Below are 72089 nucleotides of genomic sequence, written 5' to 3'. Positions count from 1 at the left end.
TGGTTGTGTTGGTCATCAAACACCAAAATCCATAGTAAATGGGCCTAGGGTCCATTTTCCTTACATCATGGTCTCAGCCTGTTATTGTGTATCTGGGCCAGCCTAGACGAGCGTTGTCGCTGTGCTGCCTGCTGGGCCAAGTATTGTAGGGAAGCGGGTCTATTTGGGACCCCGGGTTTATGAACCCGACAACAACTCTAAAACATCTGAAACACAACATATGCTTTCAGTGCAACATCTCCTTACTGCTTGGGAGAATGGAGGCTCGTCGGTGTGTAGGATGCCACAGGAGAACTGTAGGACCTCGCTGATTTTGAATAAGCACAGCTGTGCATCTTCAGTCACAATCTTGTATGTATGTTTCAGTAGTTACATGTCCCTATCTGCATGAGAAAATGATATGGGCAATGACAACTTCAAATTTTCTAGTGAAGAACTAGGTTGGTTCGATTGCTCTTCTGAATTGAGAGATTCTGGGCCACAATTTATCAGTGTACATACAACACATCTGTATATATATATTAAAAAAGCTTTAGAAATATTTTGGTGCACATGCTTGATCATGAATTCTTGAATCATGATGAAGACCATAGGTTTTAGGATTAAATCTTTTTATAAGAAAGGAATCCTTTCATCCAACCAAAATCAGCACATAATAAGGGGGAAAAGACCCCTAGCATAATAATGGTACTCCCAATGCAGAAACCACCTTGGTTTCTATCCCTGGTAATTATCTCTCCATATAGGCATTCTGCTAATGTGGCGAGCAATTTAACGAGGAGAGAGTGCAAAAAACGAGAAACCGTTTCTAAGTTAGATTAGAAATGGTGTCTTCACATCCAACTAAGTAGTTGATGGTGTGTGGGATGGGGAACGCCTTTGCATTCATGGCCGGGCAGGCAGAGCTACGTCGCCGTCGACTCCATGCAGACATTTTTATTGGTAAGCATGTTTTGGGATGTCATGCTCTTCAGCGACTACCGATGGAGGCGGAGTGGAGAGGTAGTCAGGACAAGGCCAAACTCCATGGTGGCTTGCGCTAGGCATGGAATTGTGGCATGAAATATCTCAGAGAGGAGATAAGGTGAGGCAGAATGATGCTAGCCACAGGATTGGAGGAGAGATAAACAATTGCGAGAACAATTGGTCTTAATCAGACCAATAGCATAGGGTAGTTTCTATTCATGGTGTCTTATGGCATAGAACCTACCTGATAGTTTCTTCATGGTGACTGCCATGAGGGGAAAAAGATCTTAATTCATCCTTGAAAGTGTATCTAGCCCTTTATTGGATTTTGGATGATTAAATGACAACTTGATTAAAGGTCTAACCCATTTACTATGTGTGGATAGGTAATAGATTATCTCATAGGTATTTGATGAAAGCCAAAATGACGTATTGTTGAAAACAATCTAGTTCAAACACAAGACAACAATGCAAATGGAATTCATGCAAAGGCTTATTTATTGTGGGATTTCCAAGTACTATGTGAAAGCAAGCACGGTAAGAATTAATTAATGAGACATGAGGGATTGCATATGGAATGGTCTCATATTTGAAGCTTACTAAATTGAAATGAAAAAGATGACAATACAAATGAATGGATGATTCAACATAAGATGTGACTTGATGGCTTGAGATGGTGAAGATAGTAAGGAAAGGCTTCGAGGTACTAAGCAAGGGTGAAGGGCAAGCGACGGCTTGGCGGCCGAAGAACCTAGCTAGGGTGAAGAAGGAAGTACTTGCATTTAGTTGAGGTACTAATCAAGCTATGATGGTCATGTTGATGTGGAGGATGAAATCACTATTGGAGTGTTTGATGAAAGTGACTTGATTCATTTGGAATTATTCATATTTAATGAATGGAATCAAGTCACATGCTCAAGATGGTTATGCTCAAGTGAAAAAGATCAAAGTTGACATGTTGGCACCCTTACTTGATGAAGATTGAAAGAGACGACATCAATTCAAAAGAGATCAACTCAAGCGGTATAAATTCATGTTTCCTTTGATCTTGAGTTTAATAGGTATGCTGTACTATTAAGAGGGATGCATCATGTTGATAGATAATCTTTCATAAGTGCTCATGCTAACCCATGTGAGTTTTGAGTGTTTGAGAGACAAAAGACCTAACTTGCTTGTTGTTGGTCTGGCATATCGGACATGTCTGGTATTTGCCCAGCCATGGTAAAATACTTGGTGTTCTCGGGTTGGTTCATCGGGAGTTCTGACAATCATCAGGAGTTTCGACATCTCATGCTTAACTGACTTGGAGAGTTGACTGCCTGGTCACACCGGACGTGTCTGGTATTCTACCAAACATGTTCGGTATAGTAGGCTAGAGCTCAACGACTAGTTTTCAAATGAGCTGAGGGTCAGGAGTTTAGACGTGAGTTGGGAGTTTCAGCATTCATCGGGAGTTCTGACACCTTGTATACTATAACTCAGTTACTGTTGGCGCAGTGCAAGTCCCTGGTATGCATACCGGACGTGTCCGGTATTGCCCAACGGCTACATAACCGCTAGTTTTTCAAAGGGGCTATAAATACCCCTTAGCCTCCACCTTTGGAGGCTGCTGATTCTGCTGATACACATACATGTTTTTGAGCCTTGCAAACACTCTCCAACCCTCTCTTAGTGAGTGTGTCATCCAAATTGCCAAATCCATTAGTGGGTTGAAAATTTTTCAAAAAGAGAGCAATCCAACCACTTGAGTACTTGTGCATATTGTCAATCTCGTGATTCACATTTGTTACTCTTGGACTCTTCAGTCCTAGACGGCTAGGCATCACTGGAGAGCACCAAAGAGATTGTGGTGTGCCTCGGAAAGTTTGTAACGGTCAATTCCACCGCCTCGGAATCAACAAGTGGAAGAAGGAAAAGGAGTTGGAAAAGACTCTAGCTAGAGTGACCTTCATGGTACCCTCTAGGGCTGACCTTCGTTGGGCCACCCGCAGCCCCCTCAATGGAGAGTAGGACTCGAACGAGTCCGAACTTTGGTAAAACAAATATCGTGTCGCAATTCGCATTTCATTTGATATTTGTGTTGATCTAGCTCTTGTGCAGGTTCTCTATGTATCTTGTCATCTCCAGTAGGTACCTAGAGTTTGGTTTGAAGATAGAAATCAAAAGGAGCAAGTTTGGGGTTGTTCCACTAAAACCATGTATACCGAACACATACCGGAGACGTCCGGTATTGGTTCCTATGCCAAACTTAATTGCATTTTGATTTAACTCTTTGGTTGCAGGTGTTTGGCTCCATAAACTTATTTAGTATCTTTTATATACTATGTGGCTAACTTGTGAGGGGCTGTTTTACTTTGATTTGGAGTTTCCATTCAGAAACTCCCATTACTAAATCATTTCCGCATTTAAAGGTGTTAATTTTTAGAAATGCCTATTCACCCCCTCTAGGCGGCATCCTAGGTCCTTTCAATTGGTATCAGAGTGAGGTTCTCACCTAAAGCTTCACCGCCGTGAGAAAAGGATGTCGACGCCTATCGAGTTGGAGCCGGTGCTTCTCCAAATTGATGTTCAAACTTTCTACCTTGGTCAATTCATGTACTCAATGCTTTTAGGGATATTAGTCCTCTTGTTGAGCATATTGTGTCTACAAGCATATATCTTCCTATAGTTCATTGGAGCAACAACAAAAAAAATTTCAAAATAGGAAGAGATATGCGTGCAACTCAATGCTCAAGTTATTAACATCATGTTGAGTACATTGAGTGCAGAGGTTCAAGATGAGGCAATCTTCAATGGACAACCACCTCTGGAGAGTGCTCATCTCATTTGGACTAGGCTTGTTGAGTTATATGGAAAATCCAAATGTGATGATGCACTTGAGATCGAGTCAATGGAAAATTTGTCCATTGCGTCTTCATGCAGCGAAGAAGCTTCACAAGACCTCAAGAGCACTGAGCCAGAGCAAGAAGTGCAAGCAGTGCATGACCTGCTATCTACCTACACATACTGGACGTGTCCGGTATTCCTACCAGATGTGTCCGGTATGGCCGAGACAGCTGACCAGTAAGTAGCTATTTGCAAGGATGTCAAGACCAATGGCGACCAAGTGACGAGTCAACCTTAGTATATCATGATTCTCATCACTTGTGTCTCATGGCCAAGAAAAGTAAGAAGAAGAGTAACAAGAAAGATCAAGAAAAGGAGAAAGCACAACTACAACCTTGATCATCTCAACCGCAAAGACAAGTTCATCATCATGAAGATAGTTGAAAAGAATGTGAGCTAGAGGAAGCGAATGAGAAGAAAGAGCAATCACTTCAATGTCAAGAAATGTTTCTCATCTCCAAGTTAGAAGAACTAAAGGAAATCAATGAGAGGTATGAAAAATTGTCAATTGAGCATGGTTTAGTTACTAACTCCTCTTCTAGTGTTTCACAACTAGAGAAGGAAAACTTTGAGCTCAAGGCAAGGCTAGATGAACTATCAAGCAAGTATAATGTGCTACAAGCAAACTATGTTCATCTAAAGTGCTCTCATGAGGAAGTAGTAGAATCAAGCATCATGCTTGAGGTGGCTCATGAGGTTGTGATCGCATCAGTAAAATTTTCTCAACCTCTCACACATTCACTCACTAGTACAACTATCTCAATTAAATATTTCTTGTACTAATGAGTGTGTTCCTCAAGCAAGCCAATCTTTGATTGAGCTAAATCTCATAGAAAACATAGAGCTCAAAGAAGAGGTGGAAAGATTAAAGAAAGATGTGATTTGGTTAAAGGGTAAGGAGAAAGCACAACCTTCTCAAGATAACCGTGATAACATGGTGAAGAAGCTTGAGAAGGTTTCAAACCTTGCTTCCTCCAAAGCCCAACAAAAGAATCACATTTCAAGCAAGGCCAACACAACCAAGAGCAAGAAACATGGAAAAAAGGTTATGCTATGGTTGTGGATTATATGGACATGAGTGGGCTATGTGTCCACATAAGAGTTGGGCCGACAAGTGTGAAGCGGTTGAACAAAAGGCCTCAAACAAGTTGGCCAACGAAAAGAAAAGTGATGGACAAAGTGCTTGTCTCATGAGCAAGACATTGGGGCATCCTACCAAGAAATGCCCAATGTACAAAGAGGCAAGAAAGGAAGCCCAAGTTGCAACAAGAAGATGCTATGGATGCAATGAGATGGGCCATAAGGTTGATAGATGTCCATACAAGCAAAACAAGCATAGAGCAAACAAAGGCAGCATATGCTATGCTTGTAGAAGAAAGGGGCATCTAAGCTATGAATTCCCAAATGGTAACACTCCTAAGACAAACACATTTGGTTATAATGATATGCTTAGGAAGACCACAAATGGAGTTAGCACTAGCAAGGTGACGTGTTCACCACAAACTAGTACTAAAGCCATTTGGGTACCTAAGCACTTATTGACTAACCCAAAAGGACCCAACAAGAGTTGGGTACTATCGGGTTCATAAACCCAAGGTCCCTCATGGACCGGCTTATCAACAAAAGCTTGTCCCAACGGACAACATTGCGAGCAACACGCAACTCATGGGTTGACCCAAATACCTAGACAATAGGCTAGAAGGACGATCCAATCTCTAACCGAAAGGCCTAGCCAAGGAGGAACAACGCCCGCTTCTGACTCTGGCCCACCTCTCTGACCAGAGCGCTCACTTTGGTCTCTAACCTGCCTCTAGATGGTATCTCTGACCGGAATGCCTGGCCCAACACCACTTCTGACTCCAACCCGCTCCTCCGACCAAGGATGCACCAAACCCCTACTTATAGCTCCTCTCTAGCTAGCGCAATCAGAGCCGACTGGGACCAACCGACTGAGGACACCCGCTCGGTATGGACTAGGAAACAGACAGAGAAAGTAAGGCAGCACACTCAAGTTAACCGCAATATCGAGGACCATACCTTATATGCCTACATGATAGAATGCAAGCAGTGTTGTAGGTACCGACATTTTCCCATATAGTGTTGTGGGCGCCATCAACTCCCAATACCAGACAAATACGGTAAGGCTTCCCACATGTGCCTCTGAGGCATCGACAGTGTTATGGGCACCGACATTTACCATGCCAGGCGAACATGGTAAAACACCCTACATGCCTCTGGGTATCAATAGTGTGGCAGGCACCAACATCTGCCATACTTGAAGAAGATGATGCAATCTCCCATGTGCACCTGACATTAAATAGTATTGTGGGCGCCTACCATCATCTTGTACCCACCAGCGTGGGCAACAAGACATAGCAGCAAACGTACTCTCTCCCTCTCACTTGTAAGGCCATCCTCATCATCTATAAAAAGGGACGCTCTCTCTTCCAATAGATAAGTGGATTTAGATTGATCAAGTTCTCTAGCACACAACAATAGAACCGCCAGGTTCAAACCACAAGCACACGCTCAAACACTTAGCTCATAGCGGGGCTCCCGTCACTCTCGGCCCTTCCAACCAGGGTTCGACCAGACCTCTTGTACCCTCCATCTTTCTCCTTCTCGTTTGTAACCCCACTGCAAACTTTGAGCACATAGGCTCAGGAATAAAGTCACCGACCGACTCAAACTAGACGTAGGACATATTGCCTGAACCAGTATAAACCCTATGTCATTGAGTGCTAGGCCACCTCCGATCACAATGTACGGCAAAACTATAAATATTTACGTGTTGGTCACTTTCTGCACTGATAGTTGGCATCGTCCATGGGGAAGACGTTGTACGTTCAACATTTTTGGTCATCGGATGGCCCACTTTTCCGCCACCTTCGCCATGGTGGGCTCAAGTGATACGACTCGCTTCGGCTCACTAGAGTTTTTCGCACTCCCACCTATTGGGATGCGGGTTCCACCTGTCTTTGAGCTATCCCAGGCCTTCCTCTTTGGAAGCTTGGACTTCATCGCCAACTGGCTCGGCGTACTACACCTCCGCGAGGAGGCACTCATTCCAGCACCCATCAGAGGGGCACCCTCCATGGGCTCTAGGATGCACGATGACTTCAATGATGAGGCGCTTGCGCTTTATTCCAAGCAAACTCTCTGCTCAAACCCCGCTGTGAGTAATGTACATGCTATTATTTACTTGCTATTCTCTATCTTCCACCGATTATCCAAATGGACCCCGTTGTCCTCACCGCAATCGCCATGCGACTGGTTCCCCTATGGCCTTGTGTCCCCCATGGATGCGTATGCCCAGGGGCTCCAAAGGATGCCGACGGTGCCTCCTCTCACATCCGAATTCAAGGAGATGGCGAGCTATGCTCCCACCTATTTCCTCGACCTCATGGATAATGATGTTGAGAGTAACGGCTCTAGCATCGGTGTCGTGGCACCTAGCCACTGTCGATCCTGGGAGTGCGCTATGGTGGATGCTCTGGGATAGCCTCTGGTGGTAGCGGAGTCCTTGTAGACTCACAACCCTTTGAAACCTCATGTGGAGACCCCCGCGCTCACACGGGAGCATGGTGAGGAGCTACGACAACAGCGGCTGAACCAGCCGCCGCCTGCGCCTGCGCACTCAACGCACCACACTGCGCCCCATGTGCATAAACCGGCGAGCGGCGCCTAGGATCACGCCCGTTGGGTCCAGCACAACACCATGGATGAGGGGAATGATCCCCTATAGTTTGCTTGGGCCGATCAGAACATCGTCGCTGCGGCAATGCTTCTGCGTGGCCTTCTGAAGCCGAACAACCCTAGGAATGGGTGATCCATCAGAACCTCTTGGCACTGGTGGAGACCGCCACCGTTCAATAGGCAGAGAGCTCCGCATCATGACACTAACTCATGGCCTCTCTATCCACTAGGGGAGTGGGGATGCACCAGATGAATCACTCCACCCGCTCACCACTACAGCCGCCGAGCACAGCATAGGAGGCTGCATCTGCATCTCGGTCTAACCTGGCGCTCGCTCCACACCGATCGCCTATATGTGATCGGCTTGGGCCAAACCAAGATGCTCATAGCATCATCAGTGATCAGCATTAGTCCTAGTTGGATGATGGCATCCATTGAGCGATAGTAATGGCAGGCAACACAGACCTCGACTGGACCATCGTCAGGAGTGGAGAAACACACCCCAGGCGCGGTCACTGACTAAACAACTAGAGTCCTAGCCCGGATAGCCTAGGACCATGAGACTTTGTCTAACTCATCTAGAGAGCACCTCTCCTGCAATGCTTCAATAGAGGCCAAGGCAAAGGCAAGGCCAAGCACAATGATCAGGACGAGGGCCCCTCCACGTAGAGGGGCAAAAAGAATAGAAAAGATCACTGCCAACCGGCCAACTCCGCGTTGGTCACCACGACTGATCTCACGGGCAAGCCGTCCCTGCATGGTCTTTTGGACCACTTCAACGAGCTCATGGAGAGCCAGTGCACCAACCACACCTACCCTATTAAACACCTCTACAAGTTCTGTGAGCTCCTTAGGTGGCTTCTGCAACAAGCCGATGGACCAAAGAAAGAAAAAGGTGAAGAAGTAGCGGCCAGGAAAGGGGGCATAGCGAGCAAGGATCCAGACGACTAAAGGTCAAGGTGATCTGACTAGACGCCTACCAACTGAAGGACGGCAACGACAACGTTCTCACCAATGCTTGGAACAACTATGTCGTTTCTTCCCCTAAAATTTAGTCTTACCATTGTTTACTTAACGTTTGCTCCTATAAAAGCGCCCTGACCCGAACACTTTTGGCCTGGGTCACTTAGGGGCCCCATGAGGGTGCACTACCACCTCTATTTTCGTTTACTATCATATGGTAATACTCCTTCCTACCCGAATGAAAGGGTAGTTCGTTCCATTAATTTACCTTACGTAGCTTTGCTTCAAATATTCCGACTGATCGCACCCTGCCTCTACCTATGGTTACGAGCAGCTGAGCCTTGTGGGCCACACCTAGGCTCCTAAGGTTGTAGCCTATGGGATGAATGGGCAAGTGTGAAAAAAAGAATAAAAAACAAAATTATGCTAAGGTAAAACTAAGGAACGAATGGGACAAGCTTCCCCGAACGGAGTGATTCCATCACAAAAAACAAAACTGATTCATTGAGTACACAAAAAACATTTGCACGGGGGCTCCCCCATGAACTTGACTTCTTACATCTACTTGTACTCTAGAAATTCTATTGCGGCTCCCCGGCGACATCGGTTGTCGGTGCGACCGGCAAGGGCACGGGCTGCTCGCTCTTCGGTGGGATGACATTTGGCTCCGTTGGAAGTGGGGCAACGTTCATCTCTAACCTAGGCTCCACTCCATCTATAGGATGGGCGATGTCCTCTTGACACATGCCATCAGCCAGGTCCACACGGCAAGCACCCATCACCCACTACATGGAGACTTGCTCTGCCACCAACTTTGCGTGCGACAGCAAGCTCTCCGCGAGCGATTAGATGTCCTCCATGCTTAAGCCGTCGGCAGACCCGCTCCAGATATTAGCAAAGTCCAGGTCCGGGTGGTACGTCACCACCGAAGTCAACACCCTCGATGCTCCATAGAATAGCCCATGTGTGATGAGGGCCTAGACCTCATCCGGAACCTCCGCCAGCTGGATGGCGGGTGCACTAGTACTTGGCACCAACCCAAAGACCTCCGAGACGACAAGCTAGGCAACATTGTGGATCTGGTCAAGTTCCCCCTTGAGAGCACGTTGCACTTCAAGGGACTTGGCCAATGCCTCCACATTCTAGCCAAAAGTTGCCTTGGCCATCTCGAGGTCCTTCTCCAACGATTCCACCTTTTCCACCTAGCTCTGGAAAAAGGATGACAAGCTTAGAATCAAGCTAAACAAAGAAACCAACATGTCGAAAGCAGAAAAGGTACTTATCGAGGCGGGTGTTCTCGAGGACAGAGAGTCCCTCCACCTCTTGGGTCACCTGCTTGCGTAGTCAGGCATTTGCCTCCTCTGTCCCCATCACCCGGCCCCAAAGCGTGAGCACTTCCTGGTCTGCCTCTGACCAGGCCCTTCGCCCTGACTCTCGGGTATTCCGCTCCAACTTTAGGGTCTCTAGGGATCTTTGGAGCGTCGCATTGGTGTCCACCAAGGACTTCCATAGCTCCGCCTGGTGAGCCTTTGCCACCTCAAGCCCCTACTCGGTGGTGGTCACCCGCTCTGCCATGAGCTGCTTCGCTGTCCGCGTGTCGGTCACCTCCACCGCCTGGTCCTAGGACTCACGGCGGGCGGACTCTAGCTGATGCTCAAGCTTAGCCATCTAGGTGTGCTCCATCTAGAGGAAATGAGACTTGTGGCACAACATCTCCTGCGGACCCTACAAAAATGAGAAGCAAGCATGCTAAGGCAACCAACAAGAGACTAAGGGGTCAAGGACAAGCGCAGAAAACTCACCTCCATGGCATGCTGTAGGTCAACCTTGACCAACCACTTGACAGACTTAACCCGCTCCTAGGCATCCTCAAGCTTCACTGATAGCTTGGTAAGATCAGACTCCATGGCAAGTCCTCTCCCCCTAAGGATGTCCTAGAGCTAACACTCCTGTGAATCTCAAAGGATGAACCAAATCTTCGTCGGGTCCTTAGGGCAGGGCCACACCAGGTCGGTCTCCTCTAGTTCGCTGGAGGGCCTAGCCTCTGACTAGACCACCGCCATCTCCCACGATAGCACCAGTGGCTCCACCTCATCATCAGCCTTGTTGTCGGAGGTGATCTCCACCACTTCAGTCTCATGGGCCACCGGTAGGCATTCTAGCTCTGTCCTGGCCGCATCTCCCCCTGGCACCACCAGCGCTGAGCGGGAAGGTGAGCTGTGCAGCCCTCCACCTAGCGAGGCAGGAAGCTCGGTCCCCCTCTCCTCTTCCACCATAGCTAGTGGAGGAGGGGCCATGAGGGACACCTCCGATGCAGCCTCCACCGTCACCACTGGGATCGCTGCCAACACCATTGCCGCCGCTACCGCTGTGCTAGCGATCGACCCAAGGAGCACCACCCCCCGAAGGGAAGGACTCGCCGCCACCACCCTGCTCTCCCCGCCACTCACCGTGGCATGCTACAAGGTGGGCCTCCAAACCTCCTGCATGGGAGTTGGGGCGATGCTCAACCCCATCAGCATCCGACTGCTGTCAAAAAGTATAGGTTAGTCATACTCCAAAAAAGAGTCAACAGCAAGATTGAAAAGAAATGAAGAAAGACATACTGGGATGTAAGCGGTATGACTCTAAAACCAAGACCCAACGTCGATGGGCCCATAGGGCGAGGACTGCTCCCTGGCTATGACCCGCGCCCCCTCACTTCAGCTAGGGGTAGAGTCGACCCAACTAGCTCCTGCCCGGCCTGTTAGTCACCACAACCTTCGGCTTGGGGCATGCTGACTAGAGTAGCAGGCGAGGCATCCTCCTACTGTGAGTCATGTGCTTGCGCCAGCCCTGGCGACGTGTGGGTGTAAGCCCGCTCCTCTAACCGCCTGGCTTGCTCGGCCGTGCCCGCGGTAGCTGAGTACAAGACTGGTGATGCCACCTAAGGGCATAGTGACCGTGTCCATTTCGCCTCCTGTTCATTGGCGGCATCCACGCTCATAGCACGCTTCCTCAGCATGGGAACATCATCGTGCCTCTCTACCTCCTGCTCACCACCAGCGGACATGGCCATAGGATCACAATGCTCCACCGAGGTTGCAACGATCATTTGGCTTTCCTCCTCCTCAGAGAAAATCATGTCACCCCCCACCTTTGTGGGGTCCTCTGACTCGAGCTCTGACTCAACATCACTCCTATTTTCTCTGGCCTTCATGTATCGGGCGATCTCCTTCTCCTTCTCATACTTCCATCGAGCCTCCTCAACTTTCTTCTTCTTCTTGGCATTCGCCGCCTCCTTCTGGGCGGCCTACCTAGCTGTGCCCTCCAGCCCCTTCAGAAGGTGCAGCCGGGACTTGTAAGCTTCAAGTCTCTACAAAACATGTGACTCAAAATAAAAAAGCAGGAAAGCAAAGGGGAAAAAGAACAAGGAGTAAAGAGAGGGGAGCATACCAATTTGGACACCACCGAGGTGTTGAGAGGTTCAGGCTTTCCATCGACCTTCTCTTTGGGCTTCAGCTATAGCACCCGGTTGAGGTGACTCCAGACCTTGTCATTCAGTAGCTCCTCCAGCGATGCACAATCAGGGTCTGTCGGGCCACCGTACTTCCACATCGTCCACGCCCTCTCCACCAATGGAGCAACCCAATGGTGGTAGAGGGTGTGGAACACCTACACCCCATCAAGGCCACACCACATGAGCTTCTAGAGCTCCACCTCGATGATCTCCACCTTCTTCTTCTCCGACAAGAAGGGCCCCACGACCAACTTTCCTACATCTCTAGCCTTTCGCCGGTGAACACCGAGAACGACGCCTCCACTGGGTTCCTGATATAGAACCACTCTCTATGCCACCCCCGGTTGGAGTCACAGGGGATGTACATAGGATATGAGCCCCCCACGCTTGGTTTCTTCTACAGGGCGAAGCCCCCCACTAGCATGGCCTCGGGCAGATTGCCCATCGACAAAGTTCATTCAGAGAATAGCCACTGGAAGAAGTTCGTGTGTGGCTCCATCCTGAGGAAGGCCTCGCAGACGATGATGAAGCCGATGATATGCAACACCCTAGTCGGATTGAGGTGCTGTAGCTCTAGACCCTACTCATTGAGGAGCCCACGTAGGAACCAATGCACTTGGTATCCTAACCTATGCTCATGGAAGGCGAGGAAGGAAACCACCTCACCAGGCCAAGGTTGCGGGAAATCCTCCCTTCCTAGAGCCCTCTAGTGCGCCACCTCCTTTGGCGACAGAAACCCCTTCATGGCGAAGGCCTCTAGCATCGACTCCCTCATAGTGGATGACCACTAGCTCGGCATTTTGCTCTGGGTCCGTGAATGGATTTGTGTGAGTTTTCTCCTCTCCCTCGCTCTCCCTTTTCTCTCCTAGGAACTGCTGCGGCACTCAGATGCTCTTGGTGAGAAGGAAGAAAGAGAAGAGACAGCAGATGAAGAATAGGTGAAGGAACGGGGCGAAAGCCCTCTCCCTTCTCCTACTTAAAGAAAAGGGCATAGTAGTTGGGGAAGGCACGGTGATTAGGGAAAAGCTAAATGATGGGGGCAAAAAACCTCTCCCTTCCCCATTTAATGCAGATGGGATACAATTTGACATGCCCTGACCGATGAGATGCACCCTGCCCGATAGAATGATGTCTAGTCAAACAGGACATGGCTTGGGTATGGCCCACCACTACCGCACACTGGGCATAAGAACCAAAGTGCCACCACATGTAGGTGGCTCTCCGCCTCCCTAGGTGGGACTTGGAAAAACCCAAACAATGGGATCTCCACCAAGAGAGACCATCGGGCTTCCTAAGTCGATCGAACGGCTTAGGAAAACACCAAGAGATAGGTAAGGAGCAAAGGGATGCCCCATGTAGGCCATGCTGACTCCATCATGAGTGACGAGCATGGATCTCGGTTAGACATTTCCGATTGGAGCACTTCAAACCCCATCACTCGAGTCATCAAGGTAACACTACCGACCCCCGCTATTTCTTTATATAATCATTCATACACGCATTCATTCCATACACCTGTGCCCCTTGGACGATTCAGGCCCTGAATTGCCTAGGGGCTCGGGAACTAAGGCATCGCACATGCGGTGAAATGCACGTTGCCTCATTCAACATGAGCAACGACCAACCGGGGTTTGAAGGCTGGCCCACAAAGGGCTTGAGGCCGCCTCGCATCAAACAGAGCTAGGGGAGAAAATATAGATGAGCCCCATGGCCCTCGCCTAGACTACCCCAAAGCAGATAGGGTCATCTCAACCTTCTCATTTGATCCTAAACCTCATGCCAAACCCACATAATCTCCATCAAGGAGAGGCCAGTGGTCCACCTAGGTCGGTCTCCGGAATGACCTAGGCATCTATCGGGTTGCAGGTAAAGGAGCAGTGGAATGTCATAAGAGGGCTATGCTGACCCTGTCATGAATGATGGACCAAGATTCCACTCGATCATACCCGTTAGCGAGCGCACCGAGCGCGTCACTCGAGCCCAAGCGATCGAGGCAAGCGACAAAGCTCAGCCCCTCCTATTGTGAGAAACTGAGGACGGGGTAACGCACAAAACTCAAACTGACCCCTACCAAGCCTAACAGGGCTCGGGGGCTCAAGATCCATAAACTAACTGCCTCGGCTATGTGGCTGCATTGAGGCTAGGATCCACGAGCTCTGTCTCGCCTTATCCCTAAACTAACTGCCTCAGCTGCGTAGGCTACACCGAGGCCAGGATCTGCGAGCTCCGACTCGCACGATCCCTAAACTAACTGCCTTGGCTGCGTGGGCTGCACTGAGGCCAAGATCCATGAGCTCCAAATCGCCCAATCCCTAAACTAACTTCCTCAGCTGCACGGGCTGCACCGAGGCTAGGATTCACGAGCTCCGACTCGCCCGATCCCTAAACTAACTGCCTTGGCTGCGTGGGCTACACCAAGGCTAGGATCCACGAGCTCTGACTTGACCGATCCCTAAACTAACCACCTCGACTGCACATGGCCCCTTGGTTGACAACTCTGTCTTGACTAAAATGCACGCACACACGCTCGTTGACAAAACTCCCTAGACGATTCTGCCTGAATCGCCTAGGGGCTCAGGGGCTACACTCGCGGGTGCACTCGTGTGCACCTGCTGACAAATCAAAAACTTACCCCGCTAACAACATGAAAACCCCTAGATGATTCTGTCCAAATCGCCTGGGGGCTCGGGGGCTACACCCATGGGTGCGCTCACATGCACCCGTCGTCGAGACAAAAATCCTCTAGACGATTCTACCTGAATCGTCTGGGGGCTTGGGGTCTCCTGTCGGGTTCATAAACATATGGTCCCTCATGGACCGGCTTCCCAACAAAAGCTCGACCCAACACATAATGGTGCGAGTAACGCGCAACTCATGGGCCGACCCAAATACCTAGACAATAGGTCAGAAGGATGATCCAATCTCCAACCGAAAGGCCTGGCCGAGGAGGAACGATGCCCGCTTTTGACTTCAGCCCACCTCTCTGACCGGAGCGCTCGCTTCGGTCTCTAGCCCGCCTTCGGATGGCCTCTCCAACCGAAAGGCCTAGCCCAACACCACTTCTGACTCTGACCCACTCCTCCGACCAGGGATGCACCAAACCCGAGCTTACAGCTTCTCTTCGGCTAGCGCAATTAGAGCCGACTGGGACCAACCGACCGAGGACACCCGCTCAGTAAGGACTAGGAAACAGATAAAGAAAGTAAGGCAGAGCACTCAAGTCAACCGCAATACCAAGGACCGTACCCTGTATACCTATAGGATAGTACCCTACGACCTCCCTGACATGATAGAACACAAGCAGTGTTGTAGGTGCCAACATTTTCCCCTACAGTGTTGTGGGCGCCATCAACTCCCAATACAAGACAAATACAGTAAGGCTCCCCCCACATGCCTCTGAGGCATCGACAGTGTTGTGAGCGCTAGCATTTACCATGCCAAGCGAACATGGTAAAACTCCCTGCATGTCTCTAGGTATCAACAGTTGTGTAGGCACCAACATATGCCATACCTAAAGAAGATGATGCAACCTCCCATGTGCACCTAACATTAAACAATATTATGGGCTCCTACCATCATCTTGTACTTGCCAACATGTGCAGCAAGACTTAGCAGCGAACGTACTCTCTCCCTCTCACTTGTAAGGCCATCCCCTTCATCTATAAAAGGGGATGCACTCTCTTCCAACAGATATGTGGATTTAGATCGATCAAGTTCTCTAGTACACAACAATAGAACCGCCAGGTTCAAACTAGAAGCACATGCTAGAACACTTAGCTCATAGTGGGGCTCCCGTCACTCTTGGCCCTTCCGACCAGGGTCTGACCGGACCTCTTGTACCCTCCATCTTTCTCCTTCTCATTTGTAACCCCACTACAAACTTCAAGCACCTAGGCTTAGGAATAAAGTCATCAACCGACTCAAACTGGACATAGGGCACGTTGCCTAAACCAATATAAACCCTATGTCATTAAGTGCTAGGCCACCTCTGATCACAACGTATGGCAAAACTACAAATATTTACGTGTTGGTCACTTTCTACACCGATAGTTGGCATCATTCATGGGGAAGACGTTGTACGTTCAACACTTTTGGTCATCGGATGGCCCACTTTTCTACCACCTTCACCATGGCGAGCTTAGGTGATACAACTTGCTTTGGCTCACTAGAGTTTCCCACACTCCCACCTGTTGGGATGCAGGTTCCACCTATCTTTGAGCCATCCTAGGCCTTCCTCTTTGGAAGCCTTCACTTTGTCACCGATTGGCTCGGCGTACTACACCTCCATGAGGAGGCACTCATTCCAGCGCCCATCAGAGGGTCACCCTCCATCGGCTCTGGGACGCACGACGACTTCAACAATGAGGCACCTATGCTTTATTCTGAGCAAACTCTTTGCTCAAACCCTATTGTGAGTAATGTATATGCTGTTATTTACTTGCTATTCTCTATCTTCCGCCGATTATCCGGAGGGACCCTGTTGTCCCCGCTGTGACTACCATGCGACCGGTTCCCCTATGGCCTCATGTACCCCGCAGATTCATACGCTCAGGGGCTTTGAAGGATGCCAGTGCTGCCCCCTCTCACATCTAAATTCGTGGGGATGTCGAGCTATGCTCCCACCTATTTCCTTGACATCATGGATGACAATGTTGAGAGTAACGGCTCCAGCATCTACAATGTGGCACGTAGTCACCGTCCATCCTGGGAGTGCGCTATGACAGACGCTCTGAGATAGCCACTGGTGGTAGCGGAGTCCTTGCAGACTCACACCCCTCCAGACCCTCGTGCGGAGACCCCCCGCGCTTACATGGGAGCATGGCGAGGAGCTACAACAATAGTGGCTAAACCAGCCGCCGCCTGCTCCAGCGCGCTCGGCGCACCATACTACACCCAATGCGCATAAACTGGCGAGTGGCGCCCGTCGAGTCTAGTACAACACCATGGATGGGGGGAATGATCCCCCATAGTTCGCTTAGGCCGATCAGAACATCACCGCTGCGGCAATGCTTCTGTGTGGCCTTCCTGAGCTGAACGACCCCCAAGAATGGGCGATCCACTGGAACCTCTGGGCACTGGTGGAGACCGCCGCCATTCAATAGGCAGAGAGCTCCACATCGTGACACCGACTCACGGCCTCTCTCCCGACCAGGGGAGTGGGGACTCACCAGATGAATCACTCCACCCTCTCACCGCTACAGCCACTAAACATGGCATAAGAGGCTACATCTACGTCCTGGTCTGACCTGGCGCCCGCTCCACACCGACCGCCTATATGTGAGCGGCTCAGGCCGAACCAAAATGCTCATAGGGTCATCAGCGACCGACGATAGTCCCAGCAGGATGATGGCATCCATCGAGCAACAGTAATGGCAGGTGACATAGACCCCAGTCGGACCATTGCGAGGAGTGGTGAAACACACCCCAGGCGTGGTCGCCGATCGGACGACCAAAGTCCCAGCCTAGATAGCCTGGGACCACGGGCCTTTGCCCAACACATCTAGAGAGCGCCACTCCCGCAACGCTTCAATAGAGGCCGAGGCATACGCAAGGCCAAGCGCGATGATTAGTGTAACACCCCGGGTGTTTAAATATTAAAACATGACATGTCATCATATGCATTACAAGGCATTTGGTCAAATTGCAAACTTTGAGATGCATACACTAAAATAAGTTTATATTTATGTGGTATGTGTTGAATTGTATTGTTTGACTCAAGTTCAAAGTTTGCTTGGATTTTTGAATTTTCCAGAAAACCCTGATTTTCAGTATTTAAACCCTACCCTGAAAATCCATTTCAAAATCTAAGCATATTTTGGGGTTAAGCCCATAAGCAAAAGTGTAGAGCTTGACAAGTTATACAAAGTTTGTTTTTGGAGTTCTTTAAGTTGTTTAGTAAAATTTGGAGTAATTCAAAAAGGCATAATTCGTTAAATTTCCCCCATTCGAATTCAAAAGTTCATTTCAAAATCTAGACTGAATTAGGGGTTGGTTATAAAAGCAAAGTTGTAGAACTTTTGATTTTGAACAACTTTTGTTTTTGGAGATTTTTGAGTTGTTATGAAAATTTGAGAGTAATTTGTGAATTTTGGCGAATGGCAAACTTGTAAATACTGTGAATAGTGTTCACCGCCGTAGCTACACCCTCGGTGACCTTCGGTTCGCTTCCAGGCGCGCGTGTGGACGTCCTCGACTTCACGCTGGTGCGGAGAAGTCTCCTGCGTGGCTTCCTTGTGCTTCTGACCCGCTCTATTTAGCCCAGGCCGTCGCTATTTGCCCCCGCTCCTTTCCTTTGTTTCCACCGCCGCCGTTGCCATAGCTCCGTTGAGCTTTTGCCATCGAACCAGCACCCGTGCCATCGCAGCAAAGCATGTCCTAGCTCCGCTAGTTCCTTGCGCGTCCAGCAAACCAGTCCTTGTGGCTTGTCTTCACCGAAAACTTGCGGTGCGCGTTCTTCTTCCTCGCGGCCGGCAGCATCCCCATCGCAAGCACTTCGTCGTGGCTAGAGCTCCACGGTGCGTCTCTGCCCCTGTTGAGTCTTGCTTTAGCTTCACCACGATGTTGTGGTACTCCATGACCCATTGATTTCTCATTTTGACCACCACAGCTGCCAGAGCATTGCCACTGACGACGATCTGCTCCGCCGTGCTTGCTCAGAACGTCGACCCACCTCTCCGTTGCTCCTCCGGCCTTGTGCTCTACTTAGTCGCATTTGGGGTGAGCTGCTGATGCTTCCTGGGCCATCTGTTTAAGCTTTATAGGTCTCACGTTGCCAGCGTAGCATAGCCACACCGTCGTGGCCGCCATAGCCGGCGTAGTGCTCGGTTCAGTCCGTAGCTAGTCCAGCTTGTGCCCTTGAATGATGCGCCTAGTCGAGGGGAGTGTTTTGGTGCTTTGGCCGTCGTCGTTGGTCTCGCCGTCGGTGAGATATCACCGGTCAGCGCCGTTGTTGCCGTGGTCAGCGCGCGAGGTTAGGGATGACAGGTGGGGTCGGGTTGTCAGTGACTCAACGTTCAAATGGAATTTTTGTATTTTCAGATTTGAATGAATAGTGATGTAATTTGTTATTTTTGTGTAGATTTATTTAGAGCACCAAAAATTATGAAAATTTTTGTGTGACTTCTCTACGATGTATAGTATTTAAGAAAAATATGAAATAGTGTTTTTCAGTACTTTTTGAATGTGATAAAAATTGCTCAATTTATTAATAAATGGATTTCCATGATTTTTCTAGGCTTATTTAATTGTCAAAAAATTTTGAAATTTGTTTTGCCACTTACTTATCATGTAATAAACATATACTAAAATTTTGAGCTCAATTAGAATAAGTTGATTTATTTCATAATTTTGAATTAAATAATTAATTCATAAAAGCAAATAGTAACCTTTAATGATTTAGGTTTTTGTTTGAAATTTTGATTGAGTGATGACCTTAGGTCATTTGTTGATAATGATCCTTGGCAATTGATGTATGTGTTATGAAAAAGATTTAGTTTGTTTGACTTGCAACTGTACCGCGAAGGAAAGTTGTATTCAAATTATTAATTTTTGCATCCATCATCGAGCATCACGTTTCGTATTCCACATCATGTTAAATATGGCATTGTTATTATGTGTAGTGAACGAAGGTGAACATGTGGTAGTTAATCAAGTTGTTGAGGTGGTTAATCCGTCTGTTCAGGTCGAATCGAATACTTGTGAAACGTCACAGGAACCGAACTTTTCCGTCAACGAAGGCAAGCCCCGGATGCATACAACCCTACCTTGTATTTTACAAATTGATTTCTCTTTTGCTTCTCTTTACTACATTAAGTGATTAGGAATCAAGTGAAAAACAAATTGGTGCATTACCAACCTTGTTATTCCATATTTACCATATTACCAGTTTTAAATTCGTATATGCCTAGTTTTGCTTAGCTATGCTTAGAACGCTGAAAGTCAGGTGATTACCTGTCACCTGTGAACTTTAAACAGAATTTTGGTTAACTTATGTTATCATATGATATGGGAATGTGGAGTAATAAATCTAGACCGGGCGGACTCGGTGCGTGTGAGCCACAAGACATGGAGGTCTTGTGAGCGGGTTCTTTCCGCCTGTGTCGATTAAGGCACGTCCATTATTGAATTGCATGAGGTGAGACTTTGTAGTACTAACCACATACTCTGGTAAGCCTTAACTTGGCAATTCTAGTATGAGAATGGCTACTCTCGCACTGGGAGTGGAGAGATGGTGGGAATAGCATGTACCCACGTGGCCATGGGCTGGAATGGTGGAGTACTATATTCTCGGGTTTTTGTTGTATTGTTTTACAAAAACTTCAAAATGATTTGGGATGACTAAATTTAACTTGATAATTTGGTCCAAATTGCTTCTGACTTATCTTATTTCTTTCTCACCATTCCATATTTGATTAAAAAGGTTTTGTGTGGTGGAGTAGTAATCTTACTATGCCCTATATAAAAATAAATGTTGTTTATGTGCATTATAAACTTTAATGTTTTTGTTCGTAAGAACGATTCATGCATCATGATTAATTCACTCGTTACTTCCTTCACCTCTTCGTCTAGAGTTGAGTAGTGAGTTTGGTTTAGTTTGAGTAATGTAGTCCATCTTAGCTACTCTTTAGACTTTGATCAAATGGTCTTACTTGGATTAAAATTGGCTTCCTATAGTATGGCTCGTGCCAAGATGACGCCCCGTAAGTCCACTGGACCCAAAGGAGTTCCTCGTCACCAACTTACCCCTAGAAATGATGGTGCTAGCAGTAGCAGTTCTAGGCCTGATCCCCAGGCAGAGATACAGAGGATTTCTGCAGAATTAGCACAAGCTGCTAGAGATAGGGCTTTGGATGTTATACAGGTAGGAGAATTACAAGATCAATTGAGACGTCTCACCACCATGCATAGGAACTACAAAAGCAAGTTAGGTCGTACGGTGGAGGGAAGGAATGAAGCTTGGCATAGGGAAAATGTAGCTAGAGCTAGAACTCATGAGCTAGAATTCTATGTAGAAGATTTAGACGAACATAATACCTATCTACATGAGGAAGTTCATAGGCTAAGCAATCTACTAAATCCAAACCATGAGCCCCAAGCTGATGCCATGGACCCCGGTGTCATCCTTGCCGATGATAACGAATCGGAAGAGGAAGAAGAAGAAGATCCTAAAGAATTAGTGATGATCAATGAAAGTGATGATGAAGGTGGTAATAATTCCGGAATGGATACCGAGCCTAATGTTTGAAGTAATCACGGAAAGGAGTAGAGTTGTATAATAGTTAGTTATAGTTAAGTTATGTAGTTTTGTTTTGATACCTACAGGTTCTGGTGTTTATATTAGTAAACCCTATGTAATGTGTCTGGAGTAAGCTTTTGTGCAATTCAATAAAGGCTTGTGAATAAAGTTTGGTTTGTTATGAGCAGATGCGTCGTACGTGGGGTTCGTATATTCTTGGAACTTCACAAGATGCGGATGGTATTCCAGATCTGCCACCAGTTCCAACAAATCTGGCTGATGCTATAACCACACTTGTCAATGTGACGACCGAAAATTCTCGTTTGCTTCATGAGATAGCTCAGAGTAATTAGAATCAGATGCATGGAAACCGTGGTCGCCACCATAACAGACAGGAGGCTACATATGTTGATTTTACAGACATAAGACCATCGGTGTTCACCAAGGCAGATGAACCATTGGAGGCTGATGACTGGCTCCGAACCATGGAGCAGAAATTTGATCTTATTCCATGCACGGAGTATCAGAATCCTGCGTTTGCCGCCTAGCAACTTAGAGGAGCAGCAAGTGCTTGGTGAGTGAACTTAGTGGCTATGCAACCAGCTGACATTCCAATAACTTAGGCTGAGTTTTGTACTGCCTTCAGAGCCCATTATATCCCTGATGGAGTTATGGCTATGAAGCTGGATGAATTCCTTACTTTGAAGCAAGGGGATCAAACCATGATGCAGTATGTGGGAAGATTTAATCACCTATCACAATATGCATCAGAACATGTCAATACTGATACAAAGAAGAAGAGGTGGTTTATGAGAGGTTTGAATACCAAGCTACAAACAATGATGACAACCTACACCAATGTCACTTATCATGAGGCCATAAATATTGTAATTGCTTCAGAGTCAAAGTATCGGCAGCATAAGGAGCTCAAAAAGAAAAAGAGTATGCCATTTGGATCTTTTGGGGGAAATCAGAAGAGGCAGAGGGTGATTTATCATCCAGTACATCATAATTGTCCTCCTTACCTTCCGCCATAGTCTCAAGCCAGGCAACAGTCAAATGTCCGTCCTGTCATAACCTATCCGAATTCACAGTCAACCAATGCTCCTGGTGGCAATGCTCCAACGTCCTAGGGTCACAACTATCCGTGTTACAATTGTGGAAGGACTAGTCATTTCTCCAGGGAATGTCCATATCCTAGGCAGGCTAATCAAAATTATCAGAAGGCCCCTGCAAATCAACAACAGGGTCAGGCACCAAACAAGAACCCCAATCAGAATACTCAGAAGGGCAAAGATGAGAGGAAGATAGGATGGGTGTTCTATATTCAAGCTGGAGAAATTCCGAAAGGGGAGCCAGTGATGATGGGTATGTTTCCTGTTGCCAATCACCCTGCAGTTATACTTTTTGATTCTGGCGCATCACATTCATTCATCAATAGAACATTTGTCGTGAAGTATGAAATTTCAATTGGGGCAACAAAGGAAAGTTTCTTTATATAGTTGCCTAGGGGACGTCTGTGTACTAAGAAAATGGTATACCAGGTACCCGTAAACCTGGGTGGGCATATTTTTCCTACTACCATGATTATCCTTAAGGATCAGGATATAGATGTAATCTTGGGAATGAATTGGATGTATCAGCATAAGGCTGTTATAGATGCTTTGAATAGGACATTAAGGGTAAGTTTGCCTGATAGTAATTCTCAACTTCTCATCCAACTTTCAACCCTAAGAAGATTAGTGGACAAGGTTTGTGCAACTGCTGTCAAAGAGATTTGAGATATTCTGGTAGTGTGTGAATTTCTAGACGTGTTTCCTAAAGATTTACCTGGTCTACCACTTGATAGGGATGTATAGTTTAACATAGAGTTGCAACCTAGAATAGCTCCGATTTCTCGGAGAGCTTATAGGATGTCACCTAAGGAATTGGCCGAGTTGAAGACTTAGTTACAAGAATTGATTGAGAAGGAGTTTATCCAACCAAGTTCCTCACCTTGGGGATGTCCGGCAATTTTTGTGAAAAAGAAAGATGAGACCCTGAGGTTATGTGTTGACTATCGTCCGTTGAATGAAGTGACCATTAAGAATAAGTATCCATTACCTTGGATAGATTTGCTTTTTGATCAATTGGCTAGAGCCAAAGTTTTCTCCAAGATAGATTTGAGATTAGGATATCACCAAATCAAGATAAAGCCTGAAGATATTCCCAAAATAGCATTTACCACAAGATATGGATTATATGAATACTTGGTAATGTCTTTTGGTTTGACAAATGCTCCAGCTCATTTCATGTATCTGATGAACTCAGTATTCATGCCTGAGCTAGACAAGTTTGTAGTGGTGTTTATTGATGACATTTTAGTATATTCTAAGAATAAGAAAGAACATTCGGAACATCTCAGAATTGTTCTGACCCGCTTGAGAGAACATCAACTATATGCCAAGTTCAGCAAGTGTGATTTTTGGCTTAAGGAAGTGCAATTTCTTGGACATGTCTTGTCAGCCGAAGGAGTTGCAGTTGATCCCAGCAAAGTGATGGATGTGCTTGATTGGAAACCGCCAACCACAGTTCATCAAGTTTGGAGTTTTCTGGGTTTGGCAGGGTATTACCGTCGGTTTGTTCTAGATTTCTCAAAAATATCAAAGTCCATAACTGAATTATTGAAGAACCAAGTTAAGTTTGTCTGATCATCTGAATGTGAAAAGGCTTTCCAGACTTTGAAAAGACTATTGACTACTGCACCAGTGCTAGCCCAACCTGATATCGAAAAGCCGTTTGATGTTTATTGTGATGATTCAGGTATTGGTATTGGATGTGTGTTGATGCAAGAAGGCTGAGTCATTGCTTATGCATCTAGGCAACTTAAGCAACATGAAGAACACTATCCGACTCATGATCTGGAGTTAGCAGCTATGGTTCATGCTCTAAAGATTCAGCGGCATTACCTGCTTGGTAATACATGCCATATGTATACAGACCACAAGAGCTTAAAGTATATCTTTACCCAGTTAGAGTTGAACATGCGATAAAGAAGATGGTTAGAACTGATTAAGGATTATGATTTGGAAGTACATTATCACCCGGGTAAAGCAAATGTGGTTGCAGATGCCCTCAGTCGCAAAAGTTATTGCAATTGTCTAACAGTGAAAACAATGGGTTTGAATTTATGCCAAGAAATAGAGAAATTGAATGTATAAGTAATTCAACAAGGTAGCTGACCAACATAATTGTTGAAGCCACTATTCGAGATCAAGTTATTGCTGCTCAGAAGGAAAACAAGGGTATAGCCCATATCAAGGAAAGAGTCAAGAATGGAAAAGCGGAATGCTTTAGCATAGATGATGAAGATGTGTTATGGTTCAAGGATCGCCTGGTGGTACCAAAAGTTCCTGAGTTGTGGCAGTCAATTCTAGAAGAGGCACATGCTACTAGGTTATCTATCCATTCAGGAAGCAACAAGATGTACCATGACTTGAAACAAAGATTCTGGTGGACTAAAATGAAAATAGAGATTGCTAGATATATAGCAAAGTGTGATACTTGTCAAAAGGTGAAAGCGATACATTTGAGGTCTGCTGGTGAATTACAACCATTACCTATTCCATCTTGGAAATGGGAGGACATAAGTATGGATTTTATTGTTGGTCTACCCAAGACATCAAAGGGATTTGACTCAGTATGGGTTATTGTAGACTGACTCACTAAGTCAGCACATTTTCTTCCTGTCAAGACAATATATCCTACGATCCAATATGCCAAGATGTATTTAGCAAGAATCATGAGTCTCCATGGAGTACCCAAGACTATTGTGTCAGATAGGGGTACATAGTTTGTCTCTAATTTTTGGAAACAATTGCATTCTTCATTGGGTACCAAACTTCTGTATAGTACAGCTTATCATCCGTAGACTGATGGGCAAACTAAAAGAGTTAATCAAGTACTTGAAGATATGTTAAGGTGTTGTGTCCTTAACTATTCCAATAAGTGGGATGAATGCTTACCTTTGGCCGAGTTCTCATACAACAATAGTTATCATGAAAGCATTAGAATGGCTCCATTTAAAGCACTGTATGGTCATAGATGCAGAACATCATTGAGTTGGTCTGAGCCTAGAGAAAGAAGATTCTTTGGAGTTGACCTTGTGAAAGAAATAGAAGACAAGGTTAGGCAAATACATAGTAATTTGAAGATAGCTCAGTCCCGCCAAAAGAGTTATGCGGATAGAAGACGGAGACCATTGGTATTTAACAAAGGAGATTTTGTATATCTGAAAGTATCACCAATGAAGGGAGTTACCCGTTTTGGTGTTAAAGGAAAGTTGGCACCTCGATATATTGGACCATATCAAATTTTGGAGAGGTATGGAAAAGTGGCATATCGCTTGAAATTACCTGAACATTTCACAGTTGTGCATGATATGTTCCATGTTTCTCAATTGAAGAAGTGTCTCCGAGTGCCTGAACAGAATGTTGAAGTTGAAGGAGAACTAGAACCGGATTTAACTTATTCCAAATATCCTATTCGAGTGTTAGATCAGAAAGATCGTGTTACTCAAAGACGGACAATCAAGTTCTATAAAATACAATGGAATCAACATTCAGAAGAGGAAGCTACTTGGGAATCAAAAGATTACTTGTTAGAAAAGTTTCTAGAGTTTCTAGCGTCAATATAGAATAGAGTAATGTTAGTTGAGCTTGGTTGCTACAAATTGTGTTTTGTAAAGGAACCTCACCTATTTTATGGACAAGTTTTGGATGTTTTTGGACTGACACATTTCCTTTTCCATTACTTACTCTATGGCTTTGAATCTCAGGGCGAGATTTCTTTTAGGGGGAAAGATTGTAACACCCTGGGTGTTTAAATATTAAAAACATGACATGTCATCATATGCATTACAAGGCATTTGGTCAAATTGCAAACTTTGAGATGCATACACTAAAACAAGTTTATATTTATGTGGTATGTGTTGAATTGTATTGTTTGACTCAAGTTCAAAGTTTGCTTGGATTTTTGAATTTTCCAGAAAACCCTGATTTTCAGTATTTAAACCCTACCCTAAAAATCCATTTCAAAATCTAAGCATATTTTAGGGTTGAGCCCAAAAGCAAAAGTGTAGAGCTTGATAAGTTATACAAAGTTTGTTTTTGGAGTTTTTCAAGTTGTTTAGTAAAATTTGGAGTAATTCAAAAAGGCGTAATTCGTTAAATTTCCCCCATTCGAATTCAAAAGTTCATTTCAAAATCTGGACAGAATTAGAGGTTGGTTATAAAAGAAAAGTTGTAGAACTTTTGATTTTGAACAACTTTTGTTTTTGGATATTTTTGAGTTGTTATGAAAATTTGAGAGTAATTTGTGAATTTTGGCGAATGGCAAACTTGTAAATACTGTGAACAGTGTTCACCGCCGTAGCTACACCGCCGACGACCTTCGGTTCGCTTCCAGGCGCGCGCGTGGATGTCCTCGGCTTCACGCTGGCGCGGAGAAGTCTCCTGCGTGGCTTCCCTGTGCTTCTGAGTCGCTCTATTTAGCCCTGGCCGTCGCCGTTTGCCCCCGCTCCTTTCCTCTGTTTCCACCGCCGCCGTTGCCATAGCTCCGTTGAGCTTTTGCCGTCGAACCAGCGCCCACGCCATTGCAGCAAAGCATGTCCCAGCTTCGCTAGTTCCTTGCACATCCAGCAAACTAGTCCTTGTGGCTTGTCTTCACCGGAAACTCGTGGTGCGCGTTCTTCTTCCTCATGGCCAGCAGCGTCCCCGTCACGAGCACTTTGTCGTGGCCAGAGCTCCACGGTGCGCCTCTGCCCCTACTGAGTCTTGCTTCAACTTCGCCACGATGCTGTGGTACTCCATGACCCATTGATTTCTCATTTTGACCACCACAGCTACCGAAACATCGCCACCGACGACGATCTGCTCCGCCATGCTTGCTCAGAACGTCGACCCACCTCTCCGTTGCCTCTCCGGCCTTGCGCTCTACTCAGTCGCGTTTGGGGTGAGTTGTTGATGCTTCCTGGGCCATATGTTTAAGCTTTATAGGTCTCACATCGCCAGCATAGCATAGCCGCGCCGTTGTGGCCGCCATGGCCGACGTAGTGCTCGGTTCAGTCCGTAGCTAGTCAAGCTTGTGCCCTTGAATGATGCGCCTAGTCGAGGGGAGTGTTTTGGTGCTTTGGCCGTCGCCGTTGGTCTCCCCGTCGGCGAGATATCGCCGGTCAGCGCCGTCATTGCCGTGGTCAGTGCGCGAGATTAGGGATGACAGGTGGGGTCGGGTTGTCAGTGACTCAACGTTCAAATGGAATTTTTCTATTTTTAGATTTGAATGAATAGTGATGTAATTTGTTATTTTTGTGTAGATTTATTTAGAGCTCCAAAAATTATGAAAATTTTTGTGTGACTTCTCTGCGATATATAGTATTTAAGAAAAATATGAAATAATGTTTTTAGTACTTTTTGAATGTGATAAAAATTGCTCAATTTATTAATAAATGGATTTCCATGATTTTTCTGGGCTTATTTAATAGTCAAAACATTTTGAAATTTGTTTTGCCACTTACTTATCATGTAATAAACATATACTAAAATTTTGAGCTCAATTAGAATAAGTTGATTTATTTCATAATTTTGAATTAAATAATTAATTCATAAAAGCAAATAGTAACCTTTAATGATTTAGGTTTTTGTTTGAAATTTTGATTGAGTGATGACCTTAGGTCATTTGTTGATAATGATCCTTGGCAATTGATGTATGTGTTATGAAAAAGATTTAGTTTGTTTGACTTGCAACTATACCGCGAAGGAAAGTTGTATTCAAATTATTAATTTTTGCATCCATCATCGAGCATCATGTTTCGTATTCCGCATCATGTTAAACATGGCATTGTTATTATGTGTAGTGAACGAAGGTGAACACGTGGTAGTTAATCAAGTTGTTGAGGCGGTTAATCCGTCTGTTGAGGTCGGATCGAATACTTTTCCATCAATGAAGGCAAGGCCCAGATGCATACAACCCTACCTTGTATTTTACAAATTGATGTCGCTTTTGCTTCTCTTTACTTCATTAAGTGATTAGGAATCAAGTAAAAAACAAATTGGTGCATTACCAACCTTGTTATTCCATATTTACCATATTACAGTTTTAAATTCGTATATGCCTAGTTTTGCTTAGCTATGCTTAGAACGCTGAAAGTCATGTGATTACCTGTCACCTGCGAACTTTAAATGGAATTTTGGTTAACTTATGTTATCATGTGATATGGGAATGTGGAGTAATAAATCTAGACCGAGCGGACTCGGTGCGTGTGAGCCACAAGACATGGAGGTCTTGTGAGCAGGTTCTTTCCGCCTGTGTCGATTAAGGTATGTCCGTTGTTGAATTGCATGAGGTGAGACTTTATAGTACTAACCACATACTCCAGTAAGCCTTAACTTGGCGATTCTAGTACGAGAATGGCTACTCGCGCACTAGGAGTGGAGAGATGGCGGGAATAGCATGTACCCACGTGGCCATGGGCTAGAATGGTGGAGTACTATATTCTCGGGTGGCGCAGACCCGTTCTTGTTTAGAGGATCTAAGGGTAGGTTGGTATATGTAGGTCGGGGATCTGCATATGTCGTGTGGTCTAGAATTCCAAGCTAGGGTTTTAATCGGTTCGAATCGTCGTTGCTCCTCGGTTATGGAGACTCAACTCACTATTCATCATCGTAGATTAATAACTGGAACTCGAATAAGGCTTGTGAAGGTGTTGGATAGGAAGTTTCATGATCTCAACACGGATCGTGTCAGCTTTGTATATGATTTTATGAAGTTTTAAATGTCGAATTAAAGAATTTTGCTAAAGAGCTTTTACGCAAAATAACTTGATTATTGTTAAAGCCATACCTTGAATCCCTGAGCCTATATTCCTAAGTTTATCAGTTAATATTTTGGTTAAGTCTTGTTGAGTACTTTTGTACTCAGGGTTCTTTGACCCTTGTTGTAGGTGAGCCTCATGAGCAGATCTGTTTTGGATCGTGCTGCATGACGGTTGTTCCTTGTGATGACGATGAGAAGTGAATGTGTGGCCCTTGTGTAGGGCAGTTTCATTATGTGTTTTGTATTATATTATAATACCACTCTACTATTTCATTTTGTAATAAACATCGAACTTAGTTGCGAGGTTTGAAACTACTGTTTTGTAAATTATGTTATTGTAAGACTTCCGCTATTTTTACTCTGGTATTGATATTTGAATAAATGTTGTAATACTGCAATGACTCTGTAATGTGATCCTACTTGGAAATCGTGGATGATTCAGGGTTCCCCGGGGACACCCGACAGTCTTCTTAAGTTACCGGAAACATATGCACAGATGTCAAAGGTCGTCGGACAGTGATAGGTGCATGTGGGCCCTATAATTTAGGAGGTTCTGCCACAGAATGGTATCAGAGCGATCGTTACAAGGTTTTTGTTGTATTGTTTTACAAAAACTTCAAAATGATTTGGAATGACTAAATTTAACTTGATAATTTGGTCCAAATTGCTTCTAACTTATCATATTTCTTTCTCACCATTCCGTATTTGATTAAAAAGGTTTTGTGTGGTGGAGTAGTAATCTTACTATGCCCTATATAAAAATAAATGTTGTTTATGTGCATTATAAACATTGATGTTTTTGTTCGTAAGAACAATTCATGCATCATGATTAATTCACTCGTTACTTCCTTCACCTCTTAGTCTAGAGTTGAGTAGTGAGTTTGGTTTGGTTTGAGTAATGTAGTCCATCTTAGCTACTCTTTAGACTTTGATCAAATGGTCTTATTTGGATTAAAATTGGCTTCCTACAGTATGGCTCGTGCCAAGATGATGCCCTGTAAGTCCACTTGTCCCAAAGGAGTTCCTCGTCACCAACTTGCCCCTAGAAATGATGGTGCTAGCAGTAGCAGTTCTAGGCCTGATCCCCAGGCAGAGATATAGATGATTTCTATAGAATTAGCACAAGCTACTAGAGATAGGGCTTTGGATGCTATACAGGTAGGAGAATTACATGATCAATTGAGACGTCTCACCACCGCGCACAGGAACTACGAAAGCATGTTAGTTCATACGGTGGAGGGAAGGAATGAAGCTTGGCACAGGGAAAATGTAGCTAGAGCTAGAACTCATGAGCTAGAAGTCTATGTAGAAGATTTAGAAGAACATAATACCTATCTACATGAGGAAGTTCATAGGCTAAGCAATCTACTAAATCCAAACCATGAGCCCCAAGCTGATGCCATGGACCCCGGTGTCATCCTTGCCGATGATAATGAATCAGAAGAGGAGGAAGAAGAAGATCCTGAAGAATTAGTGATGATCAATGAAAGTGATGATGAAGGCGGTAATAATTCTGGAATGGATACGGAGCCTAAAGTTTGAAGTAATCACGGAAAGGAGTAGAGTTGTATAATAGTTAGTTATAGTTAAGTTATGTAGTTTTGTTTTGGTACCTACAGGTTCTGGTGTTTATATTAGTAAACCCTATGTAATGTGTCTGCCCGAATCGCTCGGGGGCTCAGGGGCTACACCCGTGGGTGCACTCACATGCACTCACCGTTGAGACAAAAATCCCCCAGATGATTCTACCCGAATCGCCCGGGGGCTCAGAGGCTCCTGTCAGGTTCATAAACCCGGGATCCCTCATGGACCAACTTCCCAACAAAAGCTTGGCCCAATGAACAATATTGCGTGCAACGCGCAACTCATTGGCTGACCCGAATACCTAGACTATGTATACCGAACGTGTCTGGTATTGCAGGAACCAGAACATTGATTGGATTGTAACTGAGTCTTTATCCATATATTTTCATATATCCTTAATTTACTTAGAAGCTTGTGATTTATCAAATCTAAGTGGATTGTGAACATCTCTTGAACTCAATTCTAAAATATGGCATTATTACTTTGTGTTGGTCAAAATTGAAAATTAACTCCCAAATTCTTAATGGAATAAAGTGCTAGTTGAAAGTCATTCAAATTACTTAAAGCACTTATTAAGGGGAGCTTAGTTTCTATTTTGCACCTTTGTGGACTAACAAATTTATCTATCATTCCTTGTAGTCCTTGGGAGAAAAATTGATTTCGTATCTAGCATGATTATTTGGCAATTAAGGTCAACATAAAGATTATCATGCTATGTATCTTCTTAGTGGAATTCTTGTGGGCTCAAGACAAAGGTATGTATTTACATACATGGATTGTAAGTGCATCTAAGGCCCTTTATATGCTAGAATGCGCATTTGTGTGACATAGGATAGATGTTTTTCAAAACCCATAACTAGCAAGTGTACGTGGTGTGAATTTAAAAAACTATTTGAATCTTGGTTTTTGTGACCTAGCATTGTCATGTGATGATTATAGCTCTCCTTGATTATTTGATTGGCTAATCACACATGACATGGCTTTCTTAAGTCCACATTCTACTATGTCTCACTATATCTCTCTCAAGTAAGCAAAATCACAGATATGCCAAATATTTGTAAAAGAGAACATCAAATCATGGAATTGGATAAGAAAAATTGATGATACTCAGTTTGGATCAAGATTGTATACCTTTTGGACTGAGTAATAATAGAGAATGGGATTGGAATCAAGAGAATGAATTTTTGGAACAAAAACAACCAGTCCGCAAATACCAGACGTGTCTAGTATGCCTACCGGACATGTTCGGTATCCGCGGGTCAATAAAAGGCTCGTACCCCTTCGGCCCTGGTTTTCTATCTCCCTTTTCTCTCCTCCAAGCCAGTGTTGCCACCTCTATTTCATTCTTTTGGCGACCGAGTGATTCCACCAAGAAAAAGAAGAGAGGGAGATTGGATCGGAGGAGGTTTGCATCAAGATTGAAGGCTTCAGGACTTGGATTTTGAATCTTATCTTCATCCTCTCTCTCAAGGTACCCTAATCCCAGACCTCATCCGATCTAAGTGGTTAGGGCATGTTTTTGAAAACCCTTTGGTAGATATGCAACATTATCTATCTAGAAGCTATGCCCAGAGTTTGGATTGGATTGGTTGAAGATTGAGCCAAGGGCCCTGGTTAGGGTTGCTGTCCGCTCATACCGGACGTGTCCAAAATGTCTGGTATGAGGCAGCAGAGCAGGTTTTGCTCCCTTGTTTTAATCTTCTCAGTGGTTGATTCTTAGGACTAAGTTTAATTGTCTATTATGTTTTGTTAACCTTGTGACCTAGTTTGGTTGAGGTGATTACAAAGCATAGGATAATTATTCTTATTTCTATATTTCAACTAAAATAAGCTATCTTTTGGGCATGTATCTAAAATTCCTTGCAAATCTTTGGATACAGGGCAGCAGCCATGAGTGGAAGAAAGGAGCCTAGGTCCAAGCATAGGCATGATCTAGCATTAGAGAAATACAAGAAGGCAAGGCAGGACTTGCATCCCAGATACAGTCAGCAGGAGCAGGGTAGCAGCAGGAGACTCTCTAGAGCTACTAGGGGTGCTCCATAGTACAGAGAGGAAGACAACAATTCTTCCTCTAACATAGATATAGAGGAGTATAGAGTGGAGCCTAGTAATAGAAAGAAGAAGAGCACTGACAGAGGTTTAGATGGTGGCAGCTCAGATGATGAGCAAGAGATTGAGGAGGAGCAGGCAATACCTCTAGTTCAGCACCAACCAGGTTAGGGTATGCACTATGGCTTACTTGAGACACATCCACCTAGTGTACCCTCTTATATTTCTAGAGTTAACTCTCGAGGGAAAGGCATGACCAGAAGAGCCAGAGATGAGAGGAGAATTGATCCAAGGAGCTTGCTTCAGATTTAGTTTGATCATTGATTTTAGATAACCTTTCATATGGACTTCTACACTAGTGTAATCCTCACCAGAAACCCAGTGATTGCCAGATCTTAGTGGATTAATTGGTAGTATGTCAGAGAAGTGCAGAAGTCCTCCATCAATCATGCTATTACTACTTGTGAGCATACAAGGGTGTATGAGATCATGGAGTTCCAACATGACTAGAACACAGAGGTGATAGCTCAATTCTATGCCACTCTGTATGTTGAGGAGGATGAGAGGCATATGCACTGGATGCTTGAGGGCCAGTGGTATAGTGTGGATTATGATGATTTTGTAGCTCTACTTGGCTTCTCAGAATATGATCTATAGAGAGACAGGATCCACATAGAGCAGGTGTTGCCTCTGGAGCAGCTCGCCTACATGTACCCACCTAGAGGTGAGAGAGGAGCAGTGGAAAGGTTCTAGGTCTTCACCGTACCTATAGATACCTAGACAATATGTTTAGGAAGACCAATGACTGCAAGGGTGGAGACAAGGGCAACATAGCAGACTATTCTAGGAACTTACTCCATAGGATGGCACCAGATGCATGACCCTTCAGTGTATTCAACTTCATCTGGTGTGAGATCAGGAGTGTTGGAGAGAGGTCCCTCAAGGGCTGTGGTTTTGCTCCCTACATTATGCACATGATTGAGTAGGTCATAGGGCATACCTTTGAGTATGACAAGGTACATAAGACCCTAAAGATAGTTGCAGATCTGCTTGAGATTGGAGTACCTCCAGCAGGTCCAGAGGCAGATGCACCTGTAGGTGGTGCAGTAGCAGGAGGAGCTTCCCCTCCACCATGTGCTCCTTCATGTTCTTCTTCACGTCGTCATAGTCCTCCTTCTCCTATTCGTAAGATGTTTAGTGCTATATTTGGGATGTGCAGAGACATCCAGACCAGGCATAAGGAGAGGGAGGCTAGGTGGAAGGACACTTAGACTCTGAAGCAGATTGCTGCTAGACTTGAGCTTGATCCTCCTAGGTCTCCACTATCAGATGAGGCAGCCAGTGAGCCTAAGACTAAGGAGGAGGAGCAGGCTAGGTACGACAGAGAGTTTGTTGAGTTTCTTCAGCGATAGGAGCAGCAGCAGTAGGCACCAGAGCACCCTGACACTTTACCACTACATGCTCATATGCCTACTCACTCTCAGCTATGTCCTAGTGCTGTATACGAGTATGCTTTAGACTAGTGGAGTGACCTCATGGGTGGTTTCAGCTACTACGGATCTAGTGGCTATGACCCGTCTAGTGAGGGTGGTTCTTGTCCAACTGGTGCTTGATGATCAGATGATGAGGATGATGGCAAACACAGAGATGAAGATGGTGATGAGTGATCACAGCTTTCAGAGATAGCTTGCAGCCCCTTTGTGCTTAGTATGTCATTGTTGGACCTTTGTGGTGATGGATGACAAAGGGGGAGAGACTTATTAAAGCTTCAGGATTTTTATTTCATTTGCTTATCTTTGTACCTGGAGATATGTACTATAGCTGTAGTTTTTTAAGCTTCATTGATGTATCTTGAGTTTGAGATAGATTATATCATGTGAGAGATGAGACTTATGCTTTATGGATGTATCATTTAACTCATGTGACAATATAATCTATCTTAGTGATTTGTGGACTTGAGAAAATGTGTAATGAGTGCTATGTGTGATATACATGTGTTGTATTTATTTTCATAAGGACCATGCATGCTAGAATGAAAATGTTTGATGTGATGCTTTTATATTTATTCTTGTGTGATATATCTTGTCATATGCATCACGCTTTTACTTTGTCACACATACTTGCACCCCACAGATACAATGATTTAGGGGGAGTCTCCTATATGTTTTAGTATGTGCAATTGACATTTGAGGTCATTTTGTGAATTCTAGTCATAAGCACATATTAAGGGGGAGCGTCTCATAAATCATCGAACCCAAAAGCTTAAATATTTATATCCTTTTGTAAGCTTTAATCAAGTTGTCATCAATCATCAAAAAGGGGGAGATTGAAAGTGCATCTAGCCCTTTAGTGGGTTTTGGATGATTGAATGACAACATGATTAAAGGTCTAACCTGTTTGCTAAGTGTGGACAAATAATAGATTATCTCACAGGTATTTGATGAAAAGCCAAAATGATGTATTGTCGAAAATAAGCTAGTTCAAACACAAGACAACAATGCAAATGGAATTCATGCAAAGGCTTATTTATTGTGGGATTTCCAATGTGAAAGCAAGCATGGTAAGAATTAATTAATGAGACATGAGGGATTGCATATGGAATGGTCTCATATTTGAAGCTTGCTAAATTGAAATGAAAAAGATGACAATACAAATGAATGGATGATTAAACATAAGATGTGACTTGATGGCTTGAGATGGTGAAGATAGCAAGGAAAGGCTTTGAGGTACTAAGCAAGGGTGAAGGGCAAGCAACGGCTTGGCGGACAAAGAACCTAGCTAGGGTGAAGAAGGAAGTACTTGCATTGAGTTGAGGTACTAATCAAGCTATGATAGTCATGTTGATGTGGAGGATCAAATCACTATTGGAGTGTTTGATGGAAGTGACTTGACTCATTTGGCATTATTCATATTTAATGAATGGAATCAAGTCCGTGCTCAAGATGGTTATGCTCAAGTGAAAAATATCAAAGTTGACATGTTGGCACCCTTACTTGATGAAGATTGAAAGAGACGACATCAATTCAAAAGAGATCAACTCAAGCGGTATAAATTCGTCTTTCCTTTGATCTTTAGTTTAATAGGTATGCCGTACTATTAAAAGGGATGCATCATGTTGATAGATAATCATTCATAAGTGCTCATGCCAACCCATATGAGTTTTGAGTGTTTGAGAGACAAAAGAGCTAACTTGCTTGTCGCTAGTCTGGCAATACCGGACGTGTCCGGTATTTGCCCAGCCATGATAAAATGCTTGGTGTTCTCGGGTTGGTTCGTCGGGAGTTGTAACGTGAGTCAGGAGTTTCAATGGTCGGGAGTTCTGGCAATCGTCGGGAGTTCCGACGTCTTGCGCTTAACTGACTTGGAGAGTTGACTGCCTGGTCACACCAGACGTGTCCGGTATTCTACTGGACGTGTCTGGTATTCTAGGACAGAGCTCAATGGCTAGTTTTCAAATGAGCTGAGGGTCAGGAGTTTCAATGTGAGTCGGGAGTTCCAACGGTCGAGAGTTCCAGCATTCGTCGGGAGTTCCGACACCTCGCATACTGTAACTCAGTTATCGTTAGTGCAGTGCAAGTCATACAGGACGCATATCGGACGTGTCTGGTATTGCCCAACGGCTACATAACGACTAGTTTTTTAAAGGGGCTATAAATACCCCTTAGCCTCCACCTTTGGAGGCTGCTAATTTTGCTAATACGTACACGTTTTTTAGCCTTGCAAACACTCTCCAACCCTCTCTTAGTGAGTGTGTGGTCCAAATTGCCAAATCCATTAGTGTGTTGAGAAAAATTCAAAAAGAGAGCAATCCAACCACTTGAGCGCTTGTGCATATTGTCAATCTCGTGATTCGTATTTGTTACTCTTGGACTTTTTGGTCCTAGATGGCTAGGCATCGCGGAGAGCACCCAAGAGATTGTGGTGTGCCTCGAAAAGTTTGTAACGGTCGATTCCGCCGCCTCGGAATCAACTAGTGGAAGGAGGAGAAGGAGTTGGAAAAGACTCTGGCTAGAGTGACCTTCGTGGTACCCTCTAGGGTTGACCTTCGCTAGGTCGTCCGTAGCCCCCTCAACGAAGAGTAGGACTCGAACGAGTCTGAACTTCGATAAAATAAATATCTTGTCTCAATTCACATTTCATTTGATATTTGTGTTGCTCTAGCTCTTTTGCAAGTTCTTTGTGTATCTTGTCATCTCTAGTAGGTTTCTGGAGTTTGGTTTGAAGATAGAAATCGAAAGGAGAAAGTTTGGGGCTGTTCCACTGAAACCGTGTATACCGGACACATACCGAACACGTCCGGTATTAGTTCCTATGCCAAACTTAATTGCATTTTGATTTAACTCTTTGGTTGCAGGTGTTTGGCTCCATAAACTTATTTAGTATCTTTTATATACTCTTTGGCTAACTTTGTGAGGGGTTGTATTACTTTAATTTGGAGTTTTCATTCGGAAACTCTCATTACTAAATCGTTTCCGTATTTAAAGGTGTTAATTTTCAGAAACGCCTATTCACCCCCCTCTAGGCGGCATCCTAAGTCCTTACAATCCTCCTATGTGAAGACATCCTCGGTTCGGTGCTTCGGTTTGGTATTTTGGTTGGCGATTTTTTTTTCCCGGATAATGGTTGGTGATTAAATGTGAGTATCCCGATCACTTCAATCGCAAACTCTAAGAGCAAGTATAATAACTAGGTGTAAGCTGACTAAATGTTGAGGTGGAGAAGAGAGGAGAAATGGGTTGTAAGCTTACTTCTGATATAGACACAAGAACCAAGAAACTTTATAAGAGGGACAAGTCGACCATGTATCTATAGCGAAGACCTAACTACTATATGGGTGATGGGTGGGCTACATATCATTCGGCTGTTTTTCTGTTGGTGTCTCAATCGAACTTTTTTAACCATAAAAAGAGGACACATACACATGGGAGCCAATAAGTACAAACAACAAAGAAAACCAAATATTCGTTTGATTTTCCGATCTGCCAAACAAAAAGACAAATAACGTCAGAAAAAAAGAGCGGGTGTACTGATAACTAAACTGAACCTAAAACTAAAGTCCACGTACTCTGAACCTAAAACTAAAGTCCACGTACTCTACAAATCTGAACTCATTTATTATTGCAGATAAAACTTACTCTTTTTTAACTCTTTTGTTATCAATCTCTCATTTCTTTTTTAGTTTTTCAGTGGAGGAGCCTTGTAAGGCACTGCATGCTTATATGGTCATCTAGTCATTTGCTCCATCCAATTCATCGTTAATGTGGTTTTATTGCTATTCTACTTATATGGTGGCAGATATGTGCACAAACATAATGAAGCTGAAACCCATGGCATGTTCGTTTGAACTTATCAGTCGGCTTATCAGCTAGAATCTACAGTATTTTTCTCTCACAACAAAACAGCTTTAGCCGGCTAATACCAGCCGAACATCTGAAATACTGAAGCTAAGAGTTACTACCATGTGTAAATATGTGATAGGAGATTTATATAGGAGTTACTGCCATGTAATACTAAAGCTGCTACACAAAAAATATACTAAAGTTTTTAAGTAGTCTGTTACTCTGCCGCCACTTCCCCTTTTCCGCATGTGGTACCAGCATTGCTATGACACAGGCAAAAAGAAAAGATAATTTTTTTTAATTGCTGTAACTTTTGAATGATGTATCTGCTTTCAATTCTGCATGCATTGGTGTGTTCTGCGTGACAAGATGAACAAAATTAGACAACACTTGACTGCTTCAAAGAATTTTTTTAGTAGCAATTTATGTATAAATATGTGCTAGCAGATTTATCAAAGGAGTTACTACCATGTAATACTAAAGTTGTTACTGGAAAATATACTGAAGTTGTCACAAAGTATGCACATCGATGGTTACCGTGAGAATATAATACAATTGTTATATAGTATTTACATAAAGGTACTAACCCCTAAAAAGAGTAATAAGCCAAAACAAACATGCTGCAACCTAGAGGAGTAAATTATTAAAACAAACATTGCATAGCTGTCAAGTAGGGAACAAGTTATTATACAACACATTACAAAAGTTAGGAAACATAACTTGCTGCCAACTTAGGGCATTTATTATAAAAGCTAGCAAACATGGCTGGCTGCCAACTGAAACTGAAATTGATAAAAAAAATTGAACTAAAATTGACAAATATAATTAAAAACTAAAATAGACACAATAAAAAAATTGAAACATATAACTAAAAACTAAAATAGACTTTCGAACCTTAAATGGAAACCAAACCACTGAAATAGCTACCAGAAACTAAAACTGAAATTGAAAACCAGAAAATAGAACTGAATTGATAAATAGTAACTAAAAACTAAATTACACATTTTAAAATGAAACATAACACTGAAAAAAGAAGACACGATAAAAAATAACTAAAATTGACAAATAGAAACTGAAAATAAAACTAAAACTTAAATTACCAGAAAATGAAACTGAAATAGAAAAATCTAAAACTGAAATTATCATAAACTAAAACTGAATTTGACAACCAAAAAATAAACTGACATTGACAAATAGAAAATGAAAACTAAAGTAGACAAAATGGAAAAAAAACTTAAATATCACTGAAACTGAAATTACAGAATAAAGAAACTAAAATTGATAACCACAAAAATTCACTGAAATTAACAAATAAAAATGAAAGGGACCTCCCTGTCGTTCTCAGGGAAAGAGAGAACGTTATCGGGACTAGGCTGTCAAAAAAGTACACCTTGCGGACAAGCATGGTGTTACCGGGGAGAGTGAGGGTCTACTGGGCTGTATCGCGGCCTAGTGTCCCGCGAACAAGTCGGAACGCGACCCATCGCGAGTTAGACTTTCAACAGTCGAAATAGTATTTTGCTCACAACAAATCAGCTAGAATAATATTTTAACTTATTTTTTTAACGAAGCAAACGGGACCTATACGTGGACACACTTGTACATATAGAACTTGATTTCAAAAAAAATTACATATAGAACTTTGATTTATGGTAACATATTATGTTGCCCAGCATAGCAACAGGTGGGCAAATTGTGCTAGTAACACTAGTTGCTCTGTTTATTTGGCTGATAAGTCATGACTAAAAGTACTATTAATTAATTTATTGTGAAAAAAAAATATTATTCATTAGATAAAAAAATATAACTTATAAGCCAAGCGAACCGAACAAATATAACCGAGTCTAACTAGTACAGTATTTCTATAGTTTGCATCATCTCCGATTCTCCATGGCCGCACGTAAGTTCGAGAGAGTGGCAGCATTGATGGGCCCACGTGATGTAGCAGGCCGGCCGATCCGGCGTCCGCATGTGTGGTCGCGCGGTCGATGTGAGCGACCAATCGCGCGTTAGAATTTGCGGAAAAAAAAGGTACACGTACCCGCGTATAGTAACTGGGCTGAACGAGGAGCCTGCCTACAACGAGAAGCGAAACCAGCCCACAGATACAAACACCACGCACAGAAAAAATCGACCGACGAGGAACAAGAGAAACAGTCGACAGATGGTTAAAAATCTCGATGAACAAAAGTGCTATTTGGTAAAATGTTTTAGGCCTGTATTCAATTCACGAGGGTATTTTGTATTAAGCCACGCAACAGATCACAACAGCATTCCCAGTGCAAAGTCGTTAACGCTCCCCTCTAGTCTTTGTCCAATCTACCACTCTGTCCCTTAGAGATTAGATATTCGATATAAAGAATCCAAATAAAATGTTTATAGCTTATAAAAAATTGTCTAGAAGATTTAAAGAATTAGATTTGTCTCAAAAAAGGAGAGAAAATATAAAGAAAATCTAGAAAATTCCTAACATGTTCTAATCAATGAGTAAAATTGTTTTAAAAACTTTTCACGGCAAAATATATACGAGATAGAAGCGCTCCTTCGGCTGTTTTAGGTCGACCCCCTTAGACGCTCGATAGAAGCGCGTTGTCTGTATGTTTAAAATCTTCTTCTTAATACAATGATACGTAAATCTTTTGTATATTTGAGAAAAAAATATATACGAGATGCAACCGACGTGTAACTGTGGCAAGCTAAGATGGCCAACTGCTCTCCACAAACTCTCATGGTCTTTAGAAATACATTACAAAATTAATTAGAATGGGTAGAAACATGACTAATGAATTTTCTTAAGATGCCTGTGATGCTATGTACGTTCGTTACATTTGTTTTGGGACATACACGTCGCACTTTTGTTAAGAAATATAGGTGACAGTTGCTTTTCGAAGATGTATGTTATAATTTTTTTAAACTTTAAGATGTACTCCTATGTGAGACCCTTTTTTTAGCAAAATGTATAGGATTTTCTAAAAAAAAATGCACGCTACAGTCAGATTTACATTAGACCTGTGTTATGCACGTTTTGAGCGCGTTTTAAACTGCGCCTCGTCCTGCCCTGCTGACGCTAGCAACGAGAAGCTCACCCAAGCAAGAGAACTTTGTGTGTTTGGATCTCTCGTTCTCTTGCTAGCTGCCTGTGAAAGTAAGGTTTTTAATTTTTTTGCTTGCTTGGACAAGCCATTTTAGCTCTCCTTCTCTAGCAAGGCTAGCCTTGCAGGGTGAGGTGAGGCAACCTTTATGGGCAAGAGAAGTAGAGAAACAACAACGATAGCTAGCCTTGCAGGGTGAGGCGAGGCAACCTTTATGGGCAAGAGAAGTAGAGAAACAACAACAACAACAAAATCTTTAAGTTTCAAACAAGTTGAAATAGGCTATAGTTAAAATCCAGCAGAAGCAATCAAGGTTTAGACACGTGAATAACTGTTTTCCAAGCACTCCAATCTAAGGCTAAGTCTTTGGATATATTTCATCATTTTAAGTCTTCTTTTATTGTCTCTACCCAAGTCAACTTCGGTCTTCCTCTGTCTCTCTTAACGGGACATTTTACTATGCATCGATACCTCTGGAGATCTTCGTTGGACATGTCCAAACTATCTCAATCGGTGTTCAATAAACTTTTGTTCAATTTGTGCTATCCGTTCCTGTTCGGGGATTCGTTCGCCGACACCGGGAACCTTGCGAAATCCAATCTCAGCAGAGAGTCACACCAGTGGTACTCCCCTTATGGCAGCTCACGTCTCTCCGGTCGTCCAACCGGCCGCTTCTCCGACGGCTTCGTGCAGTCCGATCTAGTTGGTAATCAAGCTCGCTGCCTCTCGCTCTCAAAAAAACCATCATACATAGCATTGTCGATCGCCATCAAATTCGTCGTTGCATTGATGGATCTATATGCATCGCGTTGCGTTGCAGGGAGGATTCTTGGGCGCTCCGAGGCCCCTATTGCGTACAGGCTCAGGGCCAAGGACTACGCAGAGGCGTCCGGCGTCAACTTCGCCGTGGCCGGCGCCGGCGTCTACGAGGCGGCGGCGCCGCACAGGGCGTCGACCCTCGCCAAGCAGATCTACTCTGTCAGGAAGATGGTCGAGGGCGGAACCGTGACGAAATGGCAGCTCAAGAATTCCGTCGCGCTCATCGCCATCTCCGGCAACGACTACGCGGGCATGTCCAATACTAGCACCGACGATCAAGTGAGCATGCACAAGATCTACCGGTTTTCCTGTGTAACAACCCAAAAATCCACACACTGAAAATATCAACTACAAAATTTTTCTTAAAAACTTCCATGTGATGATGAGTGTCATGTATAATAACCCAACCTAAGAAATGCATTAGGTCTAACCCCAACCCAAGTTAACACATAAGCATGGCATGTCATTAGTTAATTGCGTTTATTTAAATTCTAACAAATAAGTGTTGCATACATTGAATGTGATTTGGATTTCCATTTGAGTTATGATATGCTTAACAACTCTAATAAATTAGGTGCACCAATTTGGAATTCAAATTTTAGAACCAAATTCGAATTCAAACAAAAGAGATGAAATGATAAACAAAATAGAAAAAGAAGAGAAAGGATGTAGGCCTCGCAAACCGCCTCGGCCTGCTCGGCCCACGCCAGCCAGCCAGCCCAACCGGCCTGCCAATCCTTTTTCTGTCTTCCCAGCGCACGTACACGGCCCACGAGCCGGCCCAGCGCGTCGCCCACGCCCGCGCACCCGTCTGCCTCGCTCACGGCCACTGCCCGCTGGACCCCGCATGTCAGCCGCACCCCCGTCTACAGTGTTGTCTTCCTCACCCACGCCTCAACCGCCTATGCGACCGACGCCCGACAGCTGTGGCAGGAGCGGGCCAGGGGGTCACGCCCGGGGCATGACCCTGTCCCCCTTGCGCCGCGCCCACGCAACCCCGCACCACCGTCTGATGCGATGCACCCGCCTCCACCGCACGATGCCATCCGCCCTGGGAGGCATGGCGCTCGGCTATAAAGCCAGCCCGCACGCCGCTCACGCCCGGCGCCCTAGTTTCTCCCTCAGCCTCCGCCGCTACTTGGTGGCCCAGCAGCCGCACCACATCAAGAGTAGAGGGCCGAGAAGGAGATCGTGAGAGGAGGATCGGAGCCCCCGCACGCTGCCGAAGTCGCCGGAGCCGAGGGCGACGCCGTCGTCGTCATCAAGATCACGGGTCGGCACTGCACGGCACTGCTTCCGGAGCTACATGGCCGCAACTCGACACTGCACCGCCATCCTTTCTTCCACAGCACCCACGGTGAGCCCCGGTTCATTCCTTGCTCGCCACTGGACCTTGCTACTCTGGCCATGGCACTCCATACCGTGAGCGCGTAGGCCAAGGCCATCCTCGGCCTCTAGGCACACTAGCACAGCACACTCACGTTGACCGTGACCATCCCCGAGCCCTTGGACGCTGTAGGCCTCTCCAGGTTCCCCGGACGCCGTAGCCGAGCATGCATGTCGCGCTCGCAACGCCGCCGCCATGACGCAGCCACCACCAGAGCACCAGACCACCTCCGAGCACTCAACCACCGGTCCAAACATCAGACCACTGGTCCAAGCACCCGACCACTGGTCCGAGCACCCGACCACCAGTCCGAGCACCCGACCACTAGTCCGAGCACCAGACCACTGGTCCGAGCACCCGACCACCAGTCCGAGCACCAGACCACAGGCCCGAGCACCCGACCAACGGTCTGAGCACCGACCGCCGTGGCCAGTACCGCCGGGAGCGCCTGGCGCCTCCTTGACTTGCCCGTTCCGTTCGCTGAAGCCACGGGTAACTCACACGCATGATGTGACCACCCCACAAGAGCCTGTAGTGACCCGCGCGCCTCGCCGTCGTCACCATGTCGCCGTGGCCGCCGGGAAGACCCTACCGGCCACCTAGAAACCGGAAGTCCTGCCCTGAGCTCTAGACGCCCTCGCCGCATCCACACGGATCCGTAGGAGCCTACATGCCCCACTGTGACGCCCTCCGAGGCCATAGCCACCACACCGACGCCGCCGGCATGATCGGAAGGCTATTCGCCATGGCCAAAGCCACTGGAGGCCCTGGAGGACCCCTCGACCTACCCAACATGCCCGCTGGAGCATTGTGACGCCCATGCGCACCACAGAGCTGGCCAATGCGGCTGCACCCGTGCCATTCCCGCACGCCGGTTGTGCTTGAGCCGCCGTTCGCCGTGACCAGAGACTTTGGATGCACCAACCGTCGCCCTGACTCCACCATTGCAGTCGCCATGGCACAGGGAGGCTTTTCCCCACCTCTATTGGATGCCTGAGCCATTGCGGGAGCTCGCCGGTGAGCACGTCACTGGCGGGAGCGCGCCGTGGAAGAAACAGAGGAGAAGGGGCAAGGTGAGCAGCGCAGCCCTACACCCGGTGCACATGAGCCGAGCCGAGGAGAAATGATGATGGGCTCGGTCCACCATGAACCCTACCTTAGGACCATGGACCAGGAGTGCTGGTCCACCGTGAGCCACACGGTGTGAGCCATGCTGCGGACGAAGCCCAATAAGAGCCCACGGCCGTGACGTGGCTGCGCCACAGCACGCCACGTGTTCGGCCCGACCCGAGCCCACCAAAGCCCGTTTGAGACCCGACACATATTGACCGTTGACCTGGCCCCAAATGTCAGTAGCACAGACACGCTGGACCCACACGTCAGATGCTGACATCATGATGACGTCATGAGGGACCCACATGTCTGCGACCCAAGAGCCCCTAGACCCACCTGTCAGCTCGGAACCGAGACAATGACGTCATGCTGATGTCATGCTGACATCAGCGTGCCACGTTGACCAGTGACACCGTGACACATGTCAGCCCAGGATTAATTCAGCCTTTATTCAATTTCAGAAAGGATTTAAACTTCAGGAATTCATAACTAATTCATACGACCTCGGAAAAATACGAGACCAGGACCAAAATTAATCTAAAATCAAGCTCTACGCAATGAACTCATGTTTGAGTGCATTTGACTCTTTTGAATTTTCATTGCTTCTTTGTGCTACTCTATAGACGTCGCTAATGCGACTATAATGCAAACGTTGCAGACTCGGAGGAGAACCTAACAGACGAGGACCGTGAGTACCGTGAGGAGTATGGAGACGACTACACTGAAGGTGCCACATCCCACCCAATCTCGTAGCACCTATTATGCATGGCTAATATAGAACTGCTATCGCTTTACTTTACTGCTACAAATATATTATGCTAGGACTTACATAGTAGTATGCTTGCTTGAAAGCCTTTACCTTGACGCAACCTTACCCCTGCATACCCTGCTATTAGGCTAGACACACGCTTACTGCTATATATTTCATTACTTATACTTCTACTACGCTTATACTACGTGCGTGGTGGAAACTGGTGTTACCTGGACTATGGGGAGAGTGCTACGTGTGTGACTTGGGTGTGTGGAGGGTGAGGGTTGTGTCGACCAAGTTGGAGTATACGATAAGCCTGGGGCAAGTCTTGCCATGGGGTGCTACCTGGGCACCCCTAGAATGGATACTTGTGGTGGGTAAAATGGTATATAAGGTGGACCTGGGTGTGAACCTGTGACGGGTGGAGCCCAGGATGGAGGTGCTGTGGTGGCACAGTAAATGGAAACCCTGATGGAGACATTCTGGCTTGGTCACCTCTAAGGACTTACTAGTACTCAGATTCACCGGGAAGCCTTATGTACCACTCGCCCTATATGGTGTGGGACGGCTAGACTACTTGGTAGGATATTGCCACTACTGCTAGGTTGATAGTGGACAGTGTAAGGAGGTACGGGGCGCGGAGGATTTTCCCCCACACCCTTCCGAGACTTCATGGAGACCTTGTGGACTCGGCTCATGACTAATAGTTTCAGCCACCCCAGACTTGACTTGGGGTGAACCAGGGCTAAATGGTAGAGTGGCATTATCCTAGGCTAGCAAGCAGCCGGAATCAGCCTAGTTGACGATGGTCAGTGAGGAAGGCAGATCTTGTGGTTATGTAAAACCTCTGCAGAGTGTATGGTTGATCGATCGATACATGTGCCGACTTGTCGGCTATGGACCTTTCCTAGGTTTCGCTTAAACTAGATAGTGAGATCAGTCCTTCTCTTCTTCACCCGTGAGAGAGCGTCGGTCGTAGCCAGGGGCTACGGGCCTTGAGACAGTGCCGAGAGGGAGTTGGCCTGTCGACTGAGCGAGGGTATGGTATGGTGATGGTATGGAGATGGTGGTATGTCGATCCCAGGATCGAAACCTGGCTCGGAAAAGGGAATGGAGTGGAATGTGTGTGGGAATGGTGTTAAAACTTGACAAACTATTTACTTGATATACTACTGCATAGGAAACCCCAGCCTTATAGGTTTATTTTGCTTATATCCAACTTGCATCCAATTTCCACAAAGCAATGCTCATAGGGATGGGAGTGGCCAGTATAAATCGTACTGATAAATTTTGGCACACAGGTTCTGTTGAGGAGTATAGCTCCGAGGAGTTTGATGGATGAGGGGTTCGTGCCTACGCTCGAGTTTGGCGATCTTATCTTCAAGCTGTTCTGAATGAATGCTACTTTTGATTCCGCCAATGCGGCGATGTAATAAATTATGTAATTCTGCACTATTTGTACTCTGATATTATTGTTGTATGGATGTGATATTCGACTGGAATTTAGGATAATATGATCTACAACTATCATATTACACTTCGACACTGTGGATTTCCCTTCATGGAAATTGGGGTTGTTTCAGTTGGTATCAGAGCCATACTCGACCTTAGGACAAAACCCTTAGAAATGGACGATAGAATAGGACGTAAACAGCCCTTCCTTCGGTTATGTACTGACCCTACATTTACTTTTATGCAAGGCTTATCTATTATTGACCTGCTAACACCTGTCCCCTTGAAACATGCAGATGGCAACGAACATCGACTGGCCGCCACTAGGACCTCTACCTCTGGACCACGCCAAGCTTACCTTCGACCTACGTGAGCTCGAGGGTTTTGCACAGACCCTCTGCTGAGTTCTCGTCACGTTAGGTGTCCCCGGCGAGCTTGTTAAGGTCACCTGCACCGGGAAGCCAGCTAAGGAAGGAGGAATCAAAGGACCAATTGTCACCTCAGTGGAGTTCCCAGCTAGCACTATCTTACTTTCTATCCCAGCTTTCACCGAGTTGACTATAGAGGACACAGTCGAGGAGGGACTGCGAGCTATCTCATACAAGGCACTTCATAGAGTGATGAGGGACCACTACGAGCACCTGAAGACGACAAAGTTCCATCTACTTCCCCAGGCCCTCGACCTCAGCCTTACCCCTAATGAGCAGAGTTTCGCAGCAGGCAGAGTTATCCTTGCCGAGGAGGACAGATGCCTTTGCGTCTCAGCTATTCACCTACTGGAGCAGGACAGGTACGTGACCCAGCTGGAGCAGAGGAGATGTCAGGACCAGGCCCTTCGGTGGGAGTACCAGGAGCAAGACTCGCAGGGAGCATAGGAGCGAGCTAGTCTACTAGAGACAGTTGCCAAGCTATAGGATGAGCTCAACCATCGTGAGGAGGACCACAGAGCCAAGGTCGCTGACTTACAGGACAAAGCAGCCGACCTAGGCAACAGGAACTGCTACCTCAACAGCAAGGTCTTGGAGTTGTAGAGTGAGTTGGATGACAAGAAGGCCGAGTTCAACCGTAGAGGAGACAGAGAGAGATCCAAGGGGATTGATATGCTAAAGATCCAATCTTGGAACAAGACCCTGACTCAGGAGCTAGAGGAGTCCAGGAAGAAGGCCGTTTGTAACCAGGGTCACCTGATCGAGGCACTCAGGCAGTCCGAGTACCTACAGGACAAATGTGAGAGGACATGGCAGGCTTGGCAGAAGTCTGATAGGAAGCGCCTTAGGGAGATGAAGGATATGTGGGATCAGCTACCCAAGGAGGTTCGCAGCAAGACGAAGCCTAGAATAGAGGAGTTTGAGTTAGCCCCGACTCGCCTCAACCTAGACGCCTGCCCTACCCTACCGGGAGCCAAGCCTACTAAGGAGCTCGCCGAGGCCTTGAAGTATGTGTCCCGACTTCACAAGTCTGATGAGGAGATCGAGATCGAGAACAGTCGTATCCCAGCTACGGTGTATGAGTTAGAGTAGATGACCCTACGTGGTCATGAGTCATGTCAGTAGCTTTTGTAAGTTGTACCCCATGATGTACCCCTTATGAGATGTATTATGAGACATTATGAATAGAACGATTCTCGCATGTCTTCAAGTGTAGCTACTGGAGATGATGCTATGTAATAAAAACCATGTAATGAATGTTTCGGATCTTATTGCATCTTTATGAATCTTATTGCTTCTTTTGTAATGAGTGTTGGATAGCATAAATGTTTTTCTTTAAATCATCAAAATCATGTAATCATATTGAACTATAAGCACTTATGGCACAAGCACTAAACTTTCTATGATCCGTGTTACAGATGCCGAACCGCCGTTCTAATCGCCTAATGAACCATGGACATGCGCCCACCCCTAAACCAGTTGAACCCAATGGGGGATGTGGTGGCAACAACCGTGGTCATGGCCATGGCCATGGACGGGGAGGGATACCCTTCCACCTGGAGAATACTCCGCCACCTGAGGAGAACATTCCTCCACCACCACCACCGAACCTGGCAGAAGTGATGGCACAATAGACCTAGCTTCTTGTAGCTCTTGTTGAAGGAGCAAACCATCGCTAGGGAGGTCAGCAGTATGACTTCCAAAGGAAGCTAGAAGGATTCCTGAAGCTAAGGCCACCTACCTATGATGGCACCGACCCTGACCCGCTTGTAGCCGATAACTGGCTCAAGGAAATGGAGAAGAAGCTTGACCTCACTACTTTCACTGATGATGAGTGTGTTGGAGCTACCACACACCAACTCACGGGTGCAGCACGCGCCTGGTGAGATAGTTTCAGTGACTCCCATGAGGACCTTGCCCACATCTCGTGGGACGAGTTCGCTGAAGCATTCACTGAGTATCACATTCCCAAGGATATTATGGAGGCCAAAGCCAAGGAGTTCTGCAACATCAAGATGGGAAAGGATAGGGTGACTGAGTACACTACTCGTTTCACCAACCTTCTGCGCTATGCACCTTCTTATGTTGTGAACTCTGAGAAGGAGAAGCTATACTATTACCGCAAGGGACTTAACCCGCACATCAAGCTGAAGTTTGGCGGTATTGAGAGCAACACATTGCATGCTCTGGTGGATCGCTGCATCCAGATTGAGAAGGACCGTGCTGAAGCTAAAGAAGAGTACAGGGATAGGAAATGTAGGCCTGAGGAGTCTCTCCATGGTCGTGATCGCAAGAAGTTCCGTAGAGATGCACCATCCAGGGAACGCTCTCACCATAATAGGGATGACAACCCTAGATCAAGTAGGGGAAGTGGAGGCTACACCACCAAATACTCCTGCCCTGCTCAGGATCATTACACCCGAGATCGTTATGCTTAGGACCGCAACAGTCAAGACCGTTTCAACCGTCCCCGCACAGCGAATGAACGCCCAGCATAGAACCGCTCCGCACCAAGCACTAGAAACTGGAAGGCACCCGCGTCAACCCCTACAGGCGGTACGCCTTTCACCTGCTTTGCTTGTGGCCAACCAGGTCACAAAGCCGCTGAGTGCCCTCAGAACTCAGCTACACAGAAGTCTCAGTTCAAGGGATCAGCTACTCGTGGACGTCTCAACCATCTGGACGCCGAGGAAGCACAAGCTGCCCCTGACATTGTGTATGGTATGTTTTTAGTTAATGGCAATACTGCATTAGTTCTATTTGACTCTGGAGCAACTTGTTCTTACATATCATCCAAGTTTGCACGAGATCATGACCTATCTATAACCCCACGTGAAAATCCTATCATCACTAGCTCACCTTTAGGAGACCTAAAGTGCACCCACATCTGTAAGGGAGTGAGTCTTACCATTGAGGGTCTTATCTTTAGAGCCGACCTAACCCTGCTACCTTCCACTAACCTAGATGTCATCTTAGGTATGGATTGGTTAACCATTCACCGAGGTATCATATCATGTTCACCTAGATATGTCCAAGCGACCCACCCATCAGGCCAAGTCATTAGATGTGAACCTCAGTCTGGAAAGTCCACCTCTATCCTATGTGCCCTTAAAGCAAGTTCAGAATCACAAAAAGAGGAGAAGACAGTTCATGATGTGCTAGTATTCAGAGACTATCCCGATGTATTCCCTGAAGAATTACTAGGTATGCCACCAGACCGTGATGTCGAATTCATCATTGATCTGTTACTGGGAACAGGACCCATTGCCAAGAGACCCTATCGCATGTCAGTTGATGAACTGACTGAGCTCAAGGAACAGCTTGATGAGCTCATCTCGAAAGGATATATCAGGCCCAGTGCTTCACCCTGGGGATCCCTCGTTCTGTTTGTTAAGAAGAAGGATGGCTCGATGAGAATGTGCATTGATTACCGGAACTTGAACGCAGTCACCATCAAGAACAAGTACCCCCTGCCAAGAATTGATGATATGCTTGATCAGCTTCGAGGTGCAAAGTATTTCTCCAAGATTGATCTCAGATTAGGCTATCATCAGATGAAGATTCGAGAAAGTGACATCCCGAAGACAGCATTTGTGACCAGGTATGGGCAGTTTGAGTTCACTGTGGTGTCCTTTGGACTCACGAATGCTCCCACATACTTCATGAACATGATGAATAAAGTTTTCATGGATGAACTGGATAAGTTCGTGGTGGTATTCATTGATGGCATCCTTGTCTACTCAACCACCGCTGAAGAACATGAACATCATCTGAGAACCGTGCTTGAGAAACTAGCCCAACATCAGCTATATGCAAAGTTCAGTAAATGTGAGTTTTGGCTATAGGAAGTTGCCTTCTTAGGCCACGTACTATCAGCTGAGGGTGTCGCAGTTGATCCAGCCAAGATTGAAGCCGTGAAAGAATGGGATCAACCCCGCAATGTGACAGAAGTCAGAAGTTTCTTGGGATTGGCTGGATATTATCGCCGATTCATTGAGAACTTCTCCAAGATAGCCCGTCTAATGACCAACCTTCTGAAGAAGACTAAGGAGTTTGAATGGACGCCCATGTGCGAGCAAAGATTCCAGGAACTGAAACTGAAGCTTACCACAACTCCTATGCTATCATTGCCTGATATCAGCAAAGATTTCGTAGTCTATTGTGGTGCATCTCGTCAAGGACTCGGTTGTGTGTTGATGCAAGATGGAAGAGTGATAGCTTATGCTTCTCGACAGTTGAAAGAACACGAGAACCGTTACCCAACCCATGATCTAGAGTTAGCAGTAGTTGTGCATGCCTTGAAGATCTGGAGACACTACTTGATAGGCAACAAGTGTGATATCTATACAGATCACAAGAGCTTGAAGTACTTTTTCACTCAGGAAGATCTAAATATGAGGCAACGCCGATGGCTTGAGTTGATCAAGGACTATGACCTGGAAATTCACTATCATCTGGGAAAAGCTAATGTTGTCATAGATGCTCTTAGTCGCAAGAGTTACTATCACACCTTGATCACTGAATTAGTACCACCTGAGCTCAAGGGAGAGATTGATGATTTCCAACTAGAGATACTACCGCATGGCTTGCTGAATGAGCTTCGCATACAGTATGATCTCACAGATCACATCCGTCAAGCTCAGAAAAGTTGTGAAGAGATTTAGTATCTCCGTGGTCTGATGAAACTAGGCTACAAGACCAACCACCAAGAAGATGAACAAGGAACCATCTGGTTCAAGAACAGAATCTGCGTTCCATCTGACCCAGTACTACGAGGGGAAATTCTATCGGAAGCTCACAATTCCAAATATTGTATTCACCCTGGAGGGTCAAAGATGTACCAAGACATGAAGAAACACTTCTGGTGGAAAGGCATGAAGACAGACATTGTAGGACATGTGGCACGTTGTGACACCTGTAACAGAGTCAAGGCTGAACATCAAAGGCCTGCAGGATTGCTAAAGCCTCTTGGCGTTCCCGAGTGGAAATGGGAGAACATATCCATGGATTTCATAGTTGGATTGCCCCGTTCACAGAAAGGCAATGATTCCATCTGGGTGATTGTTGATCGCTTGGCCAAGATTGCTCACTTTGTACCAACAAAGACCAAGACCAACGCCGAGAAATTAGCGGATCTATATGTTGAGCATATTCTCAGACTGCTTGGAGCTCCCTCTAGTATTGTATCTAGTCATGGTCCTCAATTTGTGTCCCGATTCTGGGAAGCTCTGCACAAGTCTATTGGAACCAAACTTGATTTCAATACCGCTTATCACCCACAGACAGATGGACAGACAGAACGAGTAAATCAGATCTTAGAAGACATGCTTCGCGCTAGTGTACTGAATTATGGCTATGATTGGGAGAAATGCCTACCTTATGCAGAGTTCTCTTACAACAACAGCTACCAAGCTAGTATCAAGATGTCGCCATTTGAAGCTCTATATGGCAGACCTTGTAAGACACCTATGATGTGGTCCCAACCGGGAGAAAGATCATTCTTTGACTCCACTAAGATTCAAGATGCAGAAGAAGGAGTTGCTCAGGTAAGAGAGAATTTGAGAATTGCTCGAAGTCAATACAAGAGCTATGCTGACAAAAGAAGAAGAGAACTGGAGTTCAATGTGGGGGACTTCGTCTATCTCAAGGTATCCCCGCTATGTGGAACGGTCAGATTCCATGTGAAAGGCAAGCTTGCCCCTAGATTTGTTGGCCCATACAAGATTTGCAAGAGAATTGGAAAGCTCGCCTACAAACTTGAGTTACCTGAGGAATTGATGGGTGTACATCTCGTATTTCATGTATCCCAGCTACGCAAATGTTTAAGAGTACCCGATGAAGCAGTCCCAACTAGTGCACTTGACATTCAAGATACACTTGAGTATAAAGAACATCCTATCAGAATTCTGGGTAGAGATACCAAAGAGACCCAAAGCAAGACTATCCCAATGTGCAAGATCCAATGGAGCAATCACACAGAGAGAGAAGCAACATGGGAGAAAGAGTCGGACCTCTGGCTACGATATCCTTACCTCTTTGAAGAGTACGTTACACTTTAATCTCGGGGATGAGATTCTGTTAAGGGGGTAGGACTGTAACAACCCAAAAATCCATACACTGAAAATACCAACTACAAATTTTTTCTTAAAAACTTCCATGTGATGATGAGTGTCATGTATAGTAACCCAACCTAAGAAATGCATTAGGTCTAACCCCAACCCAAGTCAACACATAAGCATGGCATGCCATTAGTTAATTGCATTTATTTAAATTCTAACAAATAAGTGTTGCATACATTGAATGTGATTTGGATTTCCATTTGAGTTATGATATGCTTAACAACTCCAATAAATTAGGTGCACCAATTTAGAATTCAAATTTTAGAACCAAATTTGAATTCAAACAAAAGAGATGAAATGATAAACAAAATAGAAAAAGAAGAGAAAGGATGTAGGCCTCACAAACCGCCTCGGCCTGCTCGGCCCGTGCCAGCCAGCCAGCCCAACCGGCCTACCAATCCTTTTTCGTCTTCCCAATGCACGTACGCGGCCCATGAGCCGGCCCAGCGCGTCGCCCACGCCTGCGCACCCGTCTGCCTCGCTCACAGCCACTGCCCACTGGACCCCGCATGTCAGCCGCACCCCTGTCTACAGTGTCGTCTTCCTCACCCACACCTCAACCGCCTACGCGACTGGCGCCCGATAGCTGTGGCAGGGGCGGGCCAGGGGGTCACGCCCGAGGCATGACCCTGTCCCCCTTGCACCGCACCCATGCAACCTCGCACCACTATCTGATGTGATGCACCCGCCTCCACCGCACGATGCCATCCACCCTGGGAGGCATGGCGCTCGGCTATAAAGCTAGCCCGCACGCCGCTCACGCCCGGCGCCCTAGTTTCTCCCTCAGCCTCCGCCGCCGCTTGGTGGCCCAGCAGCCGCACCACATCGAGAGTAGAGGGCCGAGAAGGAGATCGTGAGAGGAGGATCGGAGCCCCCGCACGTAGCCGAAGTCGCTGAAGCCGAGGGCGACGCCATCGTCGTCATCACGATTGCGGGTCGGCACTGCACGGCACTGCTTCCAGAGCTACACGGCCGCAAATCGACACTGCACCGCCATCCTTTCTTCCACAGCACCCACGGTGAGCCCCGGTTCATTCCCTACTCGCCACTGGACCTTGCTACTCCGGCCATGGCGCTCCATACCGTGAGCGCATAGGCCAAGGCCATCCCCAGCCTCTAGGCACACCAGCACAGTATACTCACGTTGACCATGACCATCCCCGAGCCCTTGGACGCTGTAGGCCTCTCTAGGTTCCTCGGACGCCGTAGCTGAGCACGCATGCCATGCTCGCAACGCCGCCGCCATGACGCAGCCACCACCAGAGCACCAGACCACCTCCAAGCACTCGACCACTGGTCCGAACATCAGACCACTGGTCCGAGCACTAGACCACTGGTCCGAGCATCCGACCACCAGTCTGAGCACCCGACCACTGGTCCGAGCACCAGACCACTGGTCTGAGCACCCGACCACTAGTCCGAGCACCAGACCACAGGTCCGAGCACCCGACCAATGGTCCGAGCACCGACCGCCGTGGCCAGTATCGCCGGGAGCGCTTGGCGCCTCCTTGACTCGCCCGTTCTGTTCGCTGAAGCCACGGGTAACTCACGCGCACGCCGTGACCACCCCGCAAGAGCCCGTAGTGACCCGCGCGCCTCGTCGTCGTCACCAAGTCGCCGTGGCCGCCGGGAAGACCCTACCAGCCACCTAGAAACTGGAAGTCCTACCCTGAGCTCTGGACGCCCTCGCCGTGTCCACACGGATCCATAGGAGCCTACACGCCCCACTGTGACACCCTCTGAGGCCATAGCCACCACACCGATGCCGCCGGCATGATTAGAAGGCCGTCCACCGTGGCCAAAGCCACCAGAGGCCCTGGAGGACCCCTTGACCTACCCAACATGCCCGCTGGAGCATTGTGACGCCCATGCGCACCACAGAGTCGGCCAATGCCGCTGCACCCACGCCATTCCCGCACGCCGGTTGTGCTCAAGTCGTTGTTCGCCGTGACCAGAGACTTAGGATGCACCAACCGTCGCCCTGACTCCACCATTGCAGTCGCCATGGCACAAGGAGGCTTTTCCCCACCTCTATTGGATGCCTGAGCCGTTGCGGGAGCTCGCCGATGAGCACGTCGCCGGCGGGAGCGCGCCGTGGAAGAAACAGAGGAGAAGGGGCAAGGTGAGCAGCGCAGCCCTGCACCCGGTGCACATGAGCCGAGCCGAGGAGAAATGACGATGGGCTCGGTCCACCATGAACCCTGCCTTAGGACCATGGACCAGGAGCGCTGGTCCACCATGAGCCACACGGTGTGAGCCGTGCTGCGAACAAAGCCCAATAAGAGCCCACGGTCGTGACATGGCTGTGCCACAGCACGCCACGTGTTTGGCCTGACCCGAGCCCACCAAAGCCCGTTTGAGACCCGGCACGTATTGACCGTTGACCTGGCCCCACATGTCAGCAGCACAGACACGCTGGACCCACACGTCAGATGCTGACGTCATGATGATGTCACGTGGGACCCACATGTCTGCGACCCAAGAGCCCCTGGACCCACCTGTCAGCTCAGAACCGAGACGATGACGTCATGCTGACATCAGCATGCCACGTTGACCAGTGACACCGTGACACGTGTCAGCCCAGGATTAATTCAGCCTTTATTCAATTTCAGAAAGGATTTAAACTTCAGGAATTCATAACTAATTCATACGACCTCGGAAAAATACGAGATCAGGACCAAAATTCATCTAAAATCAAGCTCTACGCAATGAACTCATGTTTGAGTGCATTTGACTTTTTTGAATTTTTATTGCTTCGTTGTGCTACTCTATAGACGTCGCTAGCGTGACTATAATGCAAACGTTGTAGACTCGGAGGAGAACCTGACAGACGAGGACCGTGAGTACCGTGAGGAGTACGGAGACGACTACACTGAAGGTGCCACATCCCACCCAATCTCGTAGCACCTATTACGCATGGCTAATAGAGAACTGCTATCGCTTTACTTTACTGCTACAAATATATTATGCTAGAACTTGCATGGTAGTATGCTTGCTTGAAAGCCTTTACCTTGACGCAACCTTACCCCTGCATACCCTACTATTAGGCTAGACACACGCTTACTGCTATATATTTCATTACTTATACTTCTACTACGCTTATACTACGTGCGTGGTGGAAACTGGTGTTACCTGGACTATGGGGAGAGTGCTGCGTGTGTGACTTGGGTGTGTGGAGGGTGAGGGTTGTGTCGACCAAGTTGGAGTATACGACGAGCCTAGGGCAAGTCTTGCCATGGGGTGCTACCTGGGCACCCCTGGAATGGATACCTGTGGTGGGTAAAATGGTATATAAGGTGGACCTAGGTGTGAACCCGTGACGGGTGGATCCCGGGATGGAGGTGCTGTGGTGGCACAGTAAATAAAACCCTGATGGAGACATTCTGGCTTGGTCACCCCTAAGGACTTACTAGTACTCAGATTCATCGGGAAGCCTTACGTACCACTCGCCCTATATGGTGCGGGACGGCTAGACTACTTGGTAGGATATTGCCACTACTGCTAGGTTGATAGCGGACAGTGTAAGGAGGTACGGGGCGTGGAGGATTTTCCCCCACACCCTTCCAAGACTTCATGGAGACCTTGTGGACCTGGCTCATGACTCATAGTTTCAGCCACCCCAGACTTGACTTGGGGTGAACCAGGGCTGAATGGTAGAGTGGCATTATTCTAGGCTAGCAAGCAGCCGGAATCAGCCTAGTTGACGACGGTCAGCGAGGAAGGTGGATCTTGTGGTTATGTAAAACCTCTGCAGAGTGTATGGTTGATCGATCGATACATGTGCTGACTTGTCGGCTATGGACCTTTCCTGGGTTTCGCTTAAACTAGATAGTGAGATGAGTCATTCTCTTCTTCCCCTGTGAGAGAGCGTCGGTCGTAGCCAGGGGCTACGGGCCTTGAGACAGTGCCGAGAGGGAGTTGGCCTGTCGACTGAGCGAGGGTATGGTATGGTGATGGTATGGAGATGGTGGTATGTCGATCCCAGGATCGAAACCTGGCTCGAAAAAGGGAATGGAGTGGAATGTGTGTGGGAATGGTGTTAAAACTTGACAAACTATTTACTTGATATACTACTGCATAGGAAACCCCAGCCTTATAGGTTTATTTTGCTTATATCCAACTTGCATCCAATTTCCACAAAGCAATGCTCATAGGGATGGGAGTGGTCAGTACAAATCGTACTGATAAATTTTGGCACACAAGTTCTGCTGAGGAGTATAGCTCTGAGGAGTTTGACGGATGAGGGGTTCGTGCCTACGCTCGAGTTTGGCGATCTTATCTTCAAGCTGTTCTGAATGAATGCTACTTTTGATTCCGTCAATGCGGCGATGTAAAAAATTATGTAATTCCACACTATTTGTACTCTGATATTATCGTTGTATAGATGTGATATTCGACTGTAATTTGGGTAATATGATCTACAACGATCGTATTACACTTCGACACTGTGGATTTTCCTTCGTGGAAATTGGGGTCGTTTCACCCTGCACATGTATCAAACTTTCAAGATTATGTGCATTATTAATACCATATCCAAAACGCATGCAGATCCTGAGCTTGGCTGGAAATGTGACGGGCGAGATCGCCAAGGGCGTGAGGCGGCTGCAGAAGCTGGGAGTGAGCATGGTTTTCGTCAACGCGCTCCACCCGCTGGGCTGCACGCCGCCGCACACCAGGGCGTCCAACTACACCGTGTGCGACAGCCCCAAGGGCAACGCGCCCGCGTACTATCACAACCAGAAGCTCAAGGAGAAGCTGGATCCTGCGCACAGCGACAACGTCTCTGTGGTCGACCTCTACGCCGCCTTCTCCAGCATCATCAATCCATCAGATTCCCACACCCGTACGTGCGCATATATGAACCCATATCTGCATCATCCGTGCACTTTATTTACATGATTAAATGGTGATGACGACGATGATGCTTGGATCCTTTCAGACCCGCAGGTGGCGAAGCAGTTCACGCATAAGCTGAAGCCGTGCTGCGAGAGCGTGGATCCCAGTGGCTACTGCGGGCAGGTGGACGAGGACGGCGGCGCGCAGTACAGCGTCTGCTCCAACCCAGAGAAGCACTTCTTCTGGGACGACGTGCACCCGACGCAGGCCGGCTGGGAGGCCGTCATGGAGCAGCTAGAACGGGACATCAAGGACTTCCTCGACATCTCCAACTAGCGGGGAGTAGCTAGCCATCATGTGTTAAATAATTGTTAGGTTCAATTCGCCCGGCAAATTGGTTTAATTTTATTTGCTTTGAACGTTATGGGTTTTGATTGATGTGGTACACTACCTCGTGCAATACGTCATCAGTTCAGTTCATCACAAGTGTTTGTTCGGATCAATCCGGCGATTATATATGTTTTACTGCAATATAATCATCGATCTCCGTTTTGTATCCATCCATTATCGAATCCGCACAGGAATGTGTACTCTCGTGATCGAGAGCTTTCCGTCTGCAGTCTACTCCCATTCGACGACTCTTCCTTTTGAAAAAGAAAAAAAAATTAGGTTATTCTGTTAGTGCATAGTATATATGATGATAAAGATATATAGTATACCTGCATGAAATTGATTGAAGCAAAAGTTCTCTCAACAAATGAAAACACCATAAGAATATTGGCAGCAAATCTTAGGGTGTTTTAATTTTTGAGAGCTTGTGAGTTTGTGTTCATGAGCTGACCAGCACTTGGAGCCTTGGCGGCACTTTGGCAACATCTCCTTCGAGCTTGATGTGGAGCGGCAACTTGGTGTGCAGGGGACAAAAAGACCCCTTGTTGGAGAATCTCCATAGTTGACATCACCTTAATGACCAGGAGAGTCAAGCAGCAAGTGGTTAGCCTTAGTGGCTTAATTACAGTGTTGTCGTTGGCTGTGACCTTCATGTCTTGGCCAACACCGTGACTGGGGTAAGGCTTGGTGATGAAAAACACATTCTTTGTGGAGATCCAACGTGGATTAGGAGTTGTGTTTGAGCAATGACACTACAGGTTACATCACCATGTCTAATGAAGTTCGTCGTTCTTACTTGATCCTTTAGTTTTCTTATTGTGATTGTTTGTGTGGCCTTTACCATTTCTAGGTTAGTATTAGTTGATAGGTTTGTCTCTAATTTGCTAAACTATTGTTGGTTTGGGTAAGTAGAGAGCACCAGACACTACTAGAGAACAGACTTTAGAACGATGTCCCAATTTAGCATTAGCATCGGCATTTTTTGCCCCCGGGACTAGAGAGTCTTTAGTCCCGATTGGTGTTTCCAACCGACACTAAAAGTCCCTGCCCAATGGCTAAACCGGGACTAAAAGTCCTCAAACCTTTACTCCTGGTTGGGAATACCAACCCTGACTAAAGGTAGACCCTTTAGTCCCGGTTGGTAACACCAACCGGGACTAAAGGTCCCCGGATGGATTAGTTCAAAAGGAAAGCATCACATCTATTGTTAGATGTGTTGTATAGGTGTGGTGGTAAGCTACGCGCGAGGTAGTGCATGAGGTCTTGGGTTCGAATCTCACGGGGCGCAGCGGTGGGAGGTATTATTTTTTTTAAAGCTGGGAGGATCTTTAGTCCCGGTTGTGGCAAACCGGGACTAAAGAACAACACCTTTAGCCCCGGATTGATAGTCCCGGTTAAGAAACCGGGAGTAAAGCTAGTTCCCAACCGGGACTACATCTCATTTCTGTAGTAGTGAGAAAACATAGATGCAAATACTGGTACCTAGTTTAGTGTTTTTCTAGTGCAAATTAAATAGAGCCCTAGACTAAGTTTTATAGACCTAGTGCACCCCTCCTCTCTTGGAGGGTCTTGATCGATCACTAGTACTTATATATATCACGTGACACTATGTGCATTACGTTTGTCTAACACTAGTACAGGCCGGCTTTTCAGAGGCGGGCAAAACTTATTTTCACTACAACAGAGTTTAATCACCGCCAGGACTTCCACTGCTGTGGCCTGAGGGGTCCCTTTCGAGTGACATGCCGGCGGTGATAAACGTTTTTCACCACCGACCCGGCATATGATCCGGCAGTGAACACAGCAGTCTTCGCTACCGCATCGTACACCGAAGCGGCGATGGAACATTTTAGCACCACCGGCTATTGATCCAATGCACGACACATGGAGAAACCGACGGAGATAAGAAGTTTTCCCGCCGGTTTCAAGATGGAAGGACACACCATTGTTAGATCTGGCGGTGAAACAAGCTAGCACCATTGATTCGCGTTATGATCCGGCAATGGAAATCGCAATGATTCGAAACACCGCATCGCCCGCCATGCCGGATGGTACGTCCAACCAACGTTGTTGTCTCTGTCGTCACCACCAGATCGTCCGCAACACTGGTGGTGGTATGCGACCAATTGCCGCCGGATCGTGCTCTAACGCGGCATTGAAGTGACCGATAGCACCATCGTATCGTACGCTGATCTGGTGGTGATGAACAATACCATAGCTGGCTTGCAACCATCATTGATCAGATAGGCTATCACCAAGAAATTTCACCAACGAGGGCCAAAATCGTCAGTGATGAACTTTGTATAGTAGTGTTCCAAAGGTAGGGATATGCACTCAGTCTCTAGCTAATGGTTGTCGGGTTGTTTACCCGTCTCTATAAATGAATTTTGAAAAAAAAGAAGAAAGCCGGGTGAGCCCCCTGTGTAGGCCACCAAGACCGAGCCCGGGAAGCCCAATCACTGGCCCATCGAGAAGCCACCCGACCACCATGAAGCCACCATGGAGCTCACACTTTCATCACTACCTGTTCCGTTGGATCCCCAAGTCACTAGATCTGCAAGGCTTGTTGTTTTATCTAGGCCTGCTCGCATAGATGCTAAGCCAGATATAGTGTCGCCGAGGTCCGGTTCCTCGTTGGACCTGGACGCCTTGCCATTGTCCGCAAATTTGGGACAAGAAGAGAGAGAGAGAGGGGGGGGGGGAGATGCAGGGAGATTGAGAGGAAGAGGAGAGGATGGGGGAGGGAATATATGAGCATTCACCTTAGTCGGATGAGGACAACCGCTTTTGCTGGATTCGTATTGGAGCCTCCTTGCCCTAGCATGTCGCCATCTCCTAACCCTGGCCATCTGCCTTCATTCTCTCCTGGCCCAACTCTGTACCGTGACCTCGACCAGGCAACGCCATCCAACACCGAGGGGGAAGGGCGTCGTGGTAGGAAAGGGGGAGAGGCCCCCATCATCGCTGTGATGTCCTCGCTGGGAGAGGGGGAGGGTGACGGCTACTATGCTAGGAGAGGGAGGGGCGAGCTGCCACCGCCACGTTGGGAGAGGGGTGGCGGGTCCCCATAGCCACTGTACCGTCCTCTCTAGGAAGGGCTTGCCGAAGTGAGGAAGAGGAGGTGGGTGTATGTGTAGTGGCACCGTGGTGAGGGAGAGAGTGGACAGGCATAGGTAGCCCGGTAGGGCTTTCACTTATATATGGGGTTCGGTTTTTATTGCCGGTTTGTGGCTTGAATCGGTGGTGATAAATTATTACCGCTGGTTTAATACAACCAATCATGAAAATGCCGTAGCGGAAAATTAATTTTGTACTCCATGGTGGCACGGGTAGTGATCAACAACAAGGTTTAATTAGATGTACATTTCACTGGATCCCCTGGTCACTAGCGCCCAAGGATTAATTTATGTGAATTTTGGTGTAACGAATGTGTGCCCTAGCTATAGACAACGCATGCGCTATAGCCAGACTAGATGAACATTTCACTGAATACCCAGCTCGCACAATTCTATTTTCTCGCATATATATGAGGCCAGAGGCAGAGCGGAACTGCGGAAGTGCGGAACAGATGCACGCATGTTTATCGGTCTTGCATGGCCCCATGCAGGGTTTGTTAGCATCTCGCGCCGCCTATCTCCTACAACAATTAAAAAGAATAAAGCGTGAATATTTTTTTGTGCGATATTTATTTTGGTTCGTCCGTCTACCCACGTCTGTGATCCCACGACATCTCCCGCATGCTGCTTGATTGAATATTGCCTGTCATGTGATAGAGGAATCACGACAAAATAGAAAGTAGAAAATTATTATGATATCTATATAAACATTGCATGTTTGCATACACCAACATACATGGCAACGAGCAAAAGGAAAGAGAATTAACACAAAAGGAAAGAGAATTAAGACAAAATAAACCTCTTTGCATTTCTGAGAACCTTGCCAAATCTGCCTACATTTAATTACTTCTCCTCTTTGCATTTGCAAAAGGGACAACTTTTTCCTTCTTTCATTTAGTTTTACGCTCACGTGTTCCATTGCCCTCGCTTGCTGTTTTCTTGTTGAAATTGCCCTTGGGTCTGTTCATTTTGAATCATTTTCTCATATCCCCGTTCCCCAATCTATGGTCCATGGTGAACCATAGTTGATGCCATCTGTCTTCCATGGCTCAGCCTCCCAATCCCAAGAGAAGGTCCCTACCTCTCCCTGACTTGAGATCTGTCCTGCCAGAGGATCTCCTCGAGTCCATCGGGCAGCGTCATGCGTCAGGCCACGATGTGGCGTCCTTCCAATCTGCTTGCTCCCCATGGCGCGTCGCCGTCCCGTTTGCGACCTTCGGGCCGCTCCTGCTGCTCCCGTTCGACCCCGACTCGGACCGCGTCGGCTTCTACTACGTCCCGGAGAAGAAGGTCTTGTCCAAGACGCTGCCCGATGTGCGCTGCAAGGTGGCGTGCGGCTCCTCGTCTGGGTGGCTGGCGCTCATGGATGAGACGGTGTCCGTGACGCTGCTGAATTCATTCGTCGGTGCCCGTGCCCCCCGCTTTGAACTCTTGCCAACAGGCGAACATGTCGTGGCGGCGTCCTCATCGGAACGCGTGTCTAGGGTCCACGGCCGGTGGGTCCTCCATCCCACCAACGGCTACAGGGACGCGGATGCCACAGACAGAGCCATTAAGCTAGAAGACATGAGGGACGTGTTCTTCTGTGAGATCGTGCTCTCGGCGCCGCCTGACGCCGCCAGTCGCGAGTGCATGGCCATGGCCATGCTTGGGTGCTCCACAGAGGTCACGTTCTGCCAGGTTGGAGTCAATAGCGCATGGACGCTGCTCGACACCAAACTGGAGTTCTCCGTGGGGTCCATTGTCCACTACCAAGACAAGTTCTTGGCGATCGACTGCACTGGAGAAATCTCCGCCTGCAGCAGCAACGCCATCGGCGCTACTCCAACCGCGACGCTGCTGCCATCGCTGTCGCCACCTACAGGGCTCTGCCACCGCAGCTACCTGGAATCAAACGGTGAGCTGCACATTGTGGGTGCCATGGTGAGCACATTCCACGAGACACAGAGCTTCACCTACAGCAGCGCGATCTACAAGTGCAACCTCCACGACCGTACGCCGGAGTGGTCCAGGGTGAGGGACATCGGTGATCAGACATTGTTCGTGTCTAAACATTTCAATGAAAGCTTCAGTGGAACAAGTGTATCCAAGTACAAGGAGAACAAAATCTACATGTCTGAGCCATTGTATGGGGATCCATACGACTTGGTCCATCGATTGGAGATCGCTGATATTGCTATCGGCGCATCCGAAGTGAAGCCCGTCCAGTAAAAGATGTAGGGTTCCGAAGCTCTAGGTTGGATTCAACCCAATATCTGAAAGGATCATTGCAAGACATCAATCATCTCATAGCTTCAAACAATATCGCAAAGCTACTAAAAACGGTAACCATACCCTCACCTCAAACATTGTCCAGATAAATGGATTACAATGAAAGAAATGGATATCGGAGATTTCTTCCTGCCAATATAAAATATTATCTTAGCCACATCACGGAAAGGTCTATAAAGTAGAGTTTGTGAGCCTGCGACGCCGCGCACTCCGTGACTGTGTTAAATTAATAAACTTTGCTTTTTGGATTAAATATCACTTTAACGTTGGTATTTAATTTTTACAGTATTATTATCTTATCGTACGATCCATGTATTTTTAATATAAATTATTAGTTATCCTATAGCAACACACGAACAAGCTACCTGATAATATAAAGTCACGGCCGAAGCGCCGTCGCACTCGCAGCTAAGCAACAGCCAGCATGAGGTGCTCGGTGATCGTCGTCCATTCTTTCATCTGCTTCTTTGTCTTCCTCAATGGTTATGACTCGATCTCAGGCTTTCCAATTCTCCTGCATCGTCGTCGTCTCCGGTTGCTAACCGTTTGCCTTTTCGATTCATCATGCACCATCGACTGAGCCGCCCGGTAATTTTCGATCCGCAGCCGCGCATGTGGAATCTCGTTCGTCACCCGCCTTCCACTGGTACAATGGCCTCTTCGTGTTCGGAGATTCATTCGCCGACACTGGGAACTTCCCCTTGTCGAATCTGAGCGAAGTGACTCGCCAATGGTACAAACCCTATGGCACCTCCCATGGTTCCCTCCGAGAAAATTGTAATTATAGAACCAAACAATGCGTTTCATAATTATAGGACTCCAATCGTCGACTTCGTTAAAATGACCCTTGAAACGTTGACTCTTTATTTGAGATGACATTTAGCGTATTTCTTTATTTTGTTAATCAAAATACATATATTTTAGCCCTCTCGTGACCCTTCTGCCCTTCTGCAGCTATCAAGTTCACGGATCAGTAGACTTGATTTTATTTTCTTCCTCAGAATCAAACGCCCCTCTGTCAACAAGAACACGTTCAGCTTCACAGGAAGCATGGTACCGGAGTACCAGGGCCTCACCCTCACATACCACGAAGAAGTAAACATACTACGAACAAGTTAGTACCAGAATAAAAGCACCGAGGGAAACGAGTATTTTCTAGCCGCCAGACGCAGTATATACTACAACGAAGACAAAAGCAGGAAACATGAGCGCAAGAAAAAAATTTGAACCATGAGTATCGCCCATCACCTGAGGCGACTTGGCGATTGATTCTGAACTGCTCCCCCTCCTTGTCGTCGTCGTCCTCGTCCTGAGGACATCGGCACAAGCACGCCAAGAAGGCCATCTCTCATCACCCGAATCAACGCCTACAGCAGGAGCAGAACACGAAGCAAAAATTCCCAATCCTTAGGCTGCTGGGACTGGGATGGGGGCTTTGGGTCGCCGGGATATCAATAGTGGACTGGCGCAGCTGCCAAGAAATGGATCAAAATTTTCCAGGTGCGTCCAGAAGGAGAGGGGAAAAAAAGCGGAGAAGACTGAGCCCTGAGGAGATAGGAGGCTAGCAGCGTGCGCCCTAAAGTCTGCTCGCACAAAAGAAAAGAAACATGTTAAAGAAAAAAAGAAAAAACTGACGGAAAGCGGAGGACGAAGGGAAAGCGGAAGTCAGCATCGATGGCATCCGCGCCCGCCTCTCCACGTCGCCGCCGATGTGCTCTAGGTGACCCTACGGCAGGTATAAGACGGCGCTGCCTTTGCGCCCCAGCGGCGTGACGGGTCCCGCGCACACGTGCTACAGCTCCAAGCACACGGCGCCTCCGGCCCTGGCGGCCACAGCGGCGCCTCCGCCTCCGCCTCATCCTCCTCCATGGTGTTGAGATCAATGCCCGCCATGGCCCCAGTCGGCCGCAGCAGCTGGCTCCACGGAAGGAGCAGACGACGGCAGCAAAGCACCGGTGCGGCGAGGGATGGAGCTGAGGAAGCGAGCGAGGAGTATCCAAGTAGGGTAGAAGGGTCACAGGAGGGCTAAAATACATGTATTTTGATTAACAAAGTAAAAAAATATGCTAAATGTCATCTAAAATAAGAAGTCAACGTTTCAAAAGTCATTTTAACGAAGTCGACGATTGGAGTCCTATAATTAGGAAACACATTGATTGGTATCTATAATTGCAATTTTCTCGTTTCCTCCATGATCCAACCGGCCACTTCTCCAACAGCTTGGTCCAGTCTGATTTTTTCGTCGGTAACTAACTAACTGACCTTATTATATGTAATCGTTTTTTAATTTTCACCACTAGCTAGTGAAGTACTAACATGCATGCATGCATCTTGTTCTTCCCCTGTGTCGTGTATTTGTTGCAGCAAAGATCCTTGGGCGCTCCGAAGCTCCTCTGACCTACAGGCGCACGAAGGCCGGCTACCCGGACAAGTTCGGCGTCAACTTCGCCGTGGGCGGCGCCGGCGTCTTCGAGGTGCCGCGCGAGGCGCCGATCCTCGCCAAATAGATCGACTACTTCAAGAAGACGCTCGACGACAGGACCATCAGGAAATGGCAGCTCAGGCAGTCGGTCGCGCTGGTCGGCTGGTCGCCATCTCCGGCAACGACTACGCGCGCGTCGCCAACATGAGCAGCGACGGCGACATAATCGACTTCATCGGGAACGTGACGGACGAGATCGCCAGGGGCGTGGACCGGCTGCGGAAGCTCGGGGTCACCAAGGTCCTCGTCAACACCCTGCATCCGCTGGCCTGTACGCCGTGGCAGTCCAGGCCGTCCAACTACACCAAGTGCGTCGGCCGCGGCAACATGGCCGCCGACTTCCACAACGACGACCTCCGGGACAAGCTGCAGAACGCTACCGCCAGCGACAGCATCTACCTCCTCGACCTCAACTGGGCCTTCACCACCATCATTAATCCATCCGAAACCGACACCGGTATATATATGCATATTATATTGATATATGCAATTATTTTTTTGACAGAAGATACATGCAATTATCGATCGATCGATTCGTTCTTACGCGTTTCTGCTTGCATCGCATGCAGTCCCACAGGTGGCGAAGCAGTTCAAAGAGAAGCTGAAGCCGTGCTGCGCTGCGATAGCTTTGATCCCAGTGGGTACTTGCGGGCAGGTGGACGAGGATGGCGGCGCCAAGTACAGCGTCTGCTCCAACCCGGAGAAGCACTTCTTCTGGGACGACGTGCACCCGACGCAGGCCGGCTGGGAGGCCGTCATGGAGCAGCTGTAACGGGACATCAAGGACTTCCTCCACATTTTTTACTAGCTATATATATTATGTGAGAATTTAAAATAATTTGCCTGTTACAATCTCTATTAGGTTTAGGCATCGATCAATTCTAGTTTGTTGGCAAAGTACTCGTGTATCATCTGTTGGATTACCCAACACCGCATTTTGCTGGAGGCCTATAGCTGCCCGATGGATGGATGGATCCATGCAGGATCCTTTAGACTGTCATCTGAATGAATCATGGGCATGTTCGGATGTCATAGAGAATTTGGATTCAAGATGGTGAACGTAAAATCTGGATTTTGAATCAAAAAAGTGATGTTTGGATCTCATTTTTATAGTGATTGTTGCCTTTGCTTACTTTAAATATCTCCAAAAATAATTGGTTTGAAGTAGGTTGGATTCTATAGTCTCATTTTAAAATCCAAGTGTTTGGATCACATTCTCATTTTTCTTAGGACATCCAAACAAAGCCAAAATGTCTCGTTCACAGGTCATTATTGAATTTTTAATACGGCGTGTCATGTTCATAAACCTGGGGTCCATCATGGACCTGCTTCCCAACAAAAACTCGGCCTAGCAGACGACGTTGCGAATGACGCGTAACTCCTAGGCCGGCCCAAAATACCTGAACGACAGGTGTGGGGGTATTAACCCCTATACCCTTACGGCTAAGCTTGGGCTGGCCCGGATCGATGGGTTCAGTCCACCCGAAAAACGACGTGCGGCTCGGTCCACCTGATCGGAGTCCCGCACAAGGAATCAAGACGGATTTGGCGACCAAGCAGGATCCTGGTCGATTAGAATAGGAATCCTTGTCCGGCCACATATGGCAATTGTAACTGACTAGGATTAGTTTCCAGATCTGTAACCCTGCCCCCCGGACTATATAAGGCGGGCAGGGGACCCCTCTAAAAAACATCTCTCATTGACATACAGCAATACAAATCAGACGCAGGACGTAGGTATTACGCCTTCTTGGCGGCCGAACCTGGATAAAACCTCGTGTCTGTCTTGCGTCACCGTCTTGTTTGGGACTTGCGCATCTGTCTGCCGATAATCTACTACCTTGGGCATACCCCTAGGTAGACTGCCGACCATATTTCGTCGACAGTGGCGCGCCAGGTAGGGGGTGTGCGTACTGCTCTCCAAGCAAACAAGATGGTCATCATCTCCGGCTCCATGGCTACGCCCAACGGCCTCACGTTCACCGTCGGCCAGATCACCTGGACCACCGGCCCCGACGTTTCCATCGCCATGACCGCGGAGGAGGCGTGGATTCAACCCGCGCCGACGACTACTTCACCTGCATCGGCTACGGCTCCGACCACGGTGGACACGGCTCCGACCACGACGAACGTGGCTCCGACCACGATGGATCTGGCTCCGACCACGGTACATCTGGCTCCGACCACGAATTACAGCCACGCCGACAACCCGTCGTCCGCTTCCCCGCTACAAAGGGAAGCAGATCGACGACACCGACTTGCTCGACTCCATCGATCGGGTCGGCATCAAACTCGCTGAAACCCTAGCTCTGGTAAGTACGATTCAAAGCCAACCTAATGAGCAGGTAACATCTCCCTGCAACAGATCTATCCGACCAGCTCGGACCAGTCGTCCTGCACGACTTGGAACAGATCTTGTGGTCGTATCTACCCCTGAGGGGCGCTCCGCTCGTCGCCAGCCAGCCTTCGCGACGGGTCTCCGACTCTGCGAGTACGAGGTCCCGAAGGAGAACCACCAGGTCCAGCCCTACGGCCTGCGAAACGCTGCCTCCAGCTACGCGTACAACCTACGACGCCGCTCGGATCTGTGTCCTATACATCGATCTCGGCCGAAGCCATGCAACATCGTCAACATGGTCCGGATCGAAGATTATCAATAAGGATCCGTCCACACAGTCCGAGAGGGTGATTCCAGCTCCTCATCCGGCATTGCTTCCAACGCATCGGTCCACACCGAGCTTCAGCGTCACGAAGATGAAGGCGTCAAATACGATCTGGATCTACCAGACCACGCCCCGGGTTTCCCCCAATTTCCGTCTTTCCCGCCAAGACGAGGGGATTTAATCCATGTTGTCAGCAACGACGAGCCGCCAGCGGTTGGCGAAACAGAACAAGAAAAGACTGCACGCGAAGCACGCAATATTGACCGGTTTAATCGCCGGCAAACCGAAGCTGGAGCAGACCAGGAGGCACGACGCATAAGGGTCCAGCCACGTGACCTCAACAATGCTTTCGACAGGGTGGGGGACAAACAAGTCTTCAAGACCCCAAGCGCCAACGTAGCCGTCGCCATGGCGACAATGCAGCGGCTGCCCAACACTCCCGAGACTCAAGTAATCCGTGATGACATACAAGCTTATCTGACGGCTGCTATGGCTCAGACCGCAGAGATGAACCAAGCCCGGGCTCCATCCGTTTCTGTCGAATCAAGCCACAGCCGCCAATACTCAAGTCGCTCACAGCCACTCAACCAACGTGGCTCGCGCAATAACGACCCATCAGACAACCGTCAAGGCGGAAACGGTGGTCGTGATGGTGGTCGGGATGACAACCGCCGCCGGGAGGATAACCGCCACGACGTTCGAGGCAACAACCGCCGAGATAACCGCGACAATCGCCGTGATAACCACGGTCGCAGGGCCAACCCAGATGGCAATCGAGATCGCCGCGATGGCAATAACGATCTCCGCCATCACCTCGGTGGACGTGATCTACGTGCTCGCATCAACCAGAGAGCCGACGATCGTGCATCCCATGAAAGCTATCGCCGTATGGAGTATGACACCGCCCACGGTCCGCCGGGCCTGAAGCAGTTCACTCCACACCTGCGCCAAGTCATATGGCCCAAGAATTTCAAGCTCGAGAAGCTTCAGAAGTACGACGGCAAGGAAAACCCCGAATTATGGGTCATGCTCTACGAAACTGCGTGCCGCTCAGCCATGGCCGACGAGCACGTCATGTCTAACTACTTCCCAGTCGCTGTTGGTCATGCAGGTCACCAATGGCTGGTTAGCTTGCCAGCGAACTATTTTGACTCTTGGCAGGAGCTCAGGCAGGCCTTCATCGACAACTTCATCGCTACTTGTGAACAACCCGGCAACAAGTACGATCTGCAGCGGATCCGAGATCGAAAGGATGAACCACTGCGCGAGTACGTTCGGCGTTTCTCGGAGATGCGCATCAAGGTCCCATCAATATCCGACAACGAAGCAATCGAGGCTTTCGTCACCGGCCTCCGTTTCCACGACGCCCTAAGAGACAAGCTCCTCCGGAAGAGACCCGAATCGGTCACAGCGCTTTTGGCCACCGCTAAAAAATATGCGGACGCTGACGACGCTAAAAAGATAATCGTTGAAGAAGCAGCAAGGGTTCCACGCTCCGACCACCCTCCACACCGCGACGATTACCGCAGTAATCGTGGTCGGAACGACAATTTTGACCGCCGCAACCAGCGCAACGACTCCCGCGACCACCGTGATCAACGTAATCAGCGGCGCAACCGCCGTGGCGATTACAGAAACAAGCGCGCTCGGGAAGACGACGGCGAGGTCAATACCGTGAAAAAGGGCGGCGGACGTCGTAACTACGAGGACGACTACGCCAAAGCATTGAAGGGGCCCTGCCAGCTCCATCCTAAGTCGAACCACACCATGGAGAATTGCCGCGTCCTCAAGACTATCTACACGCGTCAACAGGCTCCGGATACGTCCGACAAGCCTAACGACGCGGGGGAACAGCGCAACGAGGACAACGACGACGACGATGCAGACCCTCGTCACAAATACGTCAAGCCGACTGATCGCGTACACACCATCATCGGCGGCAAGGTGTCCATCGAAACCAAACGAGAACGCAAGCTGCTCGCCCGCGCTTGCATGAACGTGGCAAACACCGACAACCTTCTCACCGATCCACGGCTTCCTCCGTGGTCTCACCGTGAAATCTACTTCAGCAGGAAGGACCAATGGGCCGCCATACCCGAGCCAGGGCGTTTTCCCCTGGTCCTCGATCCTTGTATCAACAAGGTTCAATTCGACAGGGTACTGATCGACGGCGGCAGCTCCATTGATATACTGTTCAAGAACAGCCTGCCCGCTCTGAAAATAGCCCAGGCAGACCTGAAGCCGTACGAGGCACAGTTCTGGGGCGTTCTCCCCGGACAGAGCTCCACACCTCTCGGGCAGATCACGCTACCTGTGCAGTTTGGGACTCCGGACCACTTCCGCACCGACTACGTCAACTTCGTGGTCGCTGACTTCGACGGCACCTACCATGCTATTCTTGGTCGACCGTCGCTCACCAAGTTCATGGCCATACCTCATTACAGGTATCTGGTGCTCAAGATGCCTACTGAGAAAGGAGTTTTAACCCTCAGGGGCAACGTATACGCAGCTTATACCTGCGAGGACGACAGCTTCAAAATCGCAGAGGCCCACGACCTCTCTATTCGCATGGCCGAGACCATGCTCGACGCTAAGAAGACCCCGGCCGACCACCTGGAGATCCCAGAGCTCGAGGCTCCGCGCAAGAACATCAGATCCAAGGAGCACAAGACGATCCAGCTGGTCGAAGGCGATCCCAGCAAAACGGCCCTTATCGGGGCCGACCTGGATCCCAAATAGGAAGACGCGCTCGTCAGGTTCTTGAGGGGCAACATGGATGTGTTTGCATGGAAACCTTCCGACATGCCCGGTGTACCTCGGGACTTGATCGAGCACTCCTTAAATGTCAACAGCAAGGCCAAACCAATCAAGCAGAAGCTGCGACGGTTCGCTCGCGACAAAAAGGAGGCGATTAGGGTAGAAGTTACGCGGCTTTTGGCAGCCGGATTTATCAAAGAAGTGTATCATCCGGAATGGTTAGCCAACCCGGTTCTTGTACGCAAAAAGAATAATGAATGGAGAATGTGCGTTGATTACACTGATCTCAACAAACACTGCCCTAAGGACCCCTTTGGTTTACCTCGCATAGACGAGGTCGTAGAT

General features: G+C 47.1%; 1 protein-coding gene and 1 pseudogene across 1 annotated transcript; both read left to right on the top strand.

Moving 5' to 3' along the window:
* The first annotated feature begins 41652 nt into the window (after positions 1-41652).
* Positions 41653-58401, top strand: LOC136460763 (GDSL esterase/lipase At5g03610-like). The gene is made up of 4 exons (XM_066460342.1): positions 41653-41866; positions 41981-42253; positions 57770-58072; positions 58169-58401. Exons 1-4 carry the CDS (start codon positions 41653-41655, stop codon positions 58399-58401), a joined length of 1023 nt encoding a protein of 340 aa, XP_066316439.1.
* Positions 58402-62615: 4214 nt separating this feature from the next.
* On the top strand, positions 62616-67132 carry LOC136460762 (GDSL esterase/lipase At1g58430-like; annotated as a pseudogene).
* Positions 67133-72089: the final 4957 nt, after the last annotated feature.

Source organism: Miscanthus floridulus, chromosome 6 (genome assembly GCF_019320115.1).
Source record: "Miscanthus floridulus cultivar M001 chromosome 6, ASM1932011v1, whole genome shotgun sequence".
Taxonomy (NCBI): Eukaryota; Viridiplantae; Streptophyta; class Magnoliopsida; order Poales; family Poaceae; genus Miscanthus; species Miscanthus floridulus.
Note: the sequence above shows the minus strand (reverse complement) of the source record. Positions and strands in the feature narration are given on the sequence as shown.

Coding starts and splice junctions, on each gene's coding strand:
- LOC136460763 (XM_066460342.1), top strand. CDS start 41,653: ATGTCCAAACTATCTCAATCGGTGTTCAATAAACTTTTGTTCAATTTG. Junction 42,254..57,769: donor GTCCAATACTAGCACCGACG/ATCAAGTGAGCA, acceptor CATATCCAAAAC/GCATGCAGATCCTGAGCTTG. Junction 58,073..58,168: donor TCCATCAGATTCCCACACCC/GTACGTGCGCAT, acceptor GGATCCTTTCAG/ACCCGCAGGTGGCGAAGCAG.